This window comes from Apium graveolens, chromosome 2 (genome assembly GCF_009905375.1).
Source record: "Apium graveolens cultivar Ventura chromosome 2, ASM990537v1, whole genome shotgun sequence".
Classification (NCBI taxonomy): Eukaryota; Viridiplantae; Streptophyta; class Magnoliopsida; order Apiales; family Apiaceae; genus Apium; species Apium graveolens.
In genome coordinates this window covers 121960170-122032258 of record NC_133648.1, presented here as the reverse complement: position 1 = coordinate 122032258, position 72089 = coordinate 121960170, and the positions used below count along the sequence as shown (strand labels likewise).

Genomic DNA, 72089 nt, shown 5'->3' with positions numbered 1-72089 from the left:
ATTAACCTGCTATCGTTGCTTTGATTGAAACTCTTTTGCAATTTTATCTGCTTCACGTCATGTATGTATGTCAGGATCAGGAGTGTTCTTCATGAATCAGGAATGGTGATTATGTTACCTCCTTAGAAGGATTTGATACGACATGTATGGACTCCGTATGGTTAGATATTAAGATTTCATTGAACGTGAATGACGACAGTAGGTCAGTAGTGGACCATAGTAATGCAGCAATGATTCTGCGAGTAATGAGCTGGTTACAACCGTGAGAGTTGTATTGGAATGGGTGTTGAGATTGAGTACCACTAATCGGGTCGTGGTAGTGTATAAGTTATCATTGATAGACTAATTAAGTAGAGTATCTACCTATTGAATATTTATTCTTTCTTATCAATAGAGAGTCGTATTATTATACGAGGAAGGTTGCGGTGCAAACATAGAATTCTAGTAACGATGATGTCTAGAATGAGATCCCGGGTTCGATTTTCGATATCGAGGGAGTTTCAAAGGTGATTGTGTATAAGCTCGAGGAAGAGCATGGGTCCATAGAAGGATGGACGGAATAGCAAATATTTAGGCATGTGAAATACGATGCTATAATACTTGATGTTGATATAAATACATATATGTTTTGTTCTCCTATGACAAACCTCTATAGTTCAGAGGTAGATTCCAAGCCAGATATTTTATGGCAATAAATTTTTTATGAATATACAATTCTCTTCAGTCCGTTCTTTTCTCTTCTTTTCATTTCATGTAAGCTGAGAAGAACAACCCTTCCAGAAGGGGAGGTATTGCCGAATGACTATCTATCTGTGTGATAGAAGCCTAGTAGGATACCATCTATTGTTTAATTGCTTGTCAAGTACTAAAGGCTGGCCACCTTCTGTACTAACTATGCGATATAACAAGTGTTCATGATCATAGTGATCTCTCAACAAATTCATTTACTTCTATATGATTGATCAAACCTTGGAAAATGGAAACAGCTGAGAAAGGAGTAGTAAAGTTATGGTGGTATTCGGAATGGAAACACATTCGTGATACTAAGGTTGACGAGGTTATTAAAAGGTTATAGAACGCTAACGAGCAAAAGTATAACCAGTATAATATTAGGAACGGAAGGTGATAGCGATTACGAACTGGAAAAGAATGGGTATTGAGAAGCAAAAGCTCTAATGCTAGAAGCTATAATGAGAGTCTGTGCAATAGACTTGAAAGAATTTGGAATGATCACTTAACGCGGATCGAATTTTCTTACGACAATAGATCATATGTCATTATCGAGATATCGCCTTATGAGATCCTTGAGGGAAGACAATGTCGATCTCCCTTATGTTAGGATGAAGTTGTAGAGCGCAAGATACTCGGACCAGCAGTGGTCCAAAGGACCAAGGATTCAATAGATTTAATCAGAGGACGGCTGGTAGTATCCCAAGATGGACATAAGAAGTATGTTGATTTGACACAAAAGGACAAGGAATGGGAAGTAGGGGACGTAGTGTTGTTATAGGTATTCCCTTGGAAGGGGTTAATGAGATTCAGAAAGAAAGGAAAGCTAAGTCCACCAATTGTTGGACCCTTGGATATATTAAGAAGTATTGGGAAGTTAGCATATGAGCTAGCCTTACCCCAGAACATGTAGCAAGTCATAACGTGTTCCACGTATTAATGTTAAGGAAGTGTAATTCGGATGCCAGAAAAATAGGGGCATATGAGCGCATAGACATGCAACCCGACGTAACCTATATGGAGCAACCAGGAAGGGTTATAGAGTGAAAAGGAACAAGTGCTTAGGAGAAGGGTTATCAAACTATTCAGAGTTTGATGGAAGAACCACAATGTGGGAAAATTTACTCGAGATTTAGAAAGTGCAATGCTAAGAGAGTATCCCTATTCATTTTCTATCTGATTCCGGGACGGAATCCTTTTAAGGAGGGGAGACTGTAATAACCCCAATTTTTGGAAATTTTTGAAACCCTTATGAATAGTGTTTTTGCTGAATGAGAAAACTTTTCATGCCCCACTATGTAGGGATTCTGTTATGGATATTCTGAGATTTTATTAGTACTCTATATGGTATATAAGTGTATGTAAAGATCGTCAGAATCCAATTCCGAATACTTTGATTTTTCCCAGGAATCCACTAGATACGGAAAGAATTGAGTATAAGGTAACAGGATAAAAAGGATTTAAATTAAAGGATTATAAGAGAGGATCATAAACGGAATATAATATATTGAGAAAGGTTAAGGGAACCTAAGTAATAAGATCCCGGGTATGATCCCTCAAACGATAAACGAAAATGAAAGTTAAGCGAACCGTATAACAGATCAGCGGTCATTAGGCAAACAATTAAGAAGTTAATCAAAGGGATTAGAGAGGATGATGTCACCCAACCAATGAGAAGAGGATAAAGAGGGAAAGATGATATCATAGCATGACATAAGCATGACATGGGAAGGAAGGAGATGTGGTTGAATTAGAACCACACAAAGTTCAAGGCTAAAAAGGTAATTAACTAAAACAAAAACAAAACCAAATCAACCAAGCCAAACAAATCATTTTCATCAAAACACAAAATCATTTCTCTCATTCAACCAAGAACTTGCTCTCGGCTTTTCCACTTTTTAAAGAAAGGAATTTTCAAAATTCAAGTTCAAGGCTTCCTAAATTGGTAAGATAATTCCCTAGTCATCCTTATGCATAGTTATGGCTATATTATGAGTTTAAGCATCCCATTCATTCTCTATCTTCTCCAATAAATCAATGAAGAAGACAATGAATAGTGATTTCAAGGTTTTAACTTTATTTTTCTTGATTTTCCTTTGAGATCCAAGCATCCCTAAGACTTCTCAAGGCTTCTTAAGGCTTCCTAGCTACTCACACCACTTCAAGGAAGGTATATCATCTCCAAACCCTAGCTTTAATTTGTATATTAGGTTGATTATGGTTGTGAGGATAAAGAGTAGCTTGAAACTTGTTTGTTTAAGAGTTTGGGTTGGAATGGTGGTGATTGATTTGTTGAAATCTTATGATTTGGTTAAAGAGTGTAGTATAGTTTAAATTCAAGTTTTTGGATTAAGTAGATTGATTATAATGAGTTGATTTGGGGCTGTTGTAATGTAGTTTAGATGGAAGTTTGGATTGGGTTGTGAATTGGAGTTGAATTGTGGTTGTTTGAATTGGTTTAAATTTGGGAAATCGCGTAAACATAGCCGTCGTAATGTCCGATTTACTTTAGGATGTTTTTGTTCTTAACATTAGGACCCAAGAGCTCACTGCTAGGTTTGACCATTGCCATTTTTAGATAGTTCATGTTATGAGCTTCATTTCGATATGTGGTTTGTTTGATTCTGATGAACGGTTTAGGAGAAACGATCGTTTTAAGTAACGGCATTTCGTGAACGAAATATTTCCCCCTCGCCTTACTTTGAAACATAGATTAAAGACCAAGAAGGGTTAATTAATGTATGAAACAATTATGGTAAGTATGTTAGGCAGTTGGTAAGACACTCGCGAAAAAATCGTCTTAAAACTCGTAATGGTTAATTTATTAAAAATAGTGGAGCCGAGGGTACTCGAGTGACTTAAGAGAATCAGTGAGCGCAAAACGAGCGTTAGAGTCTAAGTTGGTTAAAGTATTGATTTACAAGTGACTTTGGTTTAATTCCAACTTACTTGTTGTTTATAGGTTACCAGACTCGTCCCGAGCCGATTGTAACCCCCAGCCGCTCAGGCAAGTTTTCTACCCGTTATAACTGTTGTTGTGATGTATATGTGTATATGCATAATCTTGCGATAAATGCATATTTGTTATTAGCAAATTCTTGTGATATATTGTAGCATGTGATATGGTACATATGCATGCCTATTTCGTATTCTTGCCATATATATCTGTTGGTTCAGTTGATAATACCTATGCTAGAGAATAGCGGTAATTTGCATATACCCTTAGTATAAGGACCCAAAGGTGAAAACATTTTCTAAAACTGGGAGTCGAGGATCCCGAGTTGATTTTATATATATATATATATATATATTTATATATATATGGTTATAGTTTTCAAAAACTATTAATCGAATAAGGTTTATTCGATAACTTTATTTTATTAATGAATATTATCTTGAATATTTATTCGAGGACTTATGACTCCTTTATATTATTTATTGAATATTACTTGAATATTCATTTGAGGATGTATGACTCAGTTATTTTATTTAATGAATATTATTTATAATATTCATTCGAGGTATTATGACTCCGCTTATTATTTAATAATATTCTTTATTTTATTAAAGAATAATGTTTCGATAATCAAACTTATTTTCGATTATTCAAATAAAGATAGTACTTTTGTATAAGTATATCTTTGATTATTTAATTTTCATTCAAGTAAAAGTTTTAAAACTTCTACTTCAATTATTTTTATAAAGATTATTCTTTATGGAAATATTATTTAAATAATAATATTCAGATATTTTCTAATATATCGGGACTGATTTATTTTAATAAATCAGCAGTACTCCAAACATTCTTAAAAATATTTTCGAGTCTTCAAAATGATTTTTAAAGTTAGAGTGGACCCCAAAACTCATTTTTTTTATATTTAAGATCTTCCTTTAAAAGGGGATTTAAATACTCGCTCAAAACCTGGGGGATCCAGCTCTGTGGTGCATTTTACATTCGCAATGTGGTTGCTGTTTTGAGAAAACAAATGAATTGATTACTTACACAACGTTCGGGAAGTAAGCCCATCTAATTGAGTCGGCATAAGTGACAGGCCGGGGTACAGTCTATGAAAGTGTAAGTGGCTGGGTGGCAGTCCATCAACGCGTAAGAGGCCGGGTGGCGGTCCAGCACAAGGTCCTTATATGGCCAGGGTGATGACCGGTGGGGGATTCATCCATCTACTAGTAGAAAAGATTACTTATTGGTATCTTTGCCTGATCAGCAAGATATCAGGTTTATGCCAAAATTTCTTTTCTTTCCAAATTCATTGGATATTGCAACTCTGTTCATACTTTACATGACAGAGGTTTTCAGGAAATGTATGAGAGATATATATAGGTGTATATATATATCGGGACTTAATGAAGTATCTCGTAACTTCATTTCATTCAATAATATTTCAAAGATTGAATCTATTCAAGTATTATCTTATAGTCTCATCTATGTGATGAACTTTTGAACTAATTATAACTTGAACGGTGGTAGTTCAAGTAGTATTTGGAAAAGATATAAGTATATTGGAGTATCTTGTAATTTCATCTTTTAAACTTATATCTAGTAAATGATTATCTTATGCATGACAAAGATTTTCAGAAAAACGTTGAGACAAGGTTAGATATATGAGATCACCTTGCAACGGTATTTTTATACAGTTATACACTGGAACTCTGTGTGTATTATGCATGGAAGAGGACTTCCAAGATTTTGAAAAGTATATATATATATACTGAATATTTTGCGACTTCATCGCATTAAGATATCAACTTGGTTCATTTCTTCTTAACCCAGACTTTCTTGAGTACTATGAGAATGCTCATATATTGTAAGTTATTATAAATATTATTTTGGTGGGCTTGCTGCTCACCCTTGCTTTCTTATTTCATCACACAACATCAGATAGGCAAGATGAATAGGACCAAGCTCCCAATTCGCGAGCGGATAGGAAACGTTCCGCAGTTTCCTATAGGCGTTGATGTCGCTGTAGCTGAGGTAGGAACTACCAATAGGCTAGGCTTTCAACTTTTGATGTATCAGATTATGTATATTTATGAATTGTAATAATGGCAAAGAAAATGTAAATTTATTCAGAAAACCTTTTAAGGTGTATTGGCAGATAATTGTGGAATAAAATGACTTGTGATTATTTTTGGATGTTCACCTCTGAGACTATAACTTGTGGTGTGTGTGTTTATTATGGGGTCACAGTACAGAGTAGTTGATTATTTATTAAGATTGGGTGTTATTAAGGGAAACGGAACTCGTGACAACCCGGATCCCCGACCCCGGATTTGGGGGTGTTACACTCTTGAATGAAGATTTTCTTTGTTTGGCCTTCTGACAAGAATCACAAAGGCCATCAGGAGCAAATACTGACTTTGGCAGTCCTCTCACAAGATCTTTCTTGACTAGATCATTTATATTGTTGAAATTTAAATGAGAGAGTTTCTTGTGCCAATTCCAGCTTTATTCAATTGATGCTCTGCTCATCAGACAGATTGCAGAATCATCAGTACTTGTTGAAAGCTTAGCTTCATAAATGTTACCACGCCTGTATCCTTTTAGAACAACTTTGCCTTTGGATTTACTCACAACTTCACAGTGTTCTTCAAAGAAATCAACATGATAACCTCTGTCACAGATTTGACTTATACTCAGCAGATTATGTTTAAGTCCTGAGACCAGAGCTACATCTTTAATGATGACATTCCCTAGATTGATATTGCCATATCCCAATATTTTTCCAATGTTGCCATCTCCATAAGAAACACTTGGGCCAACTTTTTCCACAAAGTCTGATTGCAGGGCTTTATTTCCAGTCATATGTCCTGAACATCCACTGTCCAGAACTAGAATATTTTTCCTGTTGCCCTGCAATCACAAAGACCACTAATGATTAGTTTTAAGGACCCAGACTTGCTTGGATCCTTTGGCCTTATCAAGTTTGTTAACATTTACAGCGGATTTAGCATCAGAGTTTATGTTAACATTTTTCTTATCAGAACTTACACTATCAGACTTTGAATCGGAATTTACACTAGAAGGAACAATGGAAACTCTCTTCAAAGAAGGTTTTAATTGATAATAATCATAGTACAAACTATGATATTCCTTACAAGTATAAATGGAATGCCATAAACTACCACAATGAAAATAAGGATTTTGTGGTTTATATCTAACAGACTGACTCTTAACTCCTGATTTTGAAGGTAAAGAGTTAATGTTCTTATTCTTCCTGCAAAAAGAAGTCAGATGGTTAGAACTTCCACAGTTATGACATGTTTTCCTAGGAACATCAGGAACAGGTTTATAATCATTGCTTTTATTCACACCTTCCTTTCCATTCCTATTTTTCCTAGGTGATTTTACCTTGTTTACATTCTTAACATCTTTCAGCTTATGCTTAAGCTGCTTCTTAGTCATTAAGCCTATATTTACTTCAGCTGTCTTTTCCTATTTTAGTTTGTCAGAAGTTAATCCATCTCTAACTTCTGATTTATCATTATCAGACTTTACAGTTACAAACTTAACAGGTTTTAACTTTGGCTTTTGCTTAACAACAGGCTTAATTTCTACAGTTCCTTTATCATTCTTATCCTCTCCATAACCTAAGCCTTCTTTCCAATTTTCACTACTAAGCAAATTTTGAGTTGTTCTGCCAGAGTTAGTCCAAGTCCTGATTATCTCTCTTTCCTTTTCTAACTCAGTTTTTAGAGATTCATTCATTTTTAGCACTTCATCCCTAACATAAAAAGCATCATCTCTATCCTTCTGAGTTTGATGGAACATAACTAACTCTTTTTCTAAGAAATCATTTCTTTTCTTAAAAGCAAGATTTTCAGAAGTTAATCTTTCACATGTTAAAGTTTGATCTCTATAACTAACAAACATGGTTTTAAGATATCTTCTCAACTCATTAATATCATCAGTATGAAAAGCATAAGTAGTCTGAGGTACCTTTGTTTCAGCAGCTTCAGAACTGCTCTCAGCACTTTTTTTATCAGCATTTGCCATCAATGCATAGTTCTCCTCACTTTCAGAGTCTAAGGTGTCTGTCCAGCTTTTCTGCTTTGTGACAAGAGCCTTGCCTTTGTCACCCTTTACCTTCTTGCAATCAGGAGATATGTGGCCTTTCTCACCACAGTTATAGCATTTGACATTGGTATAATCTCCTCTATCAGACTTCCCTCCTCTGCCTTCAGATCTTCTAAAATTCTTCTTATCAGAACTTATGCCTTTCCTGGAAAACTTCTTTCCCTTCCTGAACTTCCTGTATGCAATCTTTGTGATCCCTTTCACCATAAGAGCACACAGCTTCATCATCTCCTCATCAGCATCAGTCTCAGGCAAGCTTTCAGAATCTGAGTCATCATCACTTTCAGAGCTTGATGACTCAGTATCAGACTTTGTGAAAAGAGCTTTACCCTTGTCTTTCCTTTAGGTAGCTGCCTTGGGGAATTCTTCTTCAGCCTTAAGAGCAACTATCCTTGACTTTCCTCCTTTCCTCTTGCTTCTTTGTTCCATCTCAAGTTCATGAGTCTTGAGCATTCCATAAATTTCATCAAGAGTTGTTTCATCAAGACTGTAGTTGTCTCTTATTGTTGTTGCCTTCAAATCCCAACATTCAGGAAGAGCTAACAGGAATTTAAGGTTTGAATCTTCAAGATCATACTCCTTATTAACCAGTGACAGATCATTCAATAGTTTGACAAATCTATCATATAAATCAGTCAATGATTCATTAGCCTTTGAGTCAAAGTGTTTATACTCTTGAGTGAGTATTGTCTTCCTGTTCTTTTTAATTGTATCAGTTCCCTGACACCTTGTTTCCAGAGCATCCCATATCTCCTTAGCAGTCTTGCAGTTAATTACCCTATTTGACATTACATTATCAATGGCACTATGCAGTAAGTGTCGTACCTTAGCATCTTTAGCAATTGATGCGATATCTTCAGCAGTATAATCACTCTTTTCCTTTGGTACGGTCTTTGCTGCTTCACCTGCAACTGCAACACTGAGCTTGGTTGGTTTGTGAGGTCCTTCCTTGATTCTATCAAGATATTCTGGATCTGTAGCTTCCAGAAACATGGTCATCCTCACCTTCCATATGGCATATTCAGATGGTCTCAGTATGGGAACTCTGATGGTTTCATACCGACTTTGAATTTGTGTCTTTGGAGGTTCTTTAGTTTTGGTAGGCTTAGTTGGAGTTTCTGTGTCAGACATGATTGTGTTTGGATCTTTAACTGTATGTATGTTAACAGATATGCTCTGATACCACTTGTTAGGTCACACACACTGTAGAGGGGGTGAATACAGTGTAAAATACAATCAAATCGAACTTTTAATATTTCAAGTAACAGAAAACAAACTTTATTGAAACAATAAACTCTGTTACAGTATGGAACTGTTACCTCTCAGTGATGAACAAATATCACGAGAGCTGCTAGGGTTACAATGAATAATCTTCTCGAATATGATAACACTTATAGTGTAAACCTTATGTCTGTGTTTATATACTACACAGTTACAAGATAATCGCTAATTGATATAGAATATAATTCTGCTTCCTAAAATATATCAATCAGATATCTTTTCTTCCAAGTATTCTATTCTTCATAGAATTCCTTCTTCATGCATATCTCTTCTTATGTTTATCTCGATCTTCTTTCCTTTAATCAGCTACTGTCCTTATCTGAACGTCCTTCAGCACTTAAGTTCTGATATCCATCTTCTGATGATTATCTCCTGATAATATAAGTACTGATATCCTTAAGTCCTGACTTCCAGTATAAGTACTGATTCCCAGTTAAGTACTGATTCGTCCTGTTAAGTAAGATCTGAAAACTAAACATAAATCATATTAGCCATGACATTATCAAATATATCTAACACGTATATATCTGTGAGTCCGGCTGGAATCTCAACAGACTTCTAACAGCCCGGATTTTCCGTATCTACTTTCCAGAGTCCGGTCAAATCAAATGACAGCATGTCCTTATCGATCCAACCTTATCCCAAATTCAAATTTCAAATCAAAGGACTAACCAAGTCAACCTCGAAGTCTCATACCCATAAGACCCCGGGGTTAGGGGCAACAAATAAAAGAAAAGCCCCAAAATTTTTCTTATAAACAGTTTAAGGAACCCCACCTTGAACGCAAATCAATGATTCTAACCAAGTCAATCCGGAGTCTCATACCCATAAGACTCTGGGATTAGGGGCGACAAATCAAAGAACTCCCCCAAAATTTTTCTTATAAAAAACCCAGCTTGGAAACAAATCAAAGGACTAACCAAGTCAACCCCGGAGTCTCATACCCATAAGATCCTGGGTTTAGGGGCAACAAATCAAACAAAGCCCCAACATTTTTCTTCCAAGGAACGCACAAAACTAATCTACTACCCCATCCGGGAAACCCGCATTAGGGATTGGGTGGTAGATGATATCCCGTATTGTCTCGGGCCCTGTAATAGGGGCCCAAGGCCTAATAAAGGAAGCCCAGGACCCAATTAACAAGAACCTTAGGAGACTCCAGGACACATGGCAACATCACCACCGTCCAGGTACCACGGATCCAGAACCTTCCAACGGTCCGGATCCGGAGATACTTTGCATCATCACAATCGTCCGCGTGTCTTATAGTCCAAAACTCACCTACGGTCCAGATTTAAGGTACAACCCCCTAAACCCTAATGGGAAGCCTATAAAAGGCTGAACAAAAGGAGTATTAGTGGTTACTTCATCTTTACTATACACTCACATATACACACACCACATATATTCGAGTAATTCATATTTTACCCTTTCTTCTCCAACACCCCTTCTCATTCTCATACCAGAGGTGTCGCGGGGACGCCACCCTCCTCCAGTTCTGTTTTGCAGGAGCCCATCCTACAGCTATGCTACATACCGTCGTCATTTCTGCTCAAATGGAGGTTGCGTCCGGGTAGGACAAGGAGAGGACCCCGGGGTGATCTGGAATTATCAAGAAGTATATGAGGAATGATTTTGTAATAGAGCTTCAGGTGTTTAAATTTTAGTTCTATTATCTTCTGGAAATTGTCCTCACTTCAGAAGGGGAAACTCAATTTTACTATAATTAATATTATTATTATTTATATGATTGCATGTTTAGTCATCACGAAGATCACCAGAAATTAATTAATATTATTATTATTTATATGATTGCCTGTTTATACTCCTTCTCTGTGTGAATCTCGATAAATTAATTATTGTTTACAGTGTATGCAAGTATGTCTTAACTGTTTAAATGAGGAAATTATGATGAAATTGAGTTTTAATTGCTACTTACGAGTTTATGAGATGTCATTTGTGATTTATGTAGGATTTTGTTTGAGAACTGTCCTTCTCCCTATGTTTTACTTCACTAATTCCCACGCTCAAAAAGTCGCTATATGCTCTCTCTCTGTTTGTGTTTTGTAGAATTTTGATAAATTGTTACTTATTTCGGTCTTGGCATAATAGTCATTATTTTTTGTTGGTTATTCGTTTTACGGGGACTATTAATTTGTAGACATTAGGTTATAGTGTCTGTAATTACATTTTAGTTGTGTGGAGTAGGTGATGATGAAATTAAGTCTGAATTTCAAGTTTACGACTTGTGAGGTGTCTGTTGAATTTGTGAATTATATAAGTATATTAATAGTTGTCTTGGACGCGGTACTGTGATCTACTAAGCATGTATGGTAAAAACACATGACAGTCCTTTAAAAACTTAACATGACTGTTAGAATATTGAGGCATGTGCTTCAAACAATAACGAAAATGATTATTTTTCACTATAAACACAAACGGTCCGCAATTTTCCACATGCCAAGATGATCATGTGTCACGTGTTCGGCTTTCATCTTCTCACGCACTGAAAGGCATATGTCATAGCCTACTCGTTTATTCGAGTATTTAACTCAACTCAAATAAGAATGTAATAAGTAAATAGTGGATCAATCGTCAGAGAGATCTCACAATGTAACATCTGTCAAAGAATAAAGAAACATTGTTCATCTGCAGACTTGAAGATTCACTGGAAGAAGTTCAAGAATTTGATCATGCCTCAGTGATATAAATCAAGATCGTGGATTTAATCAAGTGACAGAGATCTCGTCAGGGTATCATTTATTACAAGGATTCAATCAGAATATCAAAGTCAAGACATGAAGAAACGTCACGGAAGTTAGTCACTTATGAACCAGACAGTACATCGAGTGTCAGCATTGAAGTGGCGGAATTGATTCATAAGTCTCAGTGACTTTCAGAAGATTGTCAGAAGAATGGATGCTGCTCAGGGTTAGTATTAATTCTCTATTAATTAATTAAGTCATATAATTTAATTAAGAAAATAAATTATATCTGCAAAGATTAATTTATTGATTAATTAAATTAAATTGATTAATTAATTTAGAATTAATATTAAGGATTTACAAGATTTTAATTGGTTTAAAATCTGCTTAAATTCAGCAAGACAATTCATTTGAACTAGTATGACAATCGGTATGACAATTGATAGTCATACCGAAAGTCATGCCAATACATTTAATTGTCTTATTAGAATTTCTGTTTAGATTAAAATCTGTTATTAATTCAGCAAGACAATTTATTTGAACTAATATGACAATCGGTATGACAATCAATAGTCATACCGAAAGTCTTGCTAGCTCATTTTAATTGTCTTGCTAGTTGTAAATTTTGTCATACCGAAAGTCTTGCTGGCCAAAGAAGATTGTCATGCCAGTACATGTTTACATTCGGCTGTTTGATAAAAAGGAGCAGAAGTCTATTATTTCACAATCAATCAAACAGAACACAAACTCAAGAACAAAAGAAAAAGGAGCAGAAAAATATTTCATCTCATCTGCAACTTCAAGATCAATTTCTAGATTGTAAAGTTAAATCCAATCAACTAGAAATACTTATCTTGTTCTTGTGTATCAATCTAGCGGATTAAAATCCCTAGAACTTAATCTCAAATCGCATTTAGCATTTGATCTTTTAATTACAAAAATAGAAAAAGTTCATGTCGAATTTATTCTAGATTTGTAATAATTGATTTGAGATTAATCCCTTGTAACCGATACCGTAGTTGTAACACCTTTCAAGTTTAATAAAAGTTTTATTTAACTTGAATTTTATTTCACAATTTTATTCCGCATTTTATTCGATTAAACGGTATTGTTTGCATTCAACCCCCCCTTCTACAAACAAATTGGGACCTAACAATTGGTATCAGAGCCTTCTGATTAACGTACAAATCTAGATCCTAGACTTTTGTGTTTCTTTCAATTCTTGAATTTTTTTTATTCACTCAAAAAAATTCATAATGACTACACAAAAAGTTGGAACCGTTAAAATTCCACTTTTCGATAAAGAAAATTATGTTATGTGGAAGAAGAAGATGTTACTGTTTTTACAGGTTGCTAATCCCAAATATTTGCAAGTGTTGAAGAAAGGTCCAAAAATTCCTATGGTTATGGAACCAGAGGTAATAGAAAATGATGTGGTGATCACCAAAGCGAGAACTTATGTGAAGGATCCTGAGGACTTCTCTCCTGCTGAAATAGAAGAAGCTTTCCTGGATGCTAGCCTTCAATTAATCTTAGTAGATTCCCTTAATCCCCTGATGAATAGACATGTGATGAATTGTAAAGATTCCAAACATATCTGGGAAACTATTGAGATTATTAATGAAGGCACAGAGGAAGTTAGGGAGAACAAACTAGAAATCCTAACCTCTGAGTATGAATACTTTAAATCCAATCCAGGAGAAGGAATCACTGAAGTGTTTGAGAGGTACAATGCATTGATCAACAACCTGAACATTAATGGTAAATACTATTCCATCAGGGAGGTCAACAAAAAGTTCCTTTTAACACTGCCAACTCATCTCGAACATAGAATCACTGCCATAAGAGAAGCAAGAGATCTGAGTGAGATTTCTTTGGAAAGGCTCTATGGTGTGTTAAAGACTTATGAGTTGGAGCAGATTCAGCAGAAGGAAGTTTACGGGAAAGGAAGAGTGGTCAGCACGTCTACTGCTCTAGTAGCTGATGAACAACAACAACAACCACAATATCAACAACAATCTCAACAGTCAGAAAGAATGGTACAGTCTTCCAAGGTTGAAGATAATGTGATAGTAGCAGAATTTGATTCTCCTACTACAAATCAATCAGGAGATGATTATTATTCCTTGGAAGAACTGGAGCAATTGGAGGATAAGTCAATGGCCCTGATTGTCAAGAGATTCTCAAATGTCAGATTCAAAAGGAATCCCAAGTTCAAGTACAAGTCCAACTACAACAGATTCCAGAAACGTGGATCTTCATCCTCTAACACCAGCAGTGGTGGGTATAAAACAGGGATGGTTGATCGAAGCACCATTCGATGCTTCAACTGTAATGAGTTGGGACACTGTGCCACAGAATGCAGGAAGCCAAAACAAGCTAGGAAGAACTCTTACGATTCTAATCAGAAGAGTAAATCTGAAAGGGCGTACCTGGCAAAGGGAAGAAGCTGGGATGATACTGACAGTGAAGATGAAGAAGTTGGGAATCTTGCTCTCATGGCTAGTAATGCAAGCACCTCATCGTCAAGAAAAGAGGTAAAATTTACTGATGCTGAATTAGTTTATCATCTAGGAGGTTCATTAGATTGTGCTCGTCGTGATAATGAATTGTTAAATCAACAAATCAAAGACCTTGAGAAAGAGGTCAATGAATTAAGACTTGTGCACATTAATCAAGATAAACTAAAAGAACAAGTATCTTTTCTAGAGAATAGAGTTGACTGTTATAGACAACTCGAAACTATTCTCAAAGACAAGATCACCGGTCTTGAGGCTAAGGTTAAAGCTTACTTTAATTCTTGTTCGAAGTCCAAAGAGTTTTACAATAGGCAAGCTGTTAATCAAACACATGGAATAGGTTATGATTACAATGCTGCTATTGGAAAATTAGGCATAAACTCCCCTCCTCATGTATGTGCTAAAGGCAGGGAAGTACCACATGTGCTTAAGGGTGTTGATGAACCCCTCTATAAAGAATCAATTGTTGAACCATTTGATGAGACCTCTTTTATTATTCAAGAAGAAATCTGTGCTGAAGATAATGCTAATGGGAAAGCTGTCTCCAAGTCAAGTGTGTCAAAAGTTCCAGTCAAGGTTGTGAAAGCAACTGAGACTAACTCAGACACACATGAGTTGGATAACACAAATGCCATGTCTACCATGCATAAGTTGCCTATTGTTAATCCTTCTCATAAAGCATGTGGTGTTCCTGATTGTATATCTTATGCTTTTAATCTGTTGTTTGCTTATTTTAATGGTAAGCATGTTTCTAATGATAAGACTACTCCTCGTCAGCATGTGAATAATAGAAAGCATGATAGGTCTAAGACTGCTAGTCCTCCTAAAGCTAGAAAGGAGACATTTGTGCCTAAGCCTAAACAGAAATTTGTCAAGGCTGTTCACAAGGTCAAATGTTCAGTCATTGAGAACGTTGAGAATATTGAATTTAAGAATGTTGTTTTGCCTGATAAAGGCCAATTTTACAAGTATGCCGGACCCAGCCAAGCTTGGGTTCCGAAGAAGGTCTAATCCATTTGTATTACAGGGCATTAAACAGGTACAACCGGTAGTGTGGATTCTTGACAGCGGATCGTCAAGACATATGACCGGAGATAGAGCCCTGCTATCAAATGTGGTTAAGAAAGCTGGCCCAGTGGTTACCTTTGGAGATAACAGCAAAGGTTTAATGGAGAGATATGGCTGTTTGCTAGCTGGAAATGTTATCATTGAAAATGTATATGTTGTGCAAGGACTTGAACATAATCTGCTTAGCATTAGTCAGTTCTTTGACAACGGCTACAATGTTTTATTCGACAAGCTGAAGTGTCAGATTCTGCACAAGAAAAGTGAAAAACCCTCCTTAATGGGAATCCGGAAAGGAAATCTGTTCGTAGCTGACATGAACTCTGGAAGCAATCTTGAAGTCAATTGTTTCTATGCAAAGGCATCGTCAGATGAGAGTTGGCTATGGCACAAGAGACTTTCTCATCTCAATTTCAAAACAATGAATTCTCTTGTCAAAAGAGAATTGGTAAGAGGTCTGCCTCAGCTGGAATTCTCTCCAGAAGGACTATGTGAGGCTTGCCAGAAAGGAAAGTCAAAGAAAGCAAGTCACAAAGGCACTGACACATCTTCCATAACTGGTGTTCTGCAATTATTGCACATGGATTTATTTGGTCCAGTTAATATCCTTTCTATGTCAAAGAAGTGTTACTGTCTTGTGATAGTTGATGACTATTCCAAGTATACGTGGGTTTTATTTCTTCACTCTAAGGATGAAACACCACAAGTTGTGATTGATCATATCAAGATGATTGAGTTAGATTCTAACGTCCCTGTTAGAGCAATAAGGTCAGATAATGGGACAGAATTTAAGAATGCACTTCTCAATGGATTCTGTACAGACAAAGGGATTACCAGACAATTTTCAGCTCCTAGAACCCCTCAGCAAAATGGAGTGGTAGAAAGGAAGAATCGTACATTGATTGAAGCTGCAAGAACGATGTTAAGTGAATCAGGTCTTCCAATGTACTTTTGGGCTGAAGCTGTCAATACTGCATGTTATACTCAGAATCGAACTCTAATCAACAAAGACTTCATGAAAACTCCTTATGAGATTTTGAATGAACAGAAACCTTCTATCAAATACTTTCATGTATTTGGTGCCAGATGCTTCGTGCTCAAGGATGGAGATGATCGTCGTGGTAAGTTCGAGGCAAAGGCATATGAGGGTATTTTTGTTGGATATGGAAGAAGATCATATAGAGTGTATATCATTGATCAACACAAAGTAACTGAAAGTGTCAATGTTACATTTGATGACACTAAACTCCCTAGTATCCAAACTGAAGATCCTTCTGAGAAACTGAAGTTTGATGATACGTCAGATTCAGAATCAGAACATGGTCAAGTACCTGAGGTTGTTGCTGGTGAAGAACCTGTTAATCCTGATGATACTCAAGGTAATAGTGATGGAAACTTTGGCAACAATGGAGATACCACTGCTACTGACGGAGAATCTTCAAGTCAACATGGCAACAACTCAAGGGGAGATGCTGAAGGATCATCTAGTAGGACACAACATCACAATGAATTTCAAGGTGAATCATCAAGATCAAATCTTTCAAGACAGACTGTCTGGAATAAAGCTCACCCTTTTGAGTTGATTATTGGTGATCCAGATGTTGGAGTCAGAACTAGACGTGCTACTCAAAATGAGTGTCTGTTCTCAGGATTTCTTTCTGAGATGGAACCTAAGAAAATTGAAGAAGCACTGACTGATCCATATTGGGTGATTGCTATGCAAGATGAACTCAATCAGTTTGAAAGTCAACAAGTCTGGAAACTGGTACCTAGGCCTGTACACAAGAAAGTTGTTGGTACTAGGTGGGTATTCAGGAATAAACTAGATGAAGATGGTGTGGTTACAAGAAACAAGGCAAGACTGGTAGCTAAAGGGTATTCTCAAGCTGAAGGCATTGATTATGATGAAACCTATGCTCCAGTGGCTAGACTTGAGGCCATCAGGATATTTCTGGCATTCGCAGCATTTTCAAACTTTAAAGTTTATCAAATGGATGTCAAGAGCGCCTTTCTGAATGGAAAGCTGGATGAAGAGGTATATGTAGAGCAACCTCCTGGTTTTGAAGATCCAGATCATTTGGATTTTGTCTTCTTTCTTTTCAAGGCTATCTATGGGCTAAAACAGTCTCCAAGAAAATGGTATGACACTCTCTCTGAATTTCTTATTGAAAATAGCTTTATTAGAGGTGTCATAGACAAAACTCTCTTTTCTAAAACACATAAGAAGGATACTATATTAGTCCAAGTCTATGTGGATGATATAATATTTGGGTCTACTAATGATAATCTCTGTAAGAGATTTGCTAAGTTAATGCACAGCAAGTTTGAAATGAGCATGATGGGAGAGCTGAAGTTCTTTCTTGGATTACAAGTAAATCAAAGGTTAGATGGAACATTTATTTGTCAATCCAAGTATCTCAAGGAACTCCTCAAAAAGTACAATCTAGAGGATTCTGCATCAGCAAGGACTCCATCAACTACAGCTGTCAAGCTTGGACCATGTGAAAACTCCATTAAGGTAGATGTCACAAGCTACAGAGGTATGATTGGCTCGTTACTCTATCTTACTGCAAGTAGACCAGATATTATGTATGCTACATGTTTATGTGCAAGGTTCCAAGCGGATCCTAGAGATATTCATCTCGTTGCTGTTAAACGAATCTTAAGATATCTTAAGGGAACACCAAATCTAGGTATTTGGTACCCTAAAGAATCTGGTTTTAACCTTGTTGGATATACAGATTCAGATTACGCAGGAAGTGTTGTTGATAGGAAAAGCACCTCAGGAAGTTGTCAATTCCTAGGAAGCAGGCTAGTCTCATGGTACAGCAAGAAACAGCAAACAGTTTCCAACTCAACGGCCGAGGCTGAATATATTGCTGCTGGAAGCTGCTGTGCTCAGATCTTGTGGATTAGGAACCAACTCCGAGACTATGGCTCTGTATTGAACAAGATTCCTATTTTATGTGACAATACAAGTGCAATAGCCATCACCAACAACCCTGTGCAGCACTCGAGGACAAAGCACATTGACATCAGGTATCATTTTATTAGAGAGCACGTCATGAATGGTACTGTTGAACTATTTTTTGTTCCAACAGAAGAACAAATAGCAGATATTTTCACTAAACCACTTGACGAATCCACATTTACCAGATTAGTTGGTAAATTGGGCATGTTGAATAGTTTTAGTGATTAATTTAGTTAATATCTGTGATCTGTTCTTGAATAAATTTACAAATGAATTTTTCATTAATAAAAAAAAAATTCATTTGCAAATTTATTTTATCATTTTATCATATTTCTTGCTTATTTCTATGTAATATATATTATCTTATCTATTTTTATTTTCCCTACTTGTTAATTTAAAATATCTCAGAATATTTTATTTCCTCTAAAAATATTTTACTATGAATTTTATTTGCTAAAATTCAATAGAAATCTATTTTTAGAATAAAAATAATAAATTCTGATATATTGTCTTTGTTTCTGTAAATATTATAAGTCTGTATTTCAGTTTTACTATTTTGTAAATATTTTCTGATATTTTTACTAAGTTATATAAGTCTTTATAAATTTATATATGTGTGTGTTTCTGTGTTTATAGCTGATATGACAATCGGCAAGACAATTGAAATTGTCTTGCTGAAAGTCATTTCAGTTTAAATTTTGTTTATTATATTATTCAGAACAGTTTTATACTGGCAAGACAATCGGTATGACTATCAATTGTCTTGCCAGTTATAAACCATATATATAATTATTTTCCTTTTATTATTACTGGTATGACAATCGGTATGACTATCAGATTGTCATACCAGTTATAATTTTAGTATTTATTCTATTTTTTCTTTTCCTTCTTTTGCCTGGTATGACAATCGGTATGACAATCTCGGATTGTCATACCAGCTGTAATATAAAGGCGTGTGTTTGTTTTTTTTTTTTAAACCATTTCAACAGTTCATTTTATTTAAGTCGAACAGTTTTCTCTCTTCTCTCTCTTCGAACTAAAACCAATGAATTGCTTCCTTCCTTGCTCGAGTTTTTACTCAGCAAACTGAATCTTCACTCCTGTGATATATACTTACATATATATACATACAGGAGTGCTGTCAAAATTTTCAAAATTTTTTTTTATATATATCAGTTTGCCCCTTCAAATTCAATTTGTGTTTGTTGATTTTGAACTTTTTATTTTTATTTTAATTTCTGATTTGTGTCTTTTGGCTTTTCAAAACTGCGTTTGTGAGTTAAGAATTTTAACGAGATACATTTCTGTCTAAATTTTTTGATTATAATTAATTTAATTCGAATTATTAAATTAATTTAATTAATTCAAATTTTCTTAATATTATTCTTAAAATTCTGAAAGCGTGTGTCTTATTATTATTTTAAATGGCTCTCAATTTCCAAATTGTCGCGCATAATCAGGTTGGTTATTTTAATCCGGAAAAATGTGATGTTGAAAAATTTAAGCCATGGATTAGATTTTTAAATGACCATTCGATTGTTAGCTCTGCTATTAAATCAAATGTGATTTTAAACGTTGATCTACTTAGACTGATTTGCACAACCTCTACTGTGGCCGATGATTCAAAATCTTTTTCATTCACCGTCGCAAACACACAGTATGTAGTTGATGAAACAGTCGTCAATCGTGCGTTAAATTTTCCACTAGACAATTTCTGTAATTTACCCTCTGAAAATGATATCACAAATTTTTTCAATGTTATTCACTATCAGGGGGTGATCAATTTAACCAAACTTTCTAAATCAAATTTGGTGTCTGAATGGGATATTTTCTTCGATACACTTTCCAAAGTGTTTGCCAACTGCACAAAATCCAATTTTCATAACATCACTTCCACTCTGCAGTATATTGGTCTCGCGGTTGTTTTCAATCAAAGGATCAATTTTGGCAAACTACTTTTTCCCATTCTCTTGAGACGTCTAACTTCTGCTTTACGTGATCATTCTACAAATCATAGAGTATCATGTTACTATGCTCGTTTTCTCATGCTTATAGCAGATCATCTTCTCACACCTGAACACAAAGCCCTTTTTGCTAACTCTGCAGTAACCGAACCCCCTCCAGTTAGCAAAAAGATTTACACTCGCCAAGACACAACCTTCAAATTCATGCAAGTTCCAGTACTTGTATCTGCTTTCATGGCCAATTATATTCCTTTACCTATTTTCAATCTTCCCGGTCATGAACAGCAACCTCAACCTCCAGTGGTTCAAGCCACCCAGGCTCCTCCAACATCAGATGCTCTTCCATTACAGGTAGTAATTCCTCACTTTCACTCCCTTCCTACTTCTGTTGAAAGACCCCCAGTGGTTGATAGGGCTAACCATGAAGTTGTAGAACCACAGCTTCAATCCCAGGTCATAGAGCCAAACACAGAGTCACATTATATCTCAACCTTTCCCCCACTGTCTAAAATGTTACCCAGAAGATTACTAGGAAGTAGTACATTGTTAAATATGAGTGAACCCTCAGCTCTGCCTCCTCCTAAGAAAAGAAGAACATATTCTGAGGCATCTGAAAGCCCATCCTTGTCCTCCCAACAGGACATGGACTTTGAAATGGCCAATGAACAGTTACTAGAGGCATTCTCTCAACAGGATGCATCTATTGAAATTCGCCATAGGGCCATGGCATCTTGTACTGAGTCAAGCACAATTCCATTACTCACAATGGAACCATACACTTCCCCAGATCATACTCAGGACACACAGCGAGGAGTGCACGTAGAGTCGATTACAGTGCCTGCCATAGTTACGGCAGAAGAGCAGTCACATGCTTCAGAGGGAAAATCTGACTCTCCGCCATCTTTAATAGAGTCATTTTCTCCCCTCCCAGATCCAACACCTCTGGCTCCCTTATGGGATTCTCCACTCGCAGATTTATCTGAAGAAAGTGGAGGGCAACTCGGTCAATCTATCCCTGAAGCAATTCAGACATCTATTCCAAAAGATTTGATAGTATTGACTGAGGATCGGGACTCGCGAATTCCCATTGCACCACCACTGACCTCTCTTGAAGAGGCTAGGGTGATTTTTAATGCAGGTACAGAAGAACAGCAACAGGAAGACTCCTCACGAGCAATTATATTGAGAGAAACACATGCACGTGAGGTGAGTGAGCCAAACACGAGTGAAATTCAGGTGAGAGCACACACAGACACAGATACTCAAAACCTGTTAGCTCAAATTGCTGGTCTAAAAGAAGAACTTGCTAAAAGCCAAGCTGAAGCTCAAGCATTCAAAGCACAAGTGGTTGAACGGTCCTCTTCTTCCACCTCTGTCAACAATCAGCTTGCAATCATAAGGAATGACATCTCAGATCTAAAGACCACTGTAATACCAAAGCTCAATTCTATTCAAGACACTCCAACTTTATCAGCTGATGACATATCCAACTTCTGCTCTCTACACACAAGAATGACTTCTCTTGAAGACCTCGTTGAGATGAATCATTCACTGGACTCCTCAAGATTTCTAAAGATAGAGACGGGCATGGAACATCTCAATGAAGGGATGAAGCACCTATATTTCATGATCAAGAATTCTCATTGCCCTAATGAAGAACAAAGAGCTTATTTTGAAGGACCGTCTGGTGGAGGATCAGGCTCTGGAGGTGATGGAGGTTCCAAAGGAAAGTCAGTAGAGGATCCCTCAACTAAGGGGGAGAAGAAAGGAAGTAGTGCCAAAGGGAAAGAAAAAGATACCTCTGCTGGAAACAAAGGAAAGGCTGATGATGTCTACTACAGTGGAGAACAGGATGACTTTGATATTTTTGACATTCCCACTGAACCAGTTCAGGAAGATAAAGATGGGTTATTTGAAGCTGAAGAGGAAAGTGATTTTGGAGAATGGGAAGAAGAAGCTTAAGTGGATCCTATGTTTGAGAAAGAATTTCAGAAGGAGCAGTCAGAGATGAAAAGAAAATAAGCTGAACTCAAGAAGGTCTCTCAGATCATTGACATGAGAAAAGACATTCAAAGAACAGAAACTCTTCAAAAACAACGTCTTCATGACATTAAGGCTCAAGAAAGGAGAAGAGATGTCAGACTAAAGATTGGTGAAAAATGGGATGAAGCTAGGAGAGTACTTGATATGCCTCAGCTGAGCACTAACAATGATAGGCAGTTCTTACATCTTCTTGACAAGCTGGAAATCTTAAATCCTAACAATGACATGTACATGAATGCTATCAAGACTGAAGTCTCAAGGATCACAGCTGCTTTTGATAGATCCCTAAATGAGATGAGCATTTTTGTATATTGTCAGAGTGAAGGATCATTCAAGGTGTCACTTCATCTATTTGAGAATCGTTCTTTGTCAGAGATTTGGGTTCTTTTAAACAAAGTCAAAAGAAGCTCAGAATTGAATGAAGTTCTTCGAGAAAGGCTTAAAGAGTTTGCCAGCAGGGCTAGTCCTCAAGTGGTCAACAATCCTCATCAGGTGAGATTCTTTAAGTCTGATTGTCTTCAAATCTGTCAGCTAGATGTACAATCTCTTAAAGACTACTCAGCTAAGCATCTGGTCTGGATGGAACATCATTTGAGAACTGCTGGATATTCATCCATGTTGAAGACTCAAGCTGCTGACTTGATTCAAGCTTATTGTGAAAAGAATGTTAAAAGATACAATCAACTCAAGAATAAGCTGAAGTCAGTTGGAGTTCAACCAGTCAGACCAGCAAGCTTCACTTCAGAAAAGGATCGTGTATTTGACAAGGAATTGCTTCAAGATTTAGAAGAAGGTGAAGTCAGAAGAGAAGACAACTGAAGTCAATTAGCTCAAAACTCAATGTAATATGATTAGAGCTTTATGAATCAAGATAGTCTAATATAGTTATATGTTCAGGCTAGAGGAACATCTATCTTGTATTCACTTGTAAATTTCATTTGGAATCTGGAAAATGTTAAATATAATCCAGAACTTTTCTGCTATTTACTTTACATTACTGTTTATATCTTTTTCTTATTTGTTAGTTGAGTTATCCTCTAGGTATTTGTTGTTATTGTCTAACAAGCAAATAGGGGGAGATTGAAAGGCATATGTCATAGCCTACTCGTTTATTCGAGTATTTAACTCAACTCAAATAAGAATGTAATAAGTAAATAGTGGATCAATCGTCAGAGAGATCTCACAATGTAACATCTGTCAAAGAATAAAGAAACATTGTTCATCTGCAGACTTGAAGATTCACTGGAAGAAGTTCAAGAATTTGATCATGCCTCAGTGATATAAATCAAGATCGTGGATTTAATCAAGTGACAGAGATCTCGTCAGGGTATCATTTATTACAAGGATTCAATCAGAATATCAAAGTCAAGACATGAAGAAACGTCACGGAAGTTAGTCACTCATGAACCAGACAGTACATCGAGTGTCAGCATTGAAGTGGCGGAATTGATTCATAAGTCTCAGTGACTTTCAGAAGATTGTCAGAAGAATGGATGCTGCTCAGGGTTAGTATTAATTCTCTATTAATTAATTAAGTCATATAATTTAATTAAGAAAATAAATTATATCTGCAAAGATTAATTTATTGATTAATTGAATTAAATTGATTAATTAATTTAGAATTAATATTAAGGATTTACAAGATTTTAATTGGTTTAAAATCTGCTTAAATTCAGCAAGACAATTCATTTGAACTAGTATGACAATCGGTATGACAATTGATAGTCATACCGAAAGTCATGCCAATACATTTAATTATCTTATTAGAATTTCTGTTTAGATTAAAATCTGTTATTAATTCAGCAAGACAATTTATTTGAAGTAATATGACAATCGGTATGACAATCAATAGTCATACCGAAAGTCTTGCTAGCTCATTTTAATTGTCTTGCTAGTTGTAAATTTTGTCATACCGAAAGTCTTGCTGGCCAAAGAAGATTGTCATGCCAGTACATGTTTACATTCGGCTGTTTGATAAAAAGGAGCAGAAGTCTATTATTTCACAATCAATCAAACAGAACACAAACTCAAGAACAAAAGAAAAAGGAGCAGAAAAATATTTCATCTCATCTGCAACTTCAAGATCAATTTCTAGATTGTAAAGTTAAATCCAATCAACTAGAAATACTTATCTTGTTCTTGTGTATCAATCTAGCGGATTAAAATCCCTAGAACTTAATCTCAAATCGCATTTAGCATTTGATCTTTTAATTACAAAAATAGAAAAAGTTCATGTCGAATTTATTCTAGACTTGTAATAATTGATTTGAGATTAATCCCTTGTAACCGATACCGTAGTTGTAACACCTTTCAAGTTTAATAAAAGTTTTATTTAACTTGAATTTTGTTTCACAATTTTATTCCGCATTTTATTCGATTAAACGGTATTGTTTGCATTCAACCCCCCCTTCTACAAACAAATTGGGACCTAACACGCACGTTTACATCATTTGTGTGCTTCAAGTGTTTCAGATTATGAGATAATAGCGAAAAATCCTAATTCTTGGTGGGGGATGTTTCAATTTTATACACACCCGTACATAGGGCTGTAAATGAGCCGAACCGAGTCAAACTCCTAAGTGTTCATGTTTTAACTCCTTAAGGGGTCGTTTCGTTCAATAATTTTTGGTTGGAATCGGGTTGGAATCAGGAATCGGTTTAAGGTGATACGGGGTTGAGGTATTATATCTGATATCATGTATTTGGTTGAGTGCTGGATTGAACATACTTAATTTAAAATATTTTAAGTCAATAATTTTAATTTAATTAAATATATAATTTATTATTATTTCATTATATTTTTTCTTCATATATTTATTTTGGTAATAAACAATTACATTTAAATGCTTGAATAGAAATTAAAATATTAGTTATAAAGTTGATTCTCATACCGCTCTCTCATACCCACCTCCCCACTTGGGTATAAAAAACTTATACCTTGGGGGTTTGAGGAATGTGTATTAAACCTTTTTTTCTGAACTAAACACCAGTTATGGGGTTGGAATGACTGAAACTCATACCTGATTCTAAAATTTGGCGAACCAAACGATCTCTAAAAATATATCGAACTCGAGTTCGAGCTCGAAATTTTATCGAGTCAAAAAATTTATTCGCGTATCGACTCATTAAGAAAAAGTTATCCGCCAATATGTTCACGAACCGCCCACGTACTATGATTCATCGAACGACTCCCGAATATTGTTCACTAACAACTCAGTTTACGAACTCATTCTCGCTAATCCCAAATTTTTGGTTGAGTTTCACTTAATTTTTTAAAATAAAAAATATCAAATAATAAAATTTTTAAAAACCTTACAAATCAAACTAACAAAGTAAATTTTTTAGCATTCTGATTTTGATTAAATTACGTTATTTTTATTTAAATAATAATACACACTAATTGAATACATGGACAAATTTTAAATCATGTATTACAATTTAAATCCTATAAAAAATATATACATGTAATAAAAAATAATATATTTAATATATTAATTTATAAATTTATATGTAGAGCAATAGATACAGAATTATTTATTAAATATTGTTTCACAAGAGTGTGTTCATAACATTATTAGAAACATATATAACTATATATATATACTGTAATATATTTATTCAGGAGCTATATTAACGAACATGTTCACGTATGATATTCACGAACATGTTTACGAATTATATTTATGAACTTTTTCACGAAATATCAGGCCGAACTTTTTTCGAACCGAACTCTTCGTGAACATATCGACTCATTTACGGCTCTGCCCGTACACACGTACATTATTTTACTTTATCTTTTCTTCTCCACTATCCCATTATCTTAAGCGTAGGAGGGTGATGCGAGGCCTCCATTCCTCCCCGACTCTGCTGACAATAATTTGCAGGAGCCCGTTGCAGCAATTTCAACGCATTTTTATAATGCAAGAATGATAAAAGGGAGGAGGAGGATGTATAGGGGACTAAAATTATTACGGGTAATTTTTGAAAAAATTACTTCGAATCTTTAATGTAGTTTTAACTGTAAAAATAAATAAATTATGTAGCTTACTTTTGATAGATAGCTTAATGATAATTTATTTTAATATTTTAAAGGATATTCCAAATGTTAACATTGGACAATTAATTTTTTCATTTGATATTATCCAATATTTTTAACTTCCAAACAGTATCATCAATCAATATATATATATATATAATGCACGAGGTTAGATGGTGCTCTAATATCGTTTCATTCTATTTTTATAATTTTTTTAGAGTTTTAAATTTTTAAATACTAAAAAAATATCATTCAACATATTTGAAGTAGAATATGCTTTCAAATTTATAGAGGAGATGAGTTTGAATTTATAAAGAAGACCTATAATTAATATCTCTTAGTCTATTAGAATTAGAAAAGTAATCGAGTTTATTGATAAGAGGACTTTGAAATTATAAAGAATACGTATAATTTATTTTTGACAAATACAGAAAATTTTCATTAAATTGAATATAATACAGCCGGAACAAACCCCCAACTGTCGATACAACCAGGTGATAAAATAAATAACATACTAAAATCAATTAGATGATTTGTTTCCTGATCGTTTAACACATAGAATTTAAAAATTCTTGAAGCTAAAAACGAAATCAAAAACATCCCAAACGATCCAAATTGCACCGACATCTCTGAAAATAGCAACATCGCAATTGACCATATCACGTAAAAATTATGGTTAGCCCAATGTTCAGAAACAACAATCGCATAAAATGAGATTGTGGAAGCGGCACCCCAGCTATCTACATGCCGGACACCAGCTATAGACATGCCGAAGGTACCCCAGCTATCTACATGCCGGATATCAGCTATAGACATGCCGAAAGTGTAAAGCCATAAAAGATGAACAATCTTTGGTTATGAAAGGTGAGCTCTTGCAATAATCACCACCATCCCATATTCGATACAGGTTTTGCAGATCACCAAAAATATCAGAAACTTCGTCCTCAACAGATTCAATACCAGATTAACCCAAGCATGACTAAGCAAAAATATAACAAACACTCCAAAAGGAGAGACAAACACACACTCCAAGAGGAGAGACACACAAATACCAAAAAAATTGGGTTTTATTGAAAATAGATCAATGAGAATAAAAGAAAATGAAGGGATTGGGGCTTTCCACCGGAGAAAACCAGTGGAAGCCCCTCGATTTACTTTAAAATAAATAAACCCTGGGAGAGGGGAGAGTTCGTACATTCAAGCTTGCTTAACGAAGATTAAGCAAAGTTCGGATCCAATATTTAGTATGATGAAGATCTGCCTGCAGAATTAGTTCAAGTCATGTTACTACAATTAAGGCTTAGTTTATACATTTTTGTATTACTTATTTGTATCACCATCTCTAACCTTCTTGGCAAAATTATAAAATTGTTACAGGATGACAATGTCAATTACAATACATTTTTTTATTGAAAAGAACTCTCGGCCGCTATTTTTAGGATGCGCACTTAATAAACTTCACAGACTCTAATATCTTGCAAATCACGTTAACCCAAAACTACGGTACATTTATTAGTCAAATAAATGGTTTCGAGTCCTGGTGTAATGGACCATCGCCTCTCCGAGCTTGATGTATGCAAGGTATCAAATTAAATTGTCCATCTTTAAAATTTTTGAGAATTAGATTAAGAGCATGAGAGTTCAATTTTACCTGGAAGATATATTCTTACAATTTTATTTAATGTATCGAAATAAAAAAATTAATTCGAATTAAAAAAAAAGTATAACTTAAATAAAGTAGACTTTTTATACATATATTATTCTCGGAAAGATTAATCCTAAATTTTATTTTGTTTACTTGATGGCGGACTTCAAACCCATGCTACTACTCCATGTTGCCCATATTGTCATGTAATCATGGATACTCTTGGTTAGAGCTGGCCAAATGGGCGGGTTTGAACCGCTCATTCGGGACCGGTTCGTACCGAATTCGTAAAAAATTCGGACCAAACCGGGCCGGTTCAAACCCGCACAGCTCGGTAAATTAGGTGAACCGAACACGAATACCAATTTTAGAACCCGGGACCGTACGAGCCCGCACGAGCCCGCACGAGCCAAGCTCGCACGAGTCGCACGGCAAGCCAGCTCGCACAGCCCGCACGAGCCCGCACAGCACGCCCGCGGGTGGGGGTCACGCGCCAACGTCTTCCTCTCTGCTCCCTGCTCTTCTTTCTGCCATGGCTGCACCTTAAGTTGTGATGGTAATTTATGAAGACCAAAAAAAAACAAGAAAATATAAATACAATGAATAAGACAGCTAGGTAGAAGGTAAAGAACCGGTTACACCTTTTTTTAAGGTGCTTGCTATCTCCTATCTGTATGTCTAAACACAAACAAACACTTGTTAGTTGTATATATGTGTGTCTGCATTTCTATGTGAGGCCAACAAATCTTTCTCTTGCTCTTCACATTATCCTCTTGAGCTGCACAGGCTTTACAGAGGAGAGCAACTTAAATTTTGCGTGTCTTTATATATACATATTTATATTTGCATATTAGAAGCTGAGAAGTAGGCTTCTGTTATATCTTTAAGCTTCAACTGATATTAAAAAATTAAAAAATTACAAATCAAATTACAAATCTTTAAGTTCGTATTTCAACCCGTACGAGCCCGGTTCACACGGCTCGCCCACGGTTCGCACGGCCCGGTTCGTAATTCAACCCGCACGGCCCGGTTCACGAATTCGTTCGGTTCGGTTACGAGTCCTGTTTTAACGGTTCAAACCCGGTCCGAGCCCGGTTCGTAATTCAGCGGTCCGGTTCAGTGTTCAATTACCGAGTGTTCAACCCGTGTGCGGCCCGGCCCGGCACGCACGGACCGCACACTTGGCCAGCACTACTCTTGGTACATGTCAAAGCTGCAAGCAGCGTGATTAGGCGACATATGCTGTTTAATATTTGAAATATATAATTCTTCATTTATTAAATATCGATATGAGTAATTTGTTAGATTTTTTAGGGAAATTTCATGTGCACAGGAGAAAGTGAAGTTTGATTTTAATTTAACTTTATTTTATTATTTTATATTTATAGTATATCAAAATATAAGGGCATAATTTAATTATTTTATAGTATATTGAGTGCACTGCGCACCTCTAATGAGATAAAATATTTAGCTAAAAATTTACGTAGCATATCATAAGAATAATTATAGGGATCATTTAAATAATAAGACATTATTGTTAGCTATACAAAGTAGGTTATATACATGGAAATAGGTTTTTAATTTTATTTTAGACAAGGATATTCAAAATAGATAAGGTTATATATATCGAAGTACACAATTTTTTGTTAATATTATATTTGGCAGGAGGGTGGCTTAAATTAGTTTTATATAAACGAGGATACGCGGGAGATTAGGTGGCGGTAAAATCGTCTCACTCTATTTTTCTAATTTTCTTAGTGTTTTGCCATTTTAAAAATAATAATTATAATATCTTTTAACATACTTGATGTAGAATAAACATACAAATTAATAGAGAATAGTTCGACTTTATAAAGAAGAATAGTTTGAATTTATAGAGAAGAGATTAGTTTGAATTTGTATAGGATAATTATTGTACAAAAAAAGTTCAAGTTTATAGAGAATAGTTAGAATTTATAGTGAATATACTTATAATTTTATAAATTTAGCATATTAAAAGTAGAATTATAATTCAAACTAGAGAAGTCAATCCGGTTTATAAAGAATAAGAATTCCGAAGAAGATGATAACTATTTTTTTTTTTGCTAAATTAAGATGATAACTATTTAATACTATGTAAATAAATAAAGAACAATTCATCATAAGTTAATTATTACCAACCTTCACTTCATCATAACTTAAAATTTCATTAATTTTGTTTTATATTTCTCATACAAGTAAAATTCTTATTTAAACTATAATAACTTTTTATTAGTATTGTATTTGACGAGAGAACGACTCTAACTAATTATTATTTAAATGATATAATTTTATTATTAGTATTGTGTTTATGCCAGAGCAGGTCAAACTAACTTTCTCTAAATTATAATAAATGTTTAATAATATTATGTCTGACGGGAAGGCGGCTTAACTAATTTTTATCTGATTTATAATTTGTATTCTTATTGTGTTTGACAAAAGAGCGGCCCAAATTAATTTTTATCTAAATTATATTATTAGTTCATATCAGAATTTATAAAAAATTCATAATACCGCCGCGAATCGCGGCTATATTTCCTAGTTATACTTTAAATTTCACCCACATGATACCCCGCTGTCAACCAAACGTTAGTCGAACGTTATAAATTTACAGAATTTTCCAATTGACACTATTGTACAATTGCCTTTTACATTTGTTACCGTTAATTTTTCGTAACTTTTATGTGGAACCATTTTTCAATTTTTTTCAAAATCTTCACAATTTACTTATACATTTTCCTACCAAGTCACTAGTCTTCTCACTAATAGTACTATACATAAGTAGTTCAAATCATCTAATAGCCTCGTATTCAGTTAGTAACAAAACTTAATTACTGGATCAGAATATGAATTAAATACTTAATATATGTTTGTGTTTATATTTAATTGACCCAAAAGATATGAGTATAAATAAAATATGTGTGCGCGCGGATATGTCAAGAATGTCATGGAAATTTAGGAGGGTTTACTTTTAATAATTTAATCAAAAATATCAAGTATTACTTTATTTATGTGATATTACATATGGTATCACGGTAAAATTATTTTTTTCATATGGTACCCTTTAAGATAATGTTTGTTTGACGGGTGACTAACGGACCGATATCATGTGACGAAGTCTAAAGTATAAGATTACCACTTGGAGGTGAAAAATATTGGATGATACCAATGAAAAAGCCAATTATATAATGATGCGATTTGGAATATCCCATATTTTAATTAATTAAAATAATTGTGTAATTATAGCATAATTGAATAGGTAGAATGATTAAGGGTTTATCTAAGATTTAGTTTGGGGCATAAAAATGAGTGTAATATAAGAAATAAAAGGGATTTACGAAAGTAACTATTGACCTCTAAATTTGGGATACATGATTTAATGAGCGAAAATTTTTACGGCATAAATAAATCTCATGTGAAGTAAATCATGAATTGAGATATTTTATCACTTAATTTTGTTTATTTTTATTTATCATTGTTTACGTAGAATATACATATATTTGTGTATATAGGAATGGGGGTATTTTGAGATTAAAATGTGGATAACACTTTGAAAGTATATCTTCCATAAACACTGTTCTAAACAGTTGTAAAGAGTTTATCTGTTATGGTCGCGGTCGCCTTATTAAATTGAATAAGTATAAAATAAACAAACATACACACACTGACACACGCAGAACAGAACACAGACAATCTCAAAAACAAACATGTCCGGCTACCCACGTAACCCCAACCCATCGGGTTACAACAACTACAATTACACCCCCCCACAACCCCAATCCTCATCTGCTCCTTACGCATACGCACCCCCAAACCAACAACCTTCCCCTTACGCATCTGCTCCCTACGCAACTCCCCCAAACCAACCCCAACCCTCTCTCTACTCATCTGCGCCGTACACATCAGCTCCTCAACACGCATCTGCTCCCTACGCGTCCTATGATCACACCAAGCCCAACAAAGACCAACACGCCTCTGCTCCTCCCACTGCTTATCCGCCGCCGTATGGAAGTCCGTTCGCGGCGCTGGTGCCGTCCAATTTCCCTCCCGGCACGGATCCTAATGTCGTTGCGTGCTTTCAGCTGGCGGATAGCGATGCCAGTGGGTTTATTGATGATTTGGAGCTGCAAAAGGCGTTAACTACTTATCGCGAAAGCTTTAGTTTGAGAACTGTCCGTCTCCTCATGTTTCACTTCACTAATTCCAATTCTCGAAAAATCGGTATATACTCCTCTGTGTGAATCTCGATAAATTAATTATTCTTTACAGTGTATGCAAGTATGTCTTAGCTGTTTAGATGAGGAAATTATTATGAAATTGAGTTTTAATTGCTACTTACGAGTTTATGAGATGTCATTTGTGAGATTTATATAGGATTTAGTTTGAGAACTGTCCCTCTCCCTATGTTTTACTTCACTAATTCCAACGCTCAAAAAGTCGCTATATGCTCCATCTCTGTTTGTGTTTTGTAGAATTTTGATAAATTGTTACTTATTTCGGTCTTGGCATAATAGTCATTATTTGTTGTTGGTTATTCGGTTTACGGGGACTATTAATTTGTAGACATTAGGTTATAGTGTCTGTAATTACATTTTAGTTGTGTTGAGTAGGTGATGATGATGAAATTAAGTCTCAATTTCAAGTTTACGACTTGTGAGGTGTCTGTTGAATTTCTGAATCATATAAGTATATTAATAGTTGTCTTGGACGCGGTACTGTAATTTCAAAAACCTGAAAAAAGACGTAGCGACATTTTTGTAAATAATTAAATAGTTTATATGTGAGTATGCACATTTTGGTTGTGAATTAAGGAGATGGTAACTTTAACTGTGAAATGTGATTTTATAAGATGGTGTTGAATTTCTGTACTTTGTTGTTGATGGAAACAGGGCCCAAGGAATTTACTGCTGTATTTTACAGTCTTCAGAACTGGAGGGTGAGTTCATTTGTTAAATATTTGAATCAGGTGGTAAGAGGTTTGATAGGATTTATTGAATTAAGTGAATGTAATGGTTATAAATTGTTTGTGTTGTAGGCGATTTTTGAGAGATTTGATAGGGACAGGAGTGGGAAGATAGATGCTTCTGAGTTGAGAGAGGCATTGTTGAGTCTCGGATTTGCGGTGTCACCTGTTGTTCTGGATTTGTTGGTGTCCAAGTTTGACAAGACTGGTGGAAGGAACAAGGCAATTGAATACGACAACTTCATTGAGTATGAATTCAAATAACTGGTTTCAGTTTTCGTCTATTTTTAAGATCTTTGAGTATTTGTTCCTAGTTTGACTTACTGATGTTGTCTCTCTTTTTTTTTCCTTGACTGTTGCGATTACAGGTGCTGCCTGACTGTGAAGGTTAGCTTTTCTTTTTAAACATCACAGTTCATGAAATTTATCATGTTGCACCATATATTTTGAGCTTCTTTTATGACATTACTGCCAGTTGGGTGGGAAGTTGAATTTTCTGAAGGGACTTTTGAGACATTATGAATTTGGTTTTTGTTTAACTTTTATAGCCACTTGGAACACAGTCCTACACAAAGATAGATGATCTTTATGTATATATAAATTCTGATAGGGCCAGGTCTTTTTCAGGGACTTACGGAGAAGTTCAAGGAGAAAGATACTGCATATGTAGGGTCAGCAACATTTAGCTACGAAGCTTTCATGCTCACTGTTCTACCTTTCCTTATTGCGTAGAAAGTTTTAAAGCTTTTTCATGTTGGTTTGGTGTGGTATGAATTTATATGGTGCCTGGAGAGTAGTCATGATAGTATGTTGGATGTAAAAAATATTGTAGATGCTGCAGGTCGTTTTGACTCATTGTATTTATTCCTTGATATGAAGGTTTCCTTGTGCTATTGATTCAAATGGGTCTGTTAGTAAGTCATCTGACAGAGGTGAGAGGGACCAAACTACATGATCAACCATACTGCAGTGTTCTCTGCCTGAACCTTGAAAAACCCTCGTCGATTTGAAATGGCCTAGTTGTATATCTAGTTGGTATTAGTTTTGCCTGCAAATTTCAATAAACATATCAAACTATCTGTTAGTGGCATGATATGTGGATTGATAATGTTTTTATTTTGTGCAAATTCAAATTCTTCTCCAAGTCGATTACATCTACTATGGCTAAGATAAAAGATTGTGACTGTATTGGATTTGCTTTACAATTATTCTTCGATTCAGGTGAACCAAAGAAACATATTTGACCTTAGGATCTTTCTTAGGATCACTTGTTTTTGCATAATAAGTGCTCTCAAAGAGGTCATGCCAAGAGTTGGTTGCCAAAGAAACTCATTGCTCTATACTTGTCCCCGCATTGACCATGCATTGCAGAGATTTGAACAAAATTTGCTATGCCATTGTCTCGTATTTTTTTCACTTCCAAATTATGCTATCTATCGAAAAAAGCATAGCAGAGAGCGTATATATTTGAATGTGACCGACTACACCTGAAGATAATAATGTTGAAAACATTCTTTTAGGAAAAAATTTATTCTGAAAATGATTTTTCTGGAACATTTGTATGAGGAAATTATCTTTGAAAATATAATTTCTCATGGGACTTGACAAATTGTGAAAAGCTATTAAGAAAGTGTTTAATCTTTTTATTTTTTGAAAAAAAATCCATTTTTCTAAAGTTCATTGATTTTTTAGAATAATTTTCCTCTTTGCAATATTTTCCTTAAATCATATTTATTTATTTTTTAAAAAAATACCTTACATCACAGAGTAAACTATATTTTAATCATATTTATAAGAAATATACATGTATAATATATTTTATCCAAGAAAAATAATAATCAAATTTGATATCTTATAGCACATATATGTTATATCTATAAAATATTGTGTACATATTATATCATAAAATATCTTATACATGAACATATTGTAGTTGTTAAAATTATTTTCGGAATATATGTAATTTCTAAGTTCTCCCACAAAATAAATTTTTTATAATTTTTTCTCTGGTTCACATAAATAAACAACGTATCATAAATCTTCTAAAATAAAAGTAATTCTAGAATTATCAAAAAAACTTTAGTGGCCATAAATATCAATTTAAGGTTTTATGTCCAAAATATCACTTCGGAAAATAATAACCCTAAATGTCACTTTAAAACGGTACATTAGATAACGTTTATATAAAAGACTCCAAACGGTACGTGTTTTGACACTTTATTTTTTTTATATGCCCAAAACAGTATATAAAGTTAAGTTTTGGTACAAAAGTAACAAACCGTCATATAAAGTAACGTTTTAATCTTTAAAAAAAATTAAACAAAATGCTACATCATGTAATATTTTGAATTATTTTCCAAATGGTAAATGACATTTTGGGTATTTTTTTCAAAAATGATATTTTAAATCATTTAATACACCAAAGTGATATTTTGTTCCATTTCTCTAAACAAATTATACAAACTGGGTGTTCTGTTTGTGCAATACCAATTCATCTGATCGTCTTTCTGGTGCTTCATCCTCATCAGTCATCACATGTTCATTTCTCATATATCCTCTCTCTATATATACAAATTTCATTTCTGTATTTTCATTAATTATATCTCAATTATATGCTATTTCAAACTCTAGTTTTTATAGTTTGTTTGTAAAGTTCTAATCTGTCTGTTCTTGATTTTCCAAGTTTCAATTTTTATCGTGTTTGCACACTGTACTCAAAACCCATTTTGAATTTGGCTCTGATTTTTTGTTTTCTTGTTGCTTTTTTTATGTTTATTTGACATGGGTTGCGTAGATATTAGAAGATTTTGCTGATCTAGGGTTTTAATTTGTTTGTCAAGACGCGATTAAAATGTCGACAACAAAACTGTAAGAAGACAAGTCGAGACGGAAATAAGAGTTTATCTCACACGTTGTAACAGCCCACACTTCCGGACTATTAGTTCTAAATCGAAAACTAAAAATAAAATATATTATTACTCGATAATTCTAATAGATCACGAAATTCAAAGCAGCGGTCAAACTCAATAATCAAAATCATAAAAATAGAGACGCAGCTCCACAAATCCGATAATAATTGTCTAACAGATAATTAAATTTATTCTCTAAAAACAAAATCTTTATTCTAATTCAAATAGCACAAAACGAAGCAGCACAGATCTCCTCATAGTTCTCATTCCTTAATTTTAATATGCTCCAAATTCCGAACCTGAAATGTTAAAAGAGGTGAGCTACACAGCTCAGCAAGTACAAATTGACTAACTTTTAAACAGAAAAACAATGGGTGTTTTGATAAAACGATTTTTCTTAAAACAATAATAATTTTGTAAAACATTTTCTAAAATAAATCCAACCCAAAGTTTTATATTTTATAAGTCAGAATTTAAAACAGAACAGAGCAGAATTTATAACAGTACAGATTTTATAACAGATCTGAACAGAATAAAACAGAACGAAACGATAATTCTTATAAATACCACAGTCTTGATCTACGGCCACACTTTGCCAGTAGCCGGCATCTAATTCTTATTCTTATTCTTTATACCACACTTTGCCAGTGGTCGGCATCTAAAGTTCAATAATTACGCGCCCTTAATAGGTATCTAAAGTTGCACACTTGTGCGCCTACTAAGGGTATCTAAGGCTAGTTCCGGAACTATAGCGTAAATTACGAACGGGTTCGAAAACGTAGAGACTGGGTTCTAAAATTCACAAATACTTATATCTTATAATTTCGAAATCAAAATTCTTATATCTTATACGAAATTAAAAACAGAACTGAAATATATTTTCCGAAAAATAAAAGTAAGTCAAAAGTACTTACCTCAAAGCCTGACCAGATCTGAATTTACTCTTTTTGACCCTCTAAACGATATTTTCTTGAAAAACACGAAACACGAAATCTGAAGATAACGAAAAGACCTTTCTGAAAAGTCCAGAATCACTGAATTCTGACTTACGATGAATTTTCTACGAATTTTACAAGACAGCTGATTTTTGCTGAGAAAGTCCTACGAATTTTAATGATAAAAACAAGGAATACGAATATGGTGTATTTATAACGATACAAAACCCTATATCTCAACTAGGAAATAATAATATTTCCTCCTAAAGATTTACAACCTCTCCAAGTAAATTCCATAAATAAAATATTTGATACACACAATTACCTAAACTAAAAAAATTTCGATTTTCTAAATTATTCTTACACTTATTTCCACAAATAACAAATCTTTTCACAAATCAACTACCTTGCACAAAATGTTTTCAGAATATTCTAATTTTAAAATATTTATCTAGACAAATTAATATCTAATTTCTAATAAATAAATTAAAAATAAAATTACGAATTTTACATTCTTCCCTCCTTAAAAGAATTTGGTCCCCAAATTCACATAACATAAATAAATTAAATAAGTCACTAAAGAAAAGAAATCATACCTTAATTGCGATAGTTGTCATTTCCTGTCAGCTGAAACACACGTCCTTTGCCCATCTTGTTATCTGCTTCCTTCCTTGGTGGCGGTGGCGGATTGTGCGGACAATTCGAAATCTTATGTCCTACTTCTCCGCAATGAAAACAAGCACCTGTATTCCAACGACAGACTTTGTCCGGATGATTCTTGCCGCACCTGGTACACGTCTCTCGATCACCTTGACCCCCGATGTTATCGTACACGTGTGGCTTCTTGAGTGGTCCCCCTTGAAAAGATTGCCCACTAGTTTGAGTGAACCGCCTCTTATTCCAACTGCCAGACGCCTTTTCAGATTCTGCCAAGCCCCTTTCGATCACTAACGCCTTGTTGAGGACAGCCTCGTACGTCTGAAGTTCAAACGACGCCACTGAATTCCTGATGTCACTTCGAAGTCCCTCCTCTAATCTTCGTGCTCGACTGCTCTCATCTGCTACTAGGGTCGACGCGTACTTCGCAAGCTTTGCAAATTCTGCTTCGTATTCAATGACGGTTCTTCCACCTTGTTGAAGTCGAATGAAGTCCCTCTCTTTCTGCAGACGAACTGTTCTCGGAAAGTACTTGTCCTCTAAAGCCTTCTTGAACTTTGCCCAAGTGTACGGTTCATGATTTTCTTCAAGATTTGTCGTCTCATTCTTTCTCTTTTCCATAAGCCACCAGTCGTAAGCGCTTCCTTGCAATTGGTACACAGCTAAGGTCACCTTCTGTCCCTCATTGCTCCCCAGAAGTCCGAAAGCTTTTTCCATCTCTTGGATCCACATCTCAACGATAGCCGGGTCTGTAGCTCCATCAAAAGTTGGCGGGTTCAAACGCTTGAATTGAGAGACGATGTTGGGCTTCGGTTGCTGATTCACAAGTACAGCTAGAGTTTCAGCCAGCTGGTCAAAGACGTTTCCTCCTTCATCATTATTGCCCTGATTTTCATTGTTGTTCTGATTTTCTCCATCCATCTTTACTAGAACACACAAAACAAATTCTAAACTTATAGTCAATAATCAAAAAAAACACAAAAGTCAAACATATCAAATAATCACACAAATAAATGCCCTAAATCCAAAATAATTTTCTAAGACCTATACGATAGTCTAAAGGATCGCATCCTAGGGAATGTACTAGTCCCATACCTAATACACTCCGAAGGACAGCCTGCTCTGATACCAACTGTAGCAGCCCACACTTCCGGACTATTAGTTCTAAATCGAAAACTAAAAATAAAATATATTATTACTCGATAATTCTAATAGATCACGAAATTCAAAGCAGCGGTCAAACTCAATAATCAAAATCATAAAAATAGAGACGCAGCTCCACAAATCCGATAATAATTGTCTAACAGATAATTAAATTTATTCTCTAAAAACAAAATCTTTATTCTAATTCAAATAGCACAAAACGAAGCAGCACAGATCTCCTCATAGTTCTCATTCCTTAATTTTAATATGCTCCAAATTCCGAACCTGAAATGTTAAAAGAGGTGAGCTACACAGCTCAGCAAGTACAAATTGACTAACTTTTAAACAGAAAAACAATGGGTGTTTTGATAAAACGATTTTTCTTAAAACAATAATAATTTTGTAAAACATTTTCTAAAATAAATCCAACCCAAAGTTTTATATTTTATAAGTCAGAATTTAAAACAGAACAGAGCAGAATTTATAACAGTACAGATTTTATAACAGATCTGAACAGAATAAAACAGAACGAAACGATAATTCTTATAAATACCACAGTCTTGATCTACGGCCACACTTTGCCAGTAGCCGGCATCTAATTCTTATTCTTATTCTTTATACCACACTTTGCCAGTGGTCGGCATCTAAAGTTCAATAATTACGCGCCCTTAATAGGTATCTAAAGTTGCACACTTGTGCGCCTACTAAGGGTATCTAAGGCTAGTTCCGGAACTATAGCGTAAATTACGAACGGGTTCGAAAACGTAGAGACTGGGTTCTAAAATTCACAAATACTTATATCTTATAATTTCGAAATCAAAATTCTTATATCTTATACGAAATTAAAAACAGAACTGAAATATATTTTCCGAAAAATAAAAGTAAGTCAAAAGTACTTACCTCAAAGCCTGACCAGATCTGAATTTACTCTTTTTGACCCTCTAAACGATATTTTCTTGAAAAACACGAAACACGAAATCTGAAGATAACGAAAAGACCTTTCTGAAAAGTCCAGAATCACTGAATTCTGACTTACGATGAATTTTCTACGAATTTTACAAGACAGCTGATTTTTGCTGAGAAAGTCCTACGAATTTTAATGATAAAAACAAGGAATACGAATATGGTGTATTTATAACGATACAAAACCCTATATCTCAACTAGGAAATAATAATATTTCCTCCTAAAGATTTACAACCTCTCCAAGTAAATTCCATAAATAAAATATTTGATACACACAATTACCTAAACTAAAAAAATTTCGATTTTCTAAATTATTCTTACACTTATTTCCACAAATAACAAATCTTTTCACAAATCAACTACCTTGCACAAAATGTTTTCAGAATATTCTAATTTTAAAATATTTATCTAGACAAATTAATATCTAATTTCTAATAAATAAATTAAAAATAAAATTACGAATTTTACACACGTGAACAGGGAGGAATTGATGGCATCACGGGAAGACTGAGTCTACAACGGCCCTAGTTTGTTGGAGTTGGGATTAGATTACAAGACCTATTTTTCACGAAATGTGACAGGTATTAAAGAGAAGATAGAAAAGAGGAGATAATCGTTGGAGTATTGGAATGATGCGAGAAAGAAGAGATAAGGGAATGAGCATAAAGAGATTAACACCGTCGCTTCACAAGAGATTAACACCCTATCTTATATGTTCGCAACGCACATAAGACGAATACGCACAACCAATACTAGATATCATACAATCATCACACACTAAAGTATTAAACAATTAACTAAAGAATTCCATAGTAAATCCGTTGCGACCCCATGATCACGATTAGCCCACAATAGCTCTTATCGTCATCATGGGTTCATATGAAATCATGATAAACAAACACAAGAAAATAATAACTAAACTAATTATATTAAACCAAAGTACGTCACAAGAGTAAATAGGTTCAAAGTAAGAAAACTAGCATCCAACGTTACAACGAAATAAGAATCACAAGAAAATATGATTCCTCTTCGTAGCCAAATTCTCTTATAGAGAACTCAGAGACTTCGATAAGTCAAAACAACTATAGAGTAATAAGAGATTTCGATAAGCCATTATACTTATCGAGATGTTGAGTTCTCTATATAACAAACTGGAGATCTCGATATGAAACTCAAAGTACAAGATGCAAACCAGTTAAATATCCAAGATTATCAATAAACAAACAAATCAATCACTGATTTGAAAAGTCTACAAAAAGCAGCTTGAAGAGTACAATATCAAAGGCCAAGATTAACTGACAAAGTAAAGTCACAGACATGTACGATTTGCAAAAATACACTAAGCCAGAAATAGAAAGTTTTAGTTAACTTAAAATAGGGTTTAGTACATGCTATTGCATGCTGTATAAAACCCATGTTTACTGTTCTATAAAGTAAACACTCGATGCTTTGTTTTAGAAGTAAAAAAAACAGATCTAGAAATTCTTGTAACTCTCTAAAGAAAGAAGTTGAGTTCTTTATCAAAAAGAACCCAGAAATTTGTAGCAAGACATACTTGATTTTAATATAAAATTAAGTGAATTTTGAAGATAGTGTGCTCATGTGCATGTTTTATTATTTCTGTTAAAATATATTATCTCTACAAGTTAGATTACTTTGTTCACCACATCCATAACAGTTCAAAAAGCTTAAAAATAATCCAAAACACATTCACCCCCCGGTGTTGTATTCATTACCTAACAAATATCAATTAAGGTTCCTTAACCAATATTTCAAAATAATTAAACTAAAGAAAATAATTTTATTTAAATAATTATTTTTTATCGATTAATCTTTATTTACCAAATCCATCTTAAATCATTCATTAATCCCAAAATATTTTGAAGAATAGATAGACAATGAAATTTTGACTACGTCGTCTTTATGAGTTTAGGTTGTGATAAACTTGTTTTTTATCCTCATTATGTTGTTTAATAAGATTAAAAACATCCATTTCTGATAACCAAGAAAGGAATAATATATAATCGTATAATATTCGAAGGAATAATCTTCGAACTAAGATGACTAATTTCAGAAGAAAGGTCGGCCTTCGATCGACATAACGAAAATAAAAATAATTAGCTAATAACTTTCTTGTTCATTTGAATCCACTTCACTTAATCACTCTTCCCTATTCCAGGGATTCACAAGTACTTGTACATATATAACTTAGGGTGTTCGTTCATACCTCGAAATAATTTCTCAGTCATATCTAGTCTATGCATGTATATATATACATATATGTACACTTTATAACGAACAATATCATAAGGTCAAGAAGTTAACAGTTGAAGAATAGAAGTCTTGCATAAACAACCAAAGTATGTTTTATTATGTAAAACATAGGGTTAGGAAACTTGCATAACATATTTACATCTTATATGCAAAACAAGGATACAACATTTTGAAAATAGAGTATGAGGTTGGAAAACTTGCATAATATACTTACATCTTATATGCAAAATAAGGATATAATATTTTAAAAATAGGGTACGAGGTTGGAAAACTTGCATAACATACTTACATCTTATATGCAAAACAAGGATATAATATTTTGAAAATGGAGTACGAGTTTGAAAACTTGCCTGAAGTCCAGCTATATAGTCTCAAAGGTTCTCACAGTCCTTAGTGTCCTTAATGTCCTCATAGCCCCACTTGCTCCGACTGGTTCTAAACTGATATGATAATCGAAATTAGCTTCAATAGCTAATAAATAACTAAGAAACATAATCAACTCTATTAACTCATTACTTGCCAAGACCTCGATACTAATCCACAAACCTATATCGAGTCCAGTAAACACAAGTACAACTTATACTTAATCCATGATCTTTACGCTCATTCTCTACACTAATAGGTAGTCATGATAATCCTCAACAACTTCTATATTTTAACCGATTTAAAACTACCCTTTTATCTTGGTTAGAACGGATGGTCAAAGTAGTGCCTCTGAAGTTGACTTTCCTGAGAATTACTATTACGCAACTCGCACTTTAACAATTTTAATAAATCAAGGAATTCATATTTAAATATGAAACCACTTTTAAACTCTTCTTGGGTATTTGTGATATTTATCATAAAAGTTTCATTTCAAAGTTAAGATTTTAACTCGACGAAAACATTTTAAAATTTGAGTCTCCTACAGAGCTTTACTATTTGCGCCGCTTTTACTAAAATTACCGTTTCTCCTAAACGGTAAATTGTCTCGACACAATCCTTATATGGTTACAAAATAAAAGACAATATATTTACAGTCATGACCAGTTGTGCTTGAAAATAAGAATTTTACAGTTTAGAAAATGTTCTACAAAATAGCCTTTACGCAGACATTACGACGGCTATAAACGGGACGTTTCCCAAATTCAAATCCCAATCAAATCAACACCAATCAAAGACCAACTCACCATCCACCTTATACGACCTCTACTCAGTCAAATCCTCCATTAAAATCAAGCAAAAATTCAAAACCCAATCTCAAAAACTCAACGAAAACTCATTGAATCGCTTAAAACATCAACCATTAATATAAACAATACATACAAGCTTTCATCTCTAAATTTCAAACAATTTAATTTAAGAAAACACTATTCATCAGCCTATATGACTTAAGAAAATATCATGCTATATATGGTGGGTATGATAAATTTTACCTTCAAAAGAACGGGTTCGCTTTCTTCTTCATTTTAAGCTATTGAACGCGACGATCCACCAAGAAATGAGCAAGCTCCACTCCTTCTTCCTCATCCTTAAACTTCGGTTTATTTATGAAAATGGGGGAGAAATGGGTGCTTCTAAGGCCTTGTTTGGTGTGTTATTAATTTATAATAAAGGACTGGTCAAAGTGCAAGTTAGTCACTCAAGGTTGCTTTCTTTTCAAAGCTTTTTCAGTACACTTCACTTATCATTTCTCTTTCGATCTACTCTTCATCTAAAATTGTAATTTATATGCCTCGGATACTATTTCTAATTGCACACGTAGTCACTATTTATCATCCCAGAGAATCCGCTGAAATATGGGATTGATCGGAGACCGAATTTTTTTACTATTCATCGGGCACTATTCATCGCAGTTTTTAACTTGCTTATTTCCAACATCTGACGAACCCAACTTACATTTATTTAATTCCTAGATTAAGAATATCTCTTTGTAAATTCATTTTGAGGAATTAAATATTCCTACACTTTTTCGGTTACCGAAGCAGTTGGTTTTTCGGTCAAAATACAAGTTGCGAATCTCTGAGACCTGATGTGATTTACATACACTTATTTATAGTATGGATCACTAATACAGATTCTGAATTCCTTTCTGGGTCTTGCAACATAGGTGACATGATATATATTTACTTATACTGTGAAGTTACTATTCATTAACTTTACACCAGAAAGACTGATCCTCAATTACCGATAATATACGCATTCATCTGAATCCCCAGTTATACACCAAACATTTAAAATCCTCAAATGCATTAATATTACTGCGAATACAACTTATATCTCCTTCATAATCCTTGTATTTAAATCCTTCAACCTTAACGCTTTATACTTAATTCCTCCGGTGTCTGGTGGATTTTCGGGAAAAATCAAAGTGCTCGTTTTCGAATTCTGACGACTTTTACATACTCAAATTTAATACTGAACACTAATATGGACTCAGAATTCCCGTAACAGAATTTCCATGTATGGTCTATGAAAATATTCCCAATCAGCAAAATTACTATTAATCCAAAAATTTCAAATTAGTCCAAGATTTTAGGTTATTACAATTTCTTTGTTCTCCATTTCAGCTTCTTGGTTTGTAGTTTGTTCTTCCGGTTCATTCCCCGCCATTGTAATGAATCGATCGAATCCTTACAAAGTTTCCCGCAAACGGCGCCAATTTTTTTTATTAAATTTTGTAGTTTAATTTCTAAAGTGTAATAGGATCAATTCGAGTAATGAAATTGAACAAACAAAAATGAGAATGTAAATGACACAGAAGATTGGCGACGCAAAAAACCCCGTGAAAGGGTAAAAACCGCGATTGGGATTGTGTAATCAACATAAGAAATTTCACTATGTTCAATGTAGAATTTGTTGTACATAGATGATTTTACAAAACTTATTTTATGCTAAACGAGTTTTATTGCAGCCGGACTAGTATTGGACGGCTTGGAGGTGTGTGTGTGTTTATGTTCATCTATATTTGTTTGCTATTCATGTGTCTGCATAAGGTGTGTGTATGTGATCCTCATTTTTTTTTGTTCATCTGTGTTGAGCTTCATGCTCCTTTTGCCTTATGCCTTTTTTCTCGCATCATTCCAAAACTCCAACGATTATCTCCTCTTTTCTCTCTAATACCGGCCACATCTCCTCAAGAATAGGTCTTGTAATCTAAGACTAACTCCTACAAACTAGGGCTGTTGTAGACTCAGTCTTCCAGTGATGCCATCAATTCCTCCCCATCTGATAACGTCCGAGGTAAACTCTTCTTCCCGTTTTGACTTGTCTTCTTATTACTTTGTCGTCGACATTCTAATCGCTTCTTGACATGATGAAAATCAACACACAACATATATAAAGATTGAAACCTTTTTTATTGATTTGTGATTTAAGACTTGAGTAAATTTTATTTCAGTATTTTCATTAATTATATCTCAATTTTATGTTATTTCAAACTCTAGTTTTTATAGTTTGTTTGTAAAGATCTAATCTTTTTGTTCTTGATTTTTCAAGTTTCAATTTTTATCATGTTTTGACACTGTTTGCTAAAAACCCTTTACCGTGATTGTTTGTTTTTTGTTGCTTATTTCTGTTTATTTCACATTGGTTATGTAAATATTAGAAGATTATGTTGATGTAAGGTTTTAATTTTTTAGTTGTTATGGTTTTAGCACCTTGATGATAAGGTAGATCATTATTTATGTTTTCTTGATTTGCGTCTATATTGGGTTTAGTTAAATTTCGATCCTTTACTGTTTGATTTATGTATTAGTGGGTTTTGATTTTTTGTTGATTTTGGACGTAAAAATTGGACTTTCTTTATTCACGATTTACGACTTGAGTCTATTTTATTTTTGTAAAGTGACGTCAGTTGGGGATTGAAATAGTTGATCCGGTATTGATTTTTGGATTTTTTTTTATTATATGCACTTGAGTATTGTTTTGATACGGTATCGATTCGTAGCAAATTGCGTTATATAAAGCGTCAAAATGATCTAAATCTTTTATTTTGACAATCTTGTGAATCGTTAGTATCTTTTCTTACTAATTTTTTCACATAATATATCTGCTTGTAACTTGAGGTCAAGTTGGAAATAACATGCTGTTGACATTAATTTTTGTTTGATGGGTTTGATATGGTTCCATCGTCCATGGGTTAGCTCTGCATATGTGTAGGGCCAAGTGTAGTAGGGTGTAATAGTAGGCACATTTACGCCCCTTCCGAGATCATTCCAAGATCATTCCAGTGCTTTGGGTATTAGGACAAATTCAACAGTAATTTAAAAATTCAAATTTCAGTTGTATTTAACCGTTTTTTAGTGAAATTATCCCAAATTTCATTTCAACCGTGATTTAAATGGTGATCTAAATTTGGATCATTACTGTTCAGTGATCCAACTTTTGATCACTTGATTTAATATAAAATAATGGTTTTGTTATTTGTAGTTTATGAGATTTTAAATTGATTATTAATTTTTTAATTATGCAATTAATAACAGAATATAATAATAGTTAACCAAATTTACTTTTAAAATAAACTTAAAATAATGAGAAAATATAATTTCATTAAAAGTTAAATAAAAGTAAATTGAACAAAATAAAAAGTACATAAGATGCAAAAAAAAAATTACAACACACAAAATGACTCGAAAACGATACTAGAAAGCATAAAATTTTGATTTAGTCGGACAAACTATTTATGTTTCCTCCGAGATAATCAAAATATTGTCCATAGCTGTTCATATTATTTTGAGATCCTTGACCTTCATCTTCATTTCCTCCATTTTAAGCTGTTGATCCATGTCCTTGAGTCCTTTTGTCCGTAGTTGTTCATATTATTTTGTATGTTAATTATTGCAATAAATGTGTTTTTCGTGAATTAAGTGCATAATTTTAATATTTTTATGTGTATTTTTTTATAATTTATGAAATGTTATATAAATTATTAATAATGATTAAACGATAAATTTAAGATAAAAGTGCTTAATATGATATTTATATATTATTATATGTAAAAATTAATTTGAATCAAATATTTGGATCACACTGTTAGAATTATGTTAGAAATTTGGATCAGTTGGTTATCCAAATTTGAATTTTTATATCATAACTATTGAAAATGGCCTTACGGATCCTCTGTCATCCAAGAAATATTTTTTCAACTAATAATAGTTATTAATAATCGATTAAAGTCGAATTGCTTTAACTTTGAAATTTTATAAACCACTGCTTTCGATGGAATGGATGGTGTATTAAAATAATATTTTAAATTAATGGCTCAAATATATTTCAGTTAAACATATTAATTATAGCACTCAATCAAACAAATAAATGATATCAAAAAATAATAATTCAATCCCATATCAATTTAATCGATTTCTAGACTTTTATTTGAATCAGTTTTGTTTTTTTTACTAGGAGTGTTGTAAATTTGGTAATTGTGACCAATCAAAAGAGGACCTTGTATTGAATAATTCAATATATTAAATAAATTAAGAATTCTATTAAATTTGTTATTTATCTTTAGCAAAACATTTCTTTCCCACCTAACTTTTTATATTGGGTTTGGGCATGAAATTTAAGAAAAAATGTAAATTAATGATAAAAAGTAGGAAAAACGAGTAAAACTGTGGGAACAATTAATATTTAATATATAAGTGATTATAATAGAGGAAAGTAGATGCAATTAATTTTTATATTATAAATTATTACAATATTTGGAAAATTTTGTAACATAAAGAAATGAGAGCAATATCAAAAAATAGAAAGGGTAAAAAAAGGATAGAATAGAGGGGGTAAATGTAATAATTTATTGAATATCAAAAATCCAACCAACAAGCATTTGCAAATGAAATTCGGAATTTAGAACCAGGCATGTAACACACAAAGACGGTCGAATTCTGACAATCCAAGGCCCAAAATTGACCACAGGTCCAAAATTCACAAACAAGGCCTGCTATTTCACCGTCAAAGCCCTAGAAATTACAGAAAGTCTCCCCAGTTTACAATCACCCGTCGGAGCTCCGGCGACCCGACACAATATCTCTTTTCAACGAAAATTTACAGGTATTAATTCATTTTTACATGGTTATGCTTGAGAAATTCATACATTTTTATATTTTGTTAGTATTGCTCGTGTTTTTAAATATTGTTTGTATTAATGTTTTTTTTCCCAGTAGTTCTTTTGAAATTGGACTAGTTGTACCCTGTTTATTTCACTTCGTAGACTTAAAAATTGTTATCGGTATATATGGACACTTCAAATTGGACGGGGGATAAAATGTACGTAGACCTTTTAACCTTACCTCTAGACGGAAAAAGTATAAAATGCAAGCATTTAAAAAAAATTGGAGCTACAAAAATGTTCCTGTATATTCCAAATGATTGGTTTTGAGGTATTTGGTTTCGTGTACCTACATTGCGGTATTGATATTTATAAATTTATTTTGTGACAGTTATTAAGCATTTGGAACTATGTGGAGATCAGTGGCAATGTTGAAATTAGTGAAGCGTGTGAGTCAACTTCAACTTGCTGGCGCTCAAAACCTGAGGTACTGTACAATAACACAGAGTAGAAATGCCGGTTTAAATAATGGAAGCAGAAGAATGTTATCAGATGATGATGATGGATCAAATGGTAATGCTATGTCTAAGAATTTAGGAAAGGATATTAAGCATAGAATAGGGAAGAATGTGCCTAAAAAAGATAGGGTCAGCTTTTTGGTGAACACACTTCTTGATGTCCAGGACAGTAAAGAAGCTGTTTATGGGACGTTAGATTCATGGGCTGCTTGGGAACGGGAGTTCCCTATTGGACATTTGAAGCAGGTTTTAATTACGCTCGAGAAAGAACAACAATGGCATAGGGTTGTTCAGGTAATCAAATGGATGTTGAGTAAGGGTCAGGGGACTACGATGAATACGTATGGGCAATTGATAAGAGCATTGGATATGGACCACAGAGTGAAAGAAGCACATGCGATTTGGGTAGAGAAAGTTGGTGATGATATGCATTCTGTGCCATGGAACTTATGCAAGCTTATGATAGGTGTATATTATCGAAACAACATGCTGGATAATCTTGTGAAGCTTTCCAAAAATATGGAAGCTTATGATCGTAAAATTAATGAAAAATCTGTTTTGATGAAAATTGCCGACTCATATGAGATGTTGGGCTTAGTTGAAGAGAAGGATCGCATATTGAAGAAATATAGTGAATTGATTGATGATACGTCAAGAAAGCACACCAAGAAATATCGAGGGACACCCTCCAAGAAAAAGTAAGGATCGATAGTGCATATGGAAGCATGGTTACTGTTTTCTCAACTAATTTACCTTGAGCTTTAGAACTATTGCTTGTAAAATTAATTGGCAGTGACGATCATGTTTATTATACAGCTGGTTTTTTGAAATATGAATTGTATATGTGCATAAATATCTATAAGGAAAAATATAAATGAAATGAGTCTTGGATACATGTTAAGAGCATGAAAAACTGAAATGTCTAGTTTCCAAATATTGCCGAGGAATGTATTCTTGTCAACGATGATGTATATGGTTTATGGTTTATCTGTTAGATTTTTTGTGCAGTTTTACCTATTCTTGGCTTTCTTCTAATCCACCAAAATAAAATGTTAATTATCTAATATCTTGTATCTATTAAAATTGCCCGCTGTCCTCGATATCAGAATGTGAGCACATTGACAGTCCTTGTAATGGGAAAATGTGGTGTTGGAAAAGCTTTAACTTTTGAACGCCATATTGGTGGGGAGTCGGTTGTTATCAAGTAATGGTTCGATCTATACTCTGCCAACTTGGAAATTTATTGTAGTATACAATTTGAATATTCACACGTTAGCCATTGCTTTTGCTGTCACAAGCACCACGGTCAGTGATGGTTATGGATAATCCTCTAGATATGCATTGAATATCATTGATGCTAAAGATCCGGTTTCTGAATTTACTTTACATATTATTGATACTCCAGGGCTTGTTGAAGCAGGGGCTGTGAATTACCATGTTCTTGACATCTATAAAAGGTCCATATTTCAGCAATACAGTATCAGGTTAATTGCTTACGGAACACTCTCTGTTTTTAAGATGCTGAAGTAAGACAGTAATTCAATGTTTGTTTGGGGCTTTTTGATTCGATGTCTTTTGGAAACGACTACAGAAGTGTTGCTATGTGGACTGCCTGGATCAATATAGGTTGGATAGCTTAGGTTGGCAAATTGTTGCTGCTATAGTTGATAATTTCGGTAAGAAAATATGGGGTAGATAAATTGTTGTTCTCAATCCACTGCCTATCCCACCAGATGGATTAGGCCATGATGATTTTTACTCTATTAGATCAGAGGCTTCCTTGCAAGTTGTGGGCGCTGGAGTTAAGATCAGAAGACAAGAAGTGCAGGTAAGATGAATTTGTAAACCTTTCTTACTTTCGGAATTTTCTTCTTATGACGAGGATCTGAAATATAACTACAGTTACATATTCTATTGGCTCTGGTTCATATGAGAAAACTAGTTTTAGCCTAAAAATTTTTGAGCACCATTCAAAAAATTGAAACGGCCTGAATTTTTGTTTAGGGAGGTTTAAGAGGCAAATAAGTGAAACTGGGACTGCTGTTACTTGACTACCACGAGTGAAAGGAAGAATGCCTTCTTTTATTCCAATTTTATGATAAGTACAGCTTAATTTTGAAACTACTACATTGGCACGAGTAGTAATAGTGCTGTTCAATTCTCTACTGTCACAAACACATCTACTAATTCATTTCTTTAGAGCTCACCTAGGTTGTTCCTGTTTTAAATTAGCTTCATTATATTTCAGAAATCCAAAGTCTCTATGTTCTGTTATTGGTCTCACTGAAGCGATCCTTTTGTAGGTTTTTTAGAATGGAGGGATCAGTGGACTAGTACTCGATACGATAGGCCACAACTTAAGCGAGAAGTACCACGATAGGGTAATCCAAGTAAGAATCGTTTTCTCTCATTTAATATGTTTCCACAATCATAATTCCCTCATCTGTTTGGTTGGAGAGAGTGAATAAGGAAGGAACAAAATGAAAATTTCTTAAAAATAAATAAATTAATGAAAGATGTAATAAAGGCTGGAAGAGGGTGAAGTGAAAAAAAGTGAGGGTTTGCAAATTCTCAATGCATGAGTGTTGTAAAGAAAATGAGTAGTAGGAATGAAGCATTCATCTACAGATTTGTGGGATTCAGCTCTAAATTAAATTTTTGTAAAAGTAAGGAGGGCAAGGAGGAAGGGGAAATATGAAAATTTACCTACAAAATAGTACAAATTTCATTCCATCAACACCGGATTTTTTTCCTCCAACCAGAGCATCGGTGCAACTCTAAGTGTAGTGGGTACAAAGTACAAACACATTCACACGTTATCACTACATATTTAGTAGATCTATAAATGTTATTACATCACAACATATATATCTTCCTAATCTCTTGTTGCCTTCAAACCATCTAGCATGAAGCTGGCCATTTCTTAATTGCCTACTTGATGGGGGTTCTTCCTAAGGGGTATACTTTGTCAAGTTTGGAAGCTTTTCAAATGGAAGGGTCGCTTAACGTTCAAGCTGGGACTGCCTTTGTCGACGTGGAGTTTGTTGAGGAGATATGTGTTCTTCTAGTTAAATCATTATCAATTATATATGCAAAATGTTTCTTAGTGCTTTGTTATTGGTTTGTCTTAAATTTTACTAATTTTCTTACCATATTTAAGTTATACACGTATGATCTACGAGGCCTAAACCACGATGTCATGTCGAAGCAAGTTATACGTCTGTTTTGTGCACAGAACGAGACTTTAATTTTCTGTATAGCATGTTCCTTGTTAATATATATATATATATATATTCATGAAATTATGAACAAAAACCATGTATATCTACTACACAGAGCATATTACATTATGCAAGGCAAAGGAAAACTGCTTGAAGTTTGAATAATATTTAGCATGTGGGTGATGAGAGTACATGTCAATGGAGAACTTCATAATACTTGGGCATTGAGCTATCAAAAGGATTGTAAGTAGTTTCTTTTTAATTAATCAATAAAATATTACCAAGATATGAATACTTATCTGAGATTTTGAATAAATTTCCTTCTTTAAGAACCATGTTTCCTACTATTTTCTATACAAGCATTGAACCTTAATTTTATCAATTCTGGGGACTAAAGCCAGCCACATCAGTTAGGAGTTGGATGTGTAAAACAGATCTATAAGTACTTTTTTCTTGAAATATTTTTATTTTGTCTAAAAGTTAAAAGGTCAAAAGTATAATTACGACATGAAATTAGTAAAACTATAATAATTTCAGTCACAATCACAAGTCTTATTACATAACTTATTAACTTATACTATCATATACATAGAAATTCCGGAAAGATAATAAGGTAACATTATTATGCATACTGGAGGGCTTTCTTTTTTCTTCCCTTGCAGATCAGGAGAGGAAATGGAAAATGATTTTTATGTTTTATTTTCATATAAAAGTTAAACAGGAGAAAATATAGAATTCTATAAGAACTTGTATTGTGCTCTTGTTTTTAAACAAATAATCACGACTATGCCATGTCTTTAAACCTGTAACATGTTTTGTTGATATAAATTAAATTATAGCAAACATTAAATTATTAACACTAGAAGTGGCAAGAACTAAGAAGTTGGAAGTTTAGAGTAGTATAACATCGCTAAACTTTACATGAATCTTATACGTACATCCTTGTAATTAAAAAGCAAATGACCAAAATACATCTAATGCATGTTTTGTTATTAGAGCTTTCTTAATAATATCACTTATCTATGTACCAACTCAGAGCATAGAAGACCGAGATTATCAGTTATCCTTCGTTAGCCTTCGTTTTATTTAGCCTTCGTTTTCTTTTAACACTGACTCCTCATGTTACATGCAGGTTAATAATGGAAAAGTTTCAGCAACTGTAAGTCTCTTTATCAACTAATGTCAATGGACCTAATGTTCTGCATTTATATACTATGTGAAAATTAAGTGGAAAATGCGACTTAAAGTATACAATGTTTTTTCATATAGATGTTGAATAGGTTCTCTTGTATAGTGCTAGCAGGTGTTGCAACTGAATATGTTTTGTGTGGCTACGCTGAGGGAGGTCTTGCTGATATTAACCAGGTATATGCTGTATCATGTATAGTTGTTACTTCTTAGATCCACATGTGTAAAAAAAAGTATTGGTAATAGTTAAGATTTCAGAATATTATTTGAGGAAGTACCTATGTTATCTGGCATTTTTAGTTGATTTTCTTTGTCCAATATGTTTACCTTTTAAAAAGTTGGAAACACCATTTATTTCATTTTCCTTTCTACTACGGAACACACACAATTGAGCATCGCTGTCAAGCACAAGAATAAGCTTGAAATGTTGTGTCATGATTACGGGTTTCTATTATATATCTGATCTTGTACTTAAAAACATTGCATCTTCAGCTTATTGTATCAAAGAACTACTCTATCAGTACCATACATTAGCTTAGCATCTGAGGTTCAATGTCATGTACTTAAGATCGAATAAGTTATGGTTCATCTCAATTTTCACAGATAATGCAAACAAGAGATTGTCCAGAAATAATAGATATCTCTATATGTTGCCTGCTTAAGATTACCAATATGATTAGACACTTGTACTGTATACCACCAGTTCCCTACTGAGTCTGAACATTTCTGTTTCTGTAACAGCTGGACTCATTACTTAATGGCTTAGGTTTCACACAAAAGAAAGCAAATTCCCACGTAAGATGGTCTGTGCTAAATACAATACTTCTTCTGCGTCGTCATCAGGAAGCACGAACACAGCTAGCTAAGACCATGATGGATCGAAGATCTGTTGGCTTCTGCATCAATATAATAGAAAACGCCATACGTGACGACGATCTCTAAATTTTTAGGTCCTAACTGTACAATACAATTTTAAAATTGAAGAAATAAGTATGCTTCTTTCTTTAGCAATAGTTGGATTGGAATATATTGTATATACTTGGGATTGCAGTTATTACAGTTCTTCCTTCAATCAAGATTGATTTTGTAGAATGCCAGCAATCAGAAATATATGAGGAATGATTTTGTAATAGAGCTTCAGCTGTTCACATTTTGTTATCTTCTGGAAATTGTCCTTAAAAGAAGGGGGAAACTCAAGTTTACTATTGATACCTCCTGGTGGCAGGGATGCTCCTTCGACGCCGTCTTGGATCCTTCGCCGCTGTAGAGGTGTAGCTGTGGTTGAGTTCCTACAAAACAACACCGGAAGGGGGGTTGAAGTCCCGCGGTGCCTCCGGCGTGAGAGTAAGAACTAGCTTTTTGGGAAGATGAAGATGAATATGAATGCAGGGTGGCTATGTGTATATGAGTGTGAAAGAATGATTAACCCCAAAACCTCACCTTCTTGGGTTATTTATAGCTCAAGGGTAGGGTTTTGGGGTTGGTACCTTTGAATCGTAGCCATTGGTTCTGGGAGCGGGGGACACCTGGCTGGAGTGGATGCTTTACACGTGTCAGCGCGGGACTGGTCGAGGAATGTTCTGAGGATCCTCTGACACGTGCCCTGATTATTCCCACGATTGATGTGTGACAGTTGTTCCCGTCACGTGCTTGGGCCAACGTCTCACGTGTCGGGGTTTATCAAGGTTCCGCTTGCGAGACTGAGCTGGTCAGGAGTGGTAGTGTGCGGGACTACTCCTTCCAGGAGCTGCGTGGAGTTATGAGCCTAGGAGTAGGCATCCCAGGAGCTGTATGGAGTTAGGAGCTTAGGAGTAGGCCTCCCAGGAGCTGTATGGAGTTAGGAGCTTAGGAGTAGGCCTCCCAGGAGCTATATGGAGTTAGGAGCTTAGGGGTAATCCTCCCAGGAGCTGTATGGAGTTGAAAGCCTGGGAGTAGTCCTCCCAGGAGCTATATGGACTATCATGTGCCCCCACTCCCTTATGCAGATTTTCTGGATGGGGGAGTGAATTTGAGTATGTTTGTAGAACATGAGCTTTTGATTGTTTTGTTAAAAGAACTTGAGCTTTTCTTGCCCCCCAGTCCGGAGTTCGTTGAGTTCAGCGAATCAGGACTAAGGTGGTTGTCTTTAGCAGGAGTTGAGTTTTTCTTGCCTCCATTCCGGAGTGCGTTGAGTTCAGAGAATCAGGACTAAGGTGGTTGTCTTTAGCAGGAGTTAAGCTTTTCTTGCCCCCAAGTCCGGAGTTCGTTGAGTTCAGCGAATCAGGACTAAGGTGGTTGTCTTTAGCAGGAGTTGAGTTTTTCTTTGCCCCCAGTCCGGAGTGTATTGAGTTCAGCGAATCAGGACTAAGGTGGTTGTCCTTAGCAGGAGTTGAGCTTTTCTTGCCCCCAGTCCGGAGTTCGTTGAGTTCAGCGAATCAGGACTAAGGTGGTTGTCTTTAGCAGGAGTTGAGCTTTTCTTGCCCCCCAGTCCGGAGTTGGTTGAGTTCAGCGAATTAGGACTAAGGTGGTTGTCTTTGGCAGGAGTTGAGCTTTTCTTTCCCCCTAGTCCGGAGTTCGTTGAGTTCAGCGAATCAGGACTAAGGTGGTTGTCTTTAGCAGGAGTTGAGCTTTTCTTGCCCCCTAGTCCGGAGTTCGTTGAGTTTAACGAATCAGGACTAAGGTGGTTGTCTTTAGCAGGAGTTGAGCTTTTCTTGCTCCCCAGTCCGGAGTTCGTTGAGTTCAGCGAATCAGGACTAAGGTGGTTGTCTTTAGCAGGAGTTGAGTTTTTCTTGCCCCCAGTCCGGAGTGCGTTGAGTGAGAAGGAGTCCGGACTTGGAAGTTGAAACGGTTTTGGGGTTTTTCCCCCCAATTATTTGAATTATTACAGCTGTAAGGATATGGAGAGACGTGCCGTAATAATTACTCTTTAATAATTACTGCTTATGATGGGTGGCTGGGATCGTGCCACGTGGCGTGGATGTTGGATTTTTCACTGCCTCTATAAAAGGAGGGGCTGCCCTCTTTCTTTAGTTTTTACTTTTCTTCATCTTCTCTTCTCAATTTTCTCTCTTTTCTCTGAATTTTTTCCGTCGGGATTTCTTGCTGGTGCGCCGCCGTTTTCCGGTCTTCCCCAATTTCTCCGTAATCTCTTCATTTGTAAGTTTCTTCCTCTTCTTTTCTTTATTTTAGTTTGCTGTTCGATTGGGTTTTGTATTTCTGCTATAGTTTTTGTATGATGTTGTGTTTAGTTCTTGTTTTGATTGTCTTGTATATCTGTATATATGTGTGTATATATATGTTTTTGTCTATATTTTGGTGTTTGATCCTGTAATGATAGTATTTCTGGAATTAAGGTTTTCTGTTAGGGTCCGGAGTTGGGTACTTAGTCCGGACTAAGAAGCTAGGTTTTGAGTTTGTAATTGGTTGTTATTTTTGAGTTGTTTTGATATCTAAGTTCGTAGTAACAGGTTAGGGTTGTTTGTTTGGGTTCGGGGGTTTCCAGTCTGGAGAGGACGTTTAGTTTTATATTTTGGTTGGGTCTCCGGACTGTCTGATTTTGACTTGTAATAAAATTGAATCATAGGGTAGTCCGGACCATGTAGCTTCAAAGATAAATAAACTGTAGGAGTTTTAGACTAACCTTTGTAATTTGTTTTAGGTTTATGGTCCGGACTAAAGCTCTTGCCAAGGCCTTCATAACTTGTTATCCGGGGCCATCTAGTTCGGATTCTGAGTTTTCTGCTGATTCTGAACGGGTTGAGATGGGGAAGAGGGCTTCCACTTCGGATTCTGAGGCAATAACGAAGCTTACAATTGCTAAAATATCTTCAAGAAAGGTACCCTGTAGTCCGGAGGGTTTGTGGGTGGAGAATCTTGGTTATATTGTTACTAAGAGCGAGGAGATAGAAAACAGTTTTTATTTTAGGAGCATTAGGTCCGGATATGCTAGGCAGGAGAATGCTGGCCCGGGGCCCTATGATAGGGAAGCTTTTGATAGGAAGTTTGCGAACAGCATAGTGGCTAAGGAGCACTATGAGTTGAAGGATGAGTATTCTGGGCTAGATAATGAAGCCCAGGATTCGGCGGTCCGGGCTGCTTTTCAGTTGGATCGGCGGATTGAGTGGAGGTGGCCGACTCCGGACGAGAGGGCTCATCATAGGCCGGCTGATGGCTTCGTTCCCGTGTGGTTGGAGCATCTCCGGTCTGGATGGAATCCGCACTGGCATTTGTTTCTAAAACATTTGTGCAAATATGTGTACAAGATCTCTCCAATGCAGATAACGCCTAATAGAATAAAGTGGATGACTTGGTTCATTGCCACTTGCAATCAATTTAAAGTTCAGCCCACGTTCAAGCTGTGGCATCACATCTTTCATTTAGTCCGGTCTAGCCATTTCCCGTTATACGAGCTTCGGTTCCGGGCTCCGGAGTGGGATACGGTGGCTCTTATAGGCCCGTTATTCAGCAATCTTCGCTGAAGTTTTGGAATGGGGAGTTGATCATGCTCCGGGGTTTGGACTTGCACTATCTACCCCATATAGCTTCGGAAGGAGTCCGGACTCGCTTCCGCAGGGATGTGCTCCGGGGTGACGCTCTCCGGTTAATTTTTGCATTTTTGAATGTCTGGGTTTCCAGATGACCCGAGACACCTTTATGAATCATAGAACTCTGCATAGGCTGGGCTGTAAGTAGTTTTCTTTCTTGTCCGGACCTTTTAAATGTTTCTTATTTGCTCCCCTTTGTTTTTGCTTCTTGTTTTTGACTTGTGTTTTTTGTTTGTTTCCTGCAGGTTTACCACATTATAATCCGGACATGTCGTCCTCCGCTTACAGTGATGCTCTGAAAGGTCTGGGCAAGGCTTTCAAGTTGCCAAAGAAGAATGCTGCTGGTGGCTCCGGATCGAACGCCTCGGCCGAGGAGGGATCACAGAGCAATGCCGTCCCCAATCCGGAGCCTGAAGTTCATGTGAACCAATCCACTCCGGAACATAATGTTGAGTTGGATATGGGTAATGAGTTTGACAATCTTGAGGATCTAGGTCCTATTGGGGAGGTTCCGGGTGCTGATTCTGGGCGGAGGAGGAAGAGGCTCCGGACTCTTGGGTCAAAACCTCCTAGGGCTGAAAACTATGAAGCTGGCTCTGGGTCCGGGGCTGGCAAAGGGAAAGCAGTTGATGTGGATAGTCCGGATGAAGATGGTCCGGGGCTGGAGGAGAAGGTGGCTCGCTTCATGGCTGGGATTCCGACTCAACCTCAGTGGAGTAAGATGAATGAGTCCGGATTCGATGCCACAATGAAGGAGTGTTCCCGGCTCTGGGGTCAGGTATTTTCTTTCTGTTCTTGTTTCTTGCCTTGATTTGCCTTAGAATATTTTTCTGAGTTTTTCCATTTTTTGCAGCTTGGCGGGTATATGGCCGGATCAGCTTCTCTGGCCTACAATGAACTTAAAATCTCCCGGAGTACCATTGCTGATAAGGACTTGGAGATTAGTCAGCTCCGGGACCAGATAATTGTGAAAGACAATTCCCTCTCCGGACTGAATAAGCACCTGAATGAGGTAACAATCCGGGCGAAAAATGCTGAAAAGGAGGCTTTCGAATTAAAGTCAGAGTTAGCTGAGCTCCGGAAGCAGATGTCCGCTGTGCGTCCGGAGTCTGAAGTTGTTGCTGAGTTTAAAAGGTCCGAGGAGTACGATAGAGCCCTTGCCAATGCTGGTGCTCCGGAGATAGCTCGCTGCTGGCTGATTGCTGAAAGGCATATCAAGACGAATCCGGAGGCTGATTGGGATAGTTTCGTCTCTGAGTTTATCAAAGCCAAGGAAGATATTGAGCTTGGACTAGGTGAACCGGAGCCGTTCGACAGCCCTTGCCCCAGTTTCCTGCCTCCTAATGCTCCGGAGTCCTGATCTATATTTGATTTGTAAAATTGCTACTGATTTAAGACTTGATAATATTTGGTTCTTGTAATATTTTTTGTACTTTGTTCCGGGCTCGTTTGAGGCCGGTGAATTTGTAATGAATGCTTTCTTTGCTGTTATTTTAGTCTGTTTCTGTAGTTTGTTTTTGCCTTAGAATATTTTTCCAAGTATAATTTTACTGGTTAGTCCTGACTAATCATCTTGTCCGGACTAGTGGCTGCTTTTAGTTAGAAAATTGGTTCTAAGTAAAAGTTGATTGCTCTAGTCCTTACTAATAGCATGTCCGGACTAGTGGTTGCTTTAAGATAGAAAATTAATTCTAAGTAAAAGTTGGTTGCTCTAGTCCTGACTAATAGCATGTCCGGACTTGTGGTTGCTTTAAGATAGAAAATTAATTCTAAGTAAAAGTTAGTTGCTCTTGTCCTGACTGATAGGTTGTCCGGACTAGTGGCTGCTTTTAGTTAGAAAATTAATTCTAAGTAAAATTTGGTTGCTCTAGTCCTGACTAATGGCTCGTCCGGACTAGTGGTTGCTTTTAGTTAGAAAATTAATTCTAAGTAAAATTTGGTTGCTCTAGTCCTGACTAATGGCTCGTCCGGACTAGTGGATGCTTTTAGTTAGAAAATCAATTCTAAGTAAAAGGTGGTTGCTCTAGTCCTGACTAATGGCTTGCCCGGACTAGTGGTTGTTTTTGAAAAATATGCAAGTTTAAAGAGAAAGCTTTTCATTGATCATTCATACAATATAGAAGGAGAAATATTTTGGTTGCTTGCCATATTGGCTACAAGTTTTTTTTTGGTTGCTTTGTTTGCTTCATTACTGGTAGAATTTCCTTAGCCTTAGTCCATGCCAAGTGTTTGGGACTTCTGAGCCATCCATGTTTAGGAGCTTGTAGGTTCCTGGCCTGAGGACTTCTTTGATCTTGTATGGTCCTTACCATTTGGGCATTAACTTTCCAGTGTTTGTGGGATCTGATGCTTCAGTGTCTCGAAGGACTAAGTCGCCAACTTGGAAGTTTTTGACTCTTGACTTCTTACTGAAATGCTCTCTTGTTTTTTCCTTGTATTTCTCCATTCTTTCCACAGCTTGGTCCCGGACCTCATCAATTAGTTCCATGTTCATTTTGAGTCCTTCTTCATTTGCTTCTTCTTCGAAGTGTATTGCTCTGTGGGAAGGAGAGTTCACTTCAATGGGCAGCATTGCTTCTGTTCCATAAGCTAGTTTGAATGAAGTTTCTCCTGTGCTTGTCCTTGGGGTTGTCCTGTAGGACCAAAGTACGCTTTGTAGTTCTTCTGGCCACTTGCTTTTGCTTTCTTTGAGTCTTTTCTCGATACCTCGGAGTAGGATTCTGTTGGTTACTTCTACTTGGCCATTTCCTTGGGGATATGCCACTGATGATTTTTTGTGCTTGATCCCGTGCTCTTGGAGGTAGGACTCGAACTCTGATCCAATGAATTGGGGCCCATTGTCTGATACTAGGACTCGTGGTATCCCGAACCTCATCAGAATGTTGTCCATAAACTTTATGCAGTCTTGCTGATTGATTGTCCTCATTGTTTTTGCTTCAACCCATTTTGTCATGTAATCAATAGTGACTAGTAGGTACCTGAGGTCTTCTTTTGCTCGAGGGAAGGGTCCAATGATATCAATACCCCAAACAGCGAAGGGGATAGGTGACAGGACTGAGGATGGTAGGACTAGGCTTATCCGGGACACATTGCTGAAGAGCTGGCACTCCTTGCACTTCTTGACGAATTCTATTGCATCCTGATGAATTGTTGGCCAGTAGTAGCCTTGTCTTATGATCTTATGAGCTAGGGCTTTGGCAGATATGTGATCTCCGCATATTCCTTCATGCACTTCTGTCAAGCAGTACTTTGCTTCTTCTGGGCCAATGCACTTCAGGATAGGAGATGAGAATGTCCTACGGTAGAGTACTCCTTCTTCGAGGAAGAACTTGGCTGCTTTTGCTTTCAATCTTTGAGCTTTCCCTTTATCTTCTGGGAGCTCCCCTTTGTCTAAGTAGTTTATGAAGGGAGTCATCCAATTTTGGGTGCTTTCTATTTCCAAGACCTCTCCGGATTCAATGGATGGTTTATGGAGTTCTTCGAAGTAGACTGAGCAGTCCAGATCTGATGAATTCCGGACTAATTTGGATAGGATATCAGCTTCTTCATTTTCTTCTCGGCATATTTGAAGGACTTGGTGGCTTGGGATTGAGGCTAAGTAGCTCTGAACCAGTGCTTGGTATTTCGCCAGAGTAGGGTCCTTTGCTATGTATTCTCCATTTGTTTGCTTGACCACTATCTGGGAGTCGCTGTAGATTTTTAAGTCCTGGACCCTTAGAGTCCGGGAGAGCTTTAGTCCTGCGATCAACGCCTCATATTCTGCTTGATTGTTTGTTGCTGGGAAGCTGAAGGATATAGCTGTCTGAATCTTGAATCCTTCTGGACTCCTGAGTATGAGTCTGGCTCCTGACCTCTCGGTTGTTGAAGAACCATCTACCTTTAAGGTCCAGGCTCCCAGACTAATTTCCTTTTTTGGCTCCTGATCCGTGTCCATTGGCTCTTGGTCTTCTTCCGGGAAGTTGCATTCGATTATGAAATCTGCAAGAGCTTGAGCTTTGATTGCAGTCTTGGGAATGAAGCTTAGGTTGAACTGGCTCAATTCCACAACCCAATTAACAAGTCTTCCCGAGATATCTAGCTTGTGGAGTATTTTCCTTAGTGGTTGATTTGTCACTACTCTGATTTCCCTCCCTTGGAAGTAGTGTCTGAGTTTCCTTGATGTTGTAACCAAAGCAAAGGCAAACTTTTCCAATCTTGGGTATCTTATTTCTGTATCTTTTAAGACCTGGCTTACATAGTAGACTGGTTGCTGTGTTCCATTCTCTTCCCTGATTAGGGCAGCTCCTACGGCTTGTGCTCCTGCTGACAAGTATAAGTAGAGAGGCTCCTCTGGCTTAGCTTTAGTTAGGACTGGTGGCTGAGAGAGGTAGGATTTGATTTCCTCGAATGCTTTCTGGCACTCTGGGCTCCAGTTTACCTCTTTCTTGTTGGTTGCTCCTTTGAGTAAATCAAAGAAAGGTAAGCACCTCTCTGCTAGTTTTGAGACAAATCTCCTGAGTGCTGCTAGTGATCCTGCTAGCTTCTGCACATCTTTTTGGGTCCTGGGAGCTTTCATCTCCTGGATTGCTTTTATTTTCTACGGATTGACTTCTATACCTCTGTTGCTGATCATGAATCCTAGGAACTTGCCTGCTCCTACTCCGAAGGTGCATTTCTCCGGGTTTAGCTTGAGTTTGTTCTTCCTTAGATTTTCGAAGCACTCCTTCAGATCTTCCACGTGCCCTAGTATAGTTGTTGATTTAGAAATCATGTCATCGACATAGCATTCCAAGTTTCTCCCAATCTGGGACTTGAATATCTTGTTCATGGCTCTTTGGTAAGTGGATCCTGCACTGGTAAGCCCGAAGGGTAGCATCACATAAGCGTAGACTGCTCTGTGAGTTATGAATGCTGTCTTAGGGATGTCCTTCGGGTTCATCTTTATCTGGTTGTATCCGGAGAAGGCATCCATGAAACTTAGCATTACATGTCCTGATGTGGCATCAATCAGTTGATCAATGTTTGGAAGAGGATACGGGTCCTTCGGGCATGCATCATTTAGGTCCGTGTAGTCCACACACATTCTCCATTTGCCGTTGGACTTCTTAACCATGACCACATTAGCTAGCCACTCCGGATATTTGATTTCTTTGATGATTCCTGCTTTGGGTAGCTTTTCTACTTCTTCGTCAATGGCTCTCTGCCTCTCCGGAGCAAAGTTTCTTCTCTACTATTTTACTGGTTTTCTGTTGGGGTTTACATCCAAGCTGTGCATTGCTATGGACTCATGTAGTCCCTGCATGTCTCTTGGACTCCAGGCAAAAATGTCTCTGTACTCCCGGAGCAGGGATACTAGTCTCTCCTTGAAGGACTCCTCGAGTCCTGACCCAACTTTCACTTTTTTGCTAGAATTGCTTTCATCTACCTGGACTTCTTCTGTTTCAACTGCTGCTTCAATTTTTGCTTGTTCTTTGTTTGAAATCATTTGATGAATCCGGGCTTCAGAGTTCTTCTTTAGATAGTTGTTTGCTTGTTCAGGTCCTTCGGTTGCTTGCATGGTAGGACAAGTTTGGTCTAGGACTCGATTTTTCTTGTCCACTACCATGACTTGGTTGCTTTCCAGTTCTTCTGGACTTGTTTTGTTTGCTTCTTCCCTTGTCCGGGGTCGGTGCTTCTTAATACTTTGTTGCTTGTGAAGTACCGTAGCCTTCCTCTTATTATCTTGATGGGTTTCTGCCATAATTAACCCCTGGTTGTAGCATGTTTCAGCAACTCCGTAATCTCCTTTAATCTCCCCGACTCCCGTCGGGGTTGGGAACTTAATCTTAAGATGGGAGATCGAAGTTATTACTTGCATCATGGTTAGAGCTGATCTGCCAATGATTCCGTTGTATGAGGAAGGAGCGTTGATCACATAAAATTTGATGACATGAGTCACTTGGTTAGGAGTAGATCCAAAGATGACTGGCAGATACAAAGTTCCTTGGATCGGGACTAAGTTGTAGCCGAAGCCATAGAGTGGGTCTTCTCGACACTCATTTAAGCGGACGCTTCCTAACTGCATTCTATCCACTGTGTGCTTGAAGAGGATATTTACCGAGGAGCCGTTGTCTATGAGCATTCTTCTTACTTCATTATCGAAGATGTCTAGAGTGACAACCAAAGCTGCATTATGATGAGGGTTGACTCCTTCGTAGTCCTTGCTGCTGAAGGATATCACCAGGTCTGGGAGTGATTGGATTGAAAGCACTTCTTCGCCGAAGTCCGGGCTCCGGGGTGGGGAGTAGGATCCGCCTAGGACCACATTGACTACATTCTTTCCTTTCTTCTGCGCTTCCCCTCTGCTGTTGTCCCGAATTAAGTACTTGTTCATATTCCCCTTCTTCACTTGGTCCTCAATGAAGTACTTGAGTGATAAGCAATTCTCGGTTTTGTGGCCATGGGTCTCGTGATAATCACATTGCCTATTGTAGGGCCTGCTCTCCGGAGGAGTTTGCATTGGCTTCGGAGGATAATAGAAAGGTTTTTCTTTGACTTCTTTCAAGATTTCCTCCCGGGTCGTGTTGAGAGGAGTCCAGTCCGGCTCCTGCTTCGGTTCCCGAGCTCGCTTCACGGCTCCTGGGTCGTTGTTCGACTCCTGCTTAGGACCAAGTCTTTGGAAAACCGGGTTTGCTTGTATTTCTTGGCTTTGGTTGCTTTGCTTGAATTTCTTGTCCTGATGGTAACCCCCTTTCGGTCGGTCATCAGCGTTTTTACTCCTGGACCTCCCATTTCGGGTCATTCTCATTGCCTGGAGCACATCTGTTTCCTTAATGAATCTGGCAGCCATGGAATAAGCTGCTGCCAGACTTTGCGGCTCCTTATTGATTAGCTCCACAATATACCTTTCGTTGTGCTCTGGGTCCAGGTTTCTTCTAAAAATGCTTAAAGCTTCCCTCTCATCCAGATTTGAAACTTTATTGATTGCTTCCTGGAACCGGCGCATGTATGCAGAAAGGGACTCATTGTCGTGCTGCCGGATCGTCTCCAGGTGACACATATGCATTTCGTGCGTTTTGTTCGCCCGAAATCTCCTAAGGAAAGATGTTCGAAATTCCTTCCAGGAGTGGATGCTTCGGGAGGGGATTCTGCTGAACCATCTCTGGGCCCCTCCCTTAAGTGTTGAAGCGAAGAACCTTGATTTCGTCAAGTCATTGTAGTAGTATATCTGCGCTATCTGTTCAAAGTAGTTAAGGTGCTCCTCCGGGTCTCCTAGACCATCAAAGGAGTCAAAGTTGTAATGCTTCAAGTCCCGCTGCCGGGGTATAGCTTCTAAGGAGTGGCTGAAAGGAGTGAGTGTTTCTCCAATCTCCACTCCTGAGTCTCTGTCCATCTTCCTCTGCAATTCATAGATCATATCTTTTAGGTCCTTCTGCTTCTCTTCTTCTTCATCATCAGAAATCAGCTCTGGAATAGGGTCTCTCCGGGTTCTCTTGCTCCTAGACTTGGCCAACAACTTCTCTTCTTCTAATTGCATTCTCTTCTGGATCTTTAGCTCGAGTTTTGCTTCCTCTTCTTTCCTGATTTGCTCCCGGACCTCTTCCAACTTTCTCTGTTTAGCAGCTTCTGTTTCTTTCTTGCCTTGATCTTTTTTGCTTTTCTTCCCTTTGGCTCCAATGCGGTCGAACACAGACCTCTTTGATTGCTGGGAGTCCCCGGACTCCTCCGGCTCCTCCTCTAGTTCCGCCTCTTCTTGGAGGCGGGTCTGCTCCTGTCTGTATAGTCTGATTGCTTCTGCTAGTTCATCACTTGTGAGGTTAGACATGTGCTCTTCGGCTACCGGGACATTGGTGTACTTGTACTGATTGAGCTCTATGAGGGTCCTGGCATCCCTTGTGTTTACAATTCTCTCCATTACGGGAGTGTGTAGTGGTTGCTCCTGGAATGTTTCTCTCTCGGCTCCTGGGTCAAGAGCCTGGGAGTGGTCCGACTCCTGGACCTGAGCACTAGCAGATGGCCTTCCAGAGGTATTCTTTCCTGGTCTTGCCATTTCTCAATAATACCAACAACAAATAACAACAATATGGCACAGAGAATATCGGTCTAAGGTTGCTTTATGAGATTTGCAGAGACTACCCAGAATAACAACAAATACTAACAAATAGCTTCCTGGGAGCAGCTCAAACGATTTTATGGGACTGTTCAACGATGAAGTACAACACAAATGCTATATTCAAACTAGAACAATAACGACTAAAACTAACGATAGCTCACACGAACGTGGCTTAAATCAACAAAACGGGCTCACACAAACGTGGCCTAAAGTAACGAGCACATACAAACGTGGCCGATATAAACAACATTCATGCTTACGGAAAAGGTTGGTTGCTTGAGTTCTTACAAGTTTGAATAAATGGACTCTTTGAAGAGTTTGTTGATGAAGGTGAATCCAGGGGCACCGAGACCCAAGGATGGAGCCCCTCCTTCTAGCGCCAAATGATAACTCCTGGTGGCGGGGCTGCTCCTTCGACGCCGTCATGGATCCTTCGCCGCTGTAGAGGTGTAGCTGTGGTTGGGTTCCTACAAAACAACACCGGAAGGGGGGTTGGAGTCCCGCGGTGCCTCCGGCATGAGAGTAAGAACTAGCTTTTTGGGAAGATGAAGATGAATATGAATGCAGGGTGGCTGTGTGTGTATATGAGTGTGAAAGAATGATTAACCCCAAAACCTCACCTTCTTGGGTTATTTATAGCTCAAGGGTAGGGTTTTGGGGTTGGTACCTTTGAATCGTAGCCATTGGTTCTGGGAGCGGGGGGCACCTGGCTGGAGTGGATGTTTTACACGTGTCAGCGCGGGACTGGTCGAGGAATGTTCTGAGGATCCTCTGACACGTGCCCTGATTATTCCCACGATTGATGTGTGACAGTTGTTCCCGTCACGTGCTTGGGCCAACGTCTCACGTGTCGGGGTTTATCAAGGTTCCGCTTGCGGGACTGAGCTGGTCAGGAGTGGTAGTGTGCGGGACTACTCCTTCCAGGAGCTGCGTGGAGTTATGAGCCTAGGAGTAGGCATCCCAGGAGCTGTATGGAGTTAGGAGCTTAGGAGTAGGCCTCCCAGGAGTTGTATGGAGTTAGGAGCTTAGGAGTAGTCCTCCCAGGAGCTGTATGGAGTTAGGAGCTTAGGGGTAATCCTCCCAGGAGCTGTATGGAGTTGAAAGCCTGGGAGTAGTCCTCCCAGGAGCTATATGGACTATCACTCTAGTCTTATAACAAACAAGAAACTCAAGTAGTGACTTGACAACCAATTTTTAAAACTTATTTTATTCAAAAAGGCTTTTAGAAATTTGGTAAGGGAAAATCTTTTTCGAAAACTTGTTTAAAACTTTTGAAAATCGTACATCTGGTTGTCATTACTATATGAGTTGGTTGTCCTTTCTACCTATAACAAGGTATCAAATTAAAGAAACAATCACAACAAGGTCCATTCACTTCAATCTACCTTCTCTCCTTTATTGGTTCCATTTTTCTTCCTTAACCGACGAAAACTTCAGTTGTTGTTGCATGTTATCTTACTCATAGCTTCACATCAAAGCTTCCATACCAGTAATATCTTAGTCATCATCTTCCCAGTCGTTAAATAGAACAGGCTATCCAATAGTCAACAAGTCGGCTGATGTCACATCACATGGTTATAATATATATATCTCATCATCATAACACCATTATCTAACTTCAAGAGAGTTCCAGATCCATACTCTTTTCTAATTCTCTTTCAAAACTCATATAATCCATTCTACAAGCTAGTCGTGGGTGGCCTAGTCACTAATGGCTTCTTTTAACCTGGTAGCAGCTATCCTCCGGAACACTTGAATCTTCTTTCTAAACTTCTTCTCACCTTTATTTATATCTCAAGTACTCACCATTTACTATAACTCCCGAATCCATCCCCGTAGGTACGATTGCTTCATAGGACAAGTTTTAAACTGGGGGTATACAACAGGGTGTGGGGTAAACTAAAGAGATACACTCACAGCCGAATGTCCAGTAAAACAAGAATAAACATATGGAGATTCTTAAATAGGTAGTCTCATATCAAGAGGTAGTAAAATAGCGTAGAATAGCTTGAAGAGATGCAACTGTTATAACAGAAGGTAGTACCATTAATACTGATGGAGGAACAAGGTGCAAATAAAATCTGAGAGAAGATGACGATCCTCAAACGGAAAGCTCCAAACGATCAGATGATACAGGGAAATCAGGATCTGCCATTGCCGTTGTCTGAAAATCACATCGCGAGCTAAGAATCTCGAATCGCAACACGAATCATACCGAAAACCTACTATACAGTCACACTCAACCTCACGATGTCTTATCTTTCTATTTCCTATTCCTAATCATAACCCTCTACCCAATCCCGACAATCTAGGCTTATTTCAGTGACTTATAACCTGTAGCTCTGATACCAACCTGTGGCGCCCTCCAAACCCGGGTCAGAAGTTTGGGGTCCACAACACATACACAATGTATAAACCTGTATAAGAAATATTATTTGCAATGACCCTGCTTTGCATAACCACGGATCGCAACAGGTTAAAGTATGAAAACAAGCCACAATCTTAACTTTTATTATAACGTACCAAATCCCAACTAATTTAACTTACAACCGATAAATAAATTATTCTTACAATCTTACTATCTCACTACCATATAAAGCTCCTGCTAGTTCGATCCAACTCGTCTGGAATCCTAGCTCGTACTCTAGACTGAGGAACCTTGCTATCAACCATATCCTTTTTTAATTGTAAAATATATAAAAAGATTTGCAAGAGTGAGCTAATGTTAGGGCAAAAACACGCGCTAATAATACACGCAAGTATACGCGTTCGCAAGTAATATAGAATACTTTCTAGTTTGTTCCCACAGAGACTCAGACTAATTATGTTCAATTAACACTCACTCACCAATGTATAATTACTTCTCAATGTCAAGACAATAACACTTAGATTTGATTAACTAATTATTAACTGTAATTAACTACGAGAATTAAGCACTTAATTGACACTTGAATTAACAATATTAAAACACACATGAGATCACAACTTTATTACTACTTCCTTCAATAGTCATTGTCATTACCCTTAGTATGCAACAATGATGATATTAATCGAACAACACGAAACTGATAAAAGCCAACTTTCATTGTACTAATACCATTCTACCAAGCATCCACAATTAAGATAGAAGTTGAATAGGCATCAATTATGTTGAGACCCTATATGTCTACAGAATTTGACAACATAATGATTTAAGCACAAGTTATTCCTTTTGATTACACAGGGAAAGTAAAACGGTTAGAGTCACCCACTAATCATGCATACACATACATGAACCTATGCTAGCATGGCAAGTTCTAAACCTCGAGATCCACCATCGCTTCACAAGAGATTAACACCCTATCTTATATGTTCGCAACGCACATAAGACGAATAAGCACAACCAATACTAGATATCATACAATCATCACACACTAAGGTATTAAACAACTAACTAAATAATTCCATAGTAAATCCGTTACGACCCCATGATCACGATTAGCCCATGATAGCACTCATCGTCATTATGGGTTCATATAAAAACATGATAATAACACACGAGAATAATAACTAAAACTACTTATATTAAACCAGAGTATGTCACAAGAGTAAACAGGTTCAAAGTAAGAAAACTAGCATCCAACGTTACAACGAAATAAAGAATCACAAGAAAATATGCTTCCTCTTCGTTGTTGTGTGCTAAAACGGTCTTCTTCCTTATCTCCTCGCTCCTGGATTAATACTGCGATCCAATCCTTTTGAAACGTCTCTGAAAACTACTTATATAGGAGTCCCATAAAACCGAGCTAAATCAGAAGTTGGAAGTTAAACAGAATCAGGAGTCTAAAATAATTATTCTAAAATTCCGTCCATGAGCGGCCGCTCAGCATTCCTGAGCGGGCGCTCAGCTTCCTGAGCGGTCGCTCAGCAGAGCTGAGCGGGCGCTCAGACCCCTTCTAGAAAATGCTCTATTTTTCTCCCGTTTCTTGCTACATTCTGCTCCTATCTTCACACTTGCAATTCCAAACACATGCCAAGGCTTATTCTTGATGAAATCTCTCCAGAAATGCAATTAATACCCTGAAATGTACAAATACTAGAAAAACGCATCAAATACACAAAATACTTGATTTCAAGGCATCAATTCAAGCCATTATATGACGTTCTAAGTGGTATAAAATGCCACTTATCACACCCCCAAACTTAAATCGATGCTTGTCCTCAAGCGTCACAGACTCAAAAACAAAACAAAAATATGCATGAATGTTATCTATATGAAATGCAGCGATCCCCCTTACTGCGACCAAACCAACCAACTTAAGACATCTCAACAAATGCAATTAGGCGAATAAAGATCATTCGAATCATGCAAACTAACATACAGCCAGAAACGTGGTGTGTGCGGATGCTTGACATATATGCTTCAAAACTAGATCAATTATCATAACTCGACTATCCTCAAGGTAATCTCATGATTATACGAAGAATAAAATTCTAGGCACAAAATGACTTATAACATTTCAAGATTCCTGGAGCTTATTACGGAATCATGCTTTTTATTTAACACAACACACAAATGCTTATTTGACCGTGCAATGAGTGAGGTCCACAAAAGACTTATGCAATGGCATCCATGTAGCGATCGTTAGGTTAGCGGATCCCAGACTATAAAAGCCTTAGGTCACTAGGCACAAAGTCCCCTAAGAACTTAATAACCCGAATACCAAAGAGCTCACTCGTGATCAATTATGCATTAACTCTCTATTTTTTTCTTTTCTTTTCTTTTTTTTCTATTTTTTTCTATTTTTTTCAAAATTTCTGAGCAAGTGCGTTTTGCTCCATCTTGCTCAACCCTACACTACTCGCATAAAAACACGAGCCGGCTACTAGCCATTTGACGCCTAGCCACAATTAGCAATGAATTCCACTTTTTACTCCAATTTTTCTTTCATGCCTTTTATCACTAAGAACCTATTACAAATTCTAAGCATAATCAATAGATTATCCTTGAAAACCATCAAACCATAACAATAATCTAGTCCTTAAGCATTCTCTAAGACTTAGTGAAATTACAAGTATTTCTAGCATGCACATCAACCTACAAGACTCAACATCACTTTAACGCTATCATTACACTCGCATCAACATCACAAATCAATTGGTAAAGCAACGCAAAAGGGATCATGGTATATGCATGAGCTACATGATATTATAAATAAATCTATAAATAAAAAAAACTATATGGCAAAAATATGCAATTATATAAACTAAACTATCATAAATTTTATGCAATTATATGACACACACACAAAATATTCCCTAACTACCACCCCCAAACTTAAAATCTTCATTGTCCCCAGTGAAGGTAGTAGAAAGGAACACAGGGTATACCTACTCCGAGAGATCATCATCATCACCCTCAGAGGGTGGAGTATCAGGAGGCGGATATACAGAGTCCTCACCAAAAACTGGCCACTGGATGTCATCTCCAAGGCCTCTAAAAGCAGTCCCAAGCGCAAGGGTGAGCTCCTGAGCAAACCTGCTCTGTGTCTCGTACATAGCATCCATCCTCCTCGATAGCCTCCTATACTGGGCATCAGCCATCCCAGCACCCTCCTGAGCTCTAGAAGAACCAGCCTCATCACGCCCTGGTCTTGCCATGGTAGCACCGCGTGCTGGACGCCTTCCTGGAAGATGATAACCCAGCCTATGCTCCTCGGGCTCTCCATCAGTCCACTCCTGCATCGCATTCAGAGTCTCGGAATCAATAGAAGCGGCCGGCAGTTGCAACTGCTCGTGAGACGACCACTGAACTCCCATTACTCGATAAATCTTTGTAACCGTGGATGCATAAGGGATGTTCATGTGCTTAGCTCCCCTCAAAAACTTTAAAATTCCTTGGTAGATGAACTCACCAAGGTCCACATAGTACTCCTCATTCAAAATACCCCATAACAACTTTGCTCGCTCAACTGTAACCTCGTGTGCATGTGAAGTAGGCAGAATATTAACACAAATAAAGGCATTCCATGCACGGGCATACCTATTCATCGCAATCACCGGAAAATGGCGATACTCGTTAGTCCCAGTCTTGAAAGTCCAAACTGTTCCCGGCCTACAGAGAGTAGCACAAATCAAATCCAAGTTAAAATCTTCAGCAGTCTTCTCGTTCCAATTCTCCTCCGTGGGCTTCCTCTGTCACTGCTCAATCACACGAAGAATCGCCTCAGAGTGATAATCCAACGTCATCCCCCGCACAACAGAAAACCCATTCTTTTCAGCCTTCGCATTCACACAGAACTCGCGAACAACGCTCATCGGAACTGCCTCTGGTGACTCACAAAAAGCAATCCAACCCTTCTCAGCAATCATTGGCAACAACTCACCATCCCTCCCCGATGGTAAGAATCCCCTCTCCTTCAAAATTGGCTTACCTAGAAGCCTAGTATACTCCTCCTGAGCAGCCCTATCAAACAAACGAGGCCTCGCAGCAGCACCCCTCGAAGAATCAGCAGTAGGAACAATGCTGCTGCTATCAATAGTCCTGGATCTCTTGGGTGCCATCGAAACTGAGAAAAAGTATTTAAGATTTGTGTTTTTGAATATGGGAGAGAGTTTAAGGTTTGAAAGTGTATGGGGAGTATATG

General features: G+C 36.5%; 5 protein-coding genes across 7 annotated transcripts; 4 read left to right on the top strand and 1 right to left on the bottom strand.

The window, feature by feature from the left end:
• Positions 1 to 31689: 31689 nt before the first annotated feature.
• LOC141707801 (calcium-binding protein CBP-like) lies at positions 31690 to 33925 on the top strand. Its single transcript, XM_074511171.1, has 5 exons — positions 31690 to 32290; positions 32959 to 33005; positions 33105 to 33280; positions 33401 to 33419; positions 33660 to 33925. Exons 1-5 carry the CDS (start codon positions 31777 to 31779, stop codon positions 33762 to 33764), a joined length of 861 nt encoding a protein of 286 aa, XP_074367272.1. The 5' UTR covers positions 31690 to 31776; the 3' UTR covers positions 33765 to 33925.
• A 3548-nt stretch (positions 33926 to 37473) lies between these two features.
• LOC141692755 (uncharacterized) lies at positions 37474 to 38454 on the bottom strand. The gene has a single exon (XM_074497692.1). It carries the CDS (start codon positions 38452 to 38454, stop codon positions 37474 to 37476), a length of 981 nt encoding a protein of 326 aa, XP_074353793.1.
• Positions 38455 to 45196: 6742 nt separating this feature from the next.
• On the top strand, positions 45197 to 50739 carry LOC141707800 (pentatricopeptide repeat-containing protein At4g18975, chloroplastic-like). Of its 3 annotated transcripts, none has more exons than XM_074511170.1 (5): positions 45197 to 47944; positions 48334 to 49158; positions 49866 to 50136; positions 50233 to 50288; positions 50465 to 50739. In XM_074511170.1, exons 2-3 carry the CDS (start codon positions 48353 to 48355, stop codon positions 49873 to 49875), a joined length of 816 nt encoding a protein of 271 aa, XP_074367271.1. In that variant the 5' UTR covers positions 45197 to 47944; positions 48334 to 48352; the 3' UTR covers positions 49876 to 50136; positions 50233 to 50288; positions 50465 to 50739. The 3 variants fall into 3 exon arrangements, with proteins under 3 accessions (XP_074367271.1, XP_074367269.1, XP_074367268.1); XM_074511168.1 differs by having other exon boundaries at positions 50228 to 50288; XM_074511167.1 differs by having other exon boundaries at positions 49866 to 50288.
• LOC141692748 (uncharacterized) lies at positions 50029 to 53945 on the top strand. The gene is made up of 7 exons (XM_074497681.1): positions 50029 to 50086; positions 50194 to 50288; positions 50773 to 50850; positions 51366 to 51518; positions 52814 to 52840; positions 52951 to 53046; positions 53611 to 53945. Exons 1-7 carry the CDS (start codon positions 50029 to 50031, stop codon positions 53809 to 53811), a joined length of 708 nt encoding a protein of 235 aa, XP_074353782.1. The 3' UTR covers positions 53812 to 53945.
• Positions 53946 to 57388: 3443 nt separating this feature from the next.
• On the top strand, positions 57389 to 58862 carry LOC141706066 (uncharacterized). The gene is made up of 2 exons (XM_074508896.1): positions 57389 to 58170; positions 58246 to 58862. The coding sequence occupies exons 1-2, from the start codon at positions 57661 to 57663 to the stop codon at positions 58750 to 58752; spliced, it is 1017 nt and encodes a 338-aa protein (XP_074364997.1). The 5' UTR covers positions 57389 to 57660; the 3' UTR covers positions 58753 to 58862.
• The last annotated feature ends 13227 nt before the right edge of the window (positions 58863 to 72089 follow it).

Bases quoted from the DNA above. Each gene is read 5' to 3' on its own strand.
- LOC141707801 (XM_074511171.1), top strand. From the start codon at position 31,777: ATGTCCGGCTACCCACGTAACCCCAACCCATCGGGTTACAACAACTAC. The intron at 32,291-32,958 runs GTATATACTCCT...TGATGGAAACAG, and splicing joins TTCCAATTCTCGAAAAATCG to GGCCCAAGGAATTTACTGCT. The intron at 33,006-33,104 runs GTGAGTTCATTT...TTTGTGTTGTAG, and splicing joins ACAGTCTTCAGAACTGGAGG to GCGATTTTTGAGAGATTTGA.
- LOC141692755 (XM_074497692.1), bottom strand. From the start codon at position 38,454: ATGGATGGAGAAAATCAGAACAACAATGAAAATCAGGGCAATAATGAT.
- LOC141707800 (XM_074511170.1), top strand. From the start codon at position 48,353: ATGTGGAGATCAGTGGCAATGTTGAAATTAGTGAAGCGTGTGAGTCAA.
- LOC141692748 (XM_074497681.1), top strand. From the start codon at position 50,029: ATGTCTTTTGGAAACGACTACAGAAGTGTTGCTATGTGGACTGCCTGG. The intron at 50,851-51,365 runs GTAAGAATCGTT...CAAACCATCTAG, and splicing joins ACCACGATAGGGTAATCCAA to CATGAAGCTGGCCATTTCTT. The intron at 53,047-53,610 runs GTATATGCTGTA...TTTCTGTAACAG, and splicing joins GTCTTGCTGATATTAACCAG to CTGGACTCATTACTTAATGG.
- LOC141706066 (XM_074508896.1), top strand. From the start codon at position 57,661: ATGTCGTCCTCCGCTTACAGTGATGCTCTGAAAGGTCTGGGCAAGGCT. The intron at 58,171-58,245 runs GTATTTTCTTTC...CATTTTTTGCAG, and splicing joins GTTCCCGGCTCTGGGGTCAG to CTTGGCGGGTATATGGCCGG.